The following is a 70973-nucleotide window of genomic DNA, read 5'->3' on the forward strand; positions in this document are numbered from 1 at the left end:
CTTACAGAAAGGGGGGTCTGAGAGCTCCTTCCAGTGTGGGTAGCATCATTCAACTTAAAGAGTTATGGAGTCTGATTCAGAGCTTTTACCCTTACAGAAGGGGGGTCTGAGGGCTCCTCCCAACGTGTTCATGGCCTTTTGCCCTTACAGAAGGGGGGATTTACATTTCGTAGAACACCCGTCACCGGAACAAGATGAACATGTTTCTTCTCTAGAGAGAGAAAGGGTTTTATAGTGTTTTACGGAGAAAGAAGAAGAAAACATGTTTGTCCTTTTTTTGAACAGAAAAAGAAGAAGACTTTGAAGAGTCAACATCATCCTCGACTTTCTGGATGGAGGACATGTTTGTCCTTTTTTTGAACTATTTGTTTTTTCTTTTTTGAATGAAAGGCATTTTTGTCATTTTCTCAAACCATCACTTTATGAGAAGAATAGCAATAAAGGGTACTTAAGTCTTTGCAACAACACCAGAGTCCGATGCAAAGTTATGTCAACATACACGGGAATACGAGCCCCATGTGCTTGTATACGTGGTGCTCATTCAAAGCCCCGAACACAGACGTGGGATTCAGTGAATCATCGGGGGCGAACATACACAACCCTCTCCCCAAAACCACCTTGACAATGCAGGATATAAACACCATGTACAGGATAAATTCTTTCCTTCTAATGGAACTCGACCCAATTAAAGAGGGTCCAGGCAGTTTTCTGTCTTTATGACTGAAAAGTCCAAAAATCAGATACATGCATGTCCTTGAACACATTTGAATTGTTGTTAGACAAGATAAATTGTCGTTGGACAAAGGTCCAAAACCCTGGCTTGTCACCAGACTAGGTCTGCCTGTCGTTAGACAGAGTTGGACGATGAGTTAAGAATTTTGTCTTGCCATTAGACAAGGAGTTACCCATTTTGGCCTGGGATGCATCTGAAAATAAGGATACAACTTATCTCACTTACCAAAACCATCAAAATTCACGATTTAAGCTTTTCTTAAACCAAACCAAGCCCACACGACCTGCCAAAAACTAGTTTTACCCAATTATCAAAATACTTTTTAGGATAAACCTTGTAACTCCAACCAATCAAAATTTGACACCCAGTTTAGCTAACCAATCATATCACAGTTGTTGTGCAGCAGTTGGATCCGAATTGTTAGGTCCAAAATTCATTAGAACCGAACCTTGGATATGAGATTCGAAGTCCAAATCCACCCAAAACTCTATAAAATAGGGCCTCCCCCTCTCATTCCAGCCATCTAAAACCGGCGTAAGGAGACCTTGCAACACTGAGAGCCCATATTAACCCAATCGACCCTATTCTGTTGAATTAACTATCACAGTCTAACTAGTTCTAGGTCAACCTACTTAGCCCACTTGGTCCATTCTGCCGGATCCAGGCTCACAGAGTCTCAACCCTGCGAAAGCTCTGTCATATTAATCCCATGCTCGCCAGTTTGTCTAGGATGACTACCTAAGCCTGTGGTGAGTCCCTTCTTCCTTCATTTTCTTATTTTATCTGAATTTATTGCTTTTAGATCAATTTGTCTAACTCTTCCTACTTTGTAGGTCTTGTTTTCTTATTCTCAGGAAGGTGAAGAGAGGTACGCACACCTTGAATATGTGAAGATCTGATCTTGTTAGAGTTGATCCCTTGACACTTTGGGGGAAAAGGCATTCAACTTGCAAGCTGAGCACCCATATTTTCACAAAATCTGATTTTAAAAATATTGTTTTTTTAAAAACTTATTTTGATGGAAAATCAGCATATCCACAGTTTTGTATTTTGATAAGGTCGATTCTCATTAAGTAATTTCTAATTTAAAATAAGAACTATTAAAAATGATTTTATCATTTTAGAGATACAAAAAATAAAGACCAGCAAAATACAAATTTATAAGCATATCCCTACTTTAATTTTAAATCAAAATTTCTTAATAACCAATTTGAAAAAATAAGATTTGAACTCAATAGCTTGATATATTTAATATCATACTAAATTATTTCATACAAAAGATATGATAGAGGTCTGACCTATATGAACGATGCACTCACATTAGATATCATAATGAGTACTGAAATGACCATACTCACCCAGCATATAAATACACGTATCAACAATTGACAAACGCCATTGTTTAGGGCCAAAATTTGCTTAGCCAACCATATTTTGAAGGTCACCGACGAGTGTTGTTACTAACCATTGACTTTGGAAAGGGTTGCCTACCCTTTGCGCATACCATGACATTTAACTGACATAGAAAGACAATGTAGGCCTATTGCAAGCATATGTGTCACATGATTCACATTTTCTACCAGATCCTAGGGTGATTTTTGCACTGATGTTGTAAGTAGTAGGTTCATCTCTTGAAGGCTTCATTTTTAGGAGACCCCACTACAAAAAAAGAAGAAACACTACATCACTCCAACTTACTCAAGATTATACCTTTAACCTAATAAGTGAGAATAAATTACAATGTATCAAAAAATTCTGAAGCTGGGGTTTTCACATGTCAAATCGATTTATTTATATTAATTTTTATATGAGCTCATCTTACAGTCAACTGGTAAGGACTATGATAAAATCTTCTACAAGTCACAATTGAATGCAACAATAAAAAAATCATGAACAAAAACAAAATTTATTTATTCATATATCCATGGATTTCACTGAAAAGTTATGCAAGGTCATACAAAATTCCAAAAGTTCTAATTTCTCATGAAGATAACCAACAACAGTGCTCCAATCATCAAGACAGTGACATATACAGTAAAAGGCAGTTAAGGGTGTCCAATGGTATGCCCTAGCTTGTTGGGTTCAGAACATGAGTAGCTTATAGGAAGAGAAAGCTTATACAATGGAAGCACATCATTGCCAAAACCAGCTTAAACAATATATTGATCAAACCTTCTACAGTTTGAATCCTGTGGTCATTGGAAAGCTTGAGTCCATTGGAACAAGTTTCTCTCCATTACAGGATAATTATTGAAGCTGCTGAACCCATTTTCAAGACATCAATTCCTGAGTTCTCTTCTTGTTTTGAACATTCTTCAGGATTGATCCCTTAAAAGGAAAATGCAAACTCATCAGAATCAGTAGAAGAAGACCTGGTAAATCTTTCATGTAGTTTTCAACCACCTAGCCAGAAGGTATAACAAAAATATAAGAAAAATCAAAGCCTACGTCAACTGACATAATAACACAGGAGAACAGGTAATGAAGTGAGATCAATGTTGTGCTCCACCGATGTTGTTACTCATATCTGAAAATCAAGAGTACATCCGGCAATCTCTTCAGCTGCCTGCATCTGAGATGCAACTGTCTCATGTTGTAGTGAAACTAAGGGCAGCAAAGATTGTCCCTCATTTTGCTTATTGCAGAAACTTGGCAATTTCTGAGAAGTGTCTGAACTTGTATTTCTACTGTTGCTGGCACCAAATGCTGAAGCACTATCATCCATCTTATGTTTAGTACAGGTCTCTGATCCAAAAGAACAAACTGTTAGAATCTGGTAGTAAAAGGTTGAGATTGGCAACTATGTCAGGAATAGGCTTTGGTTAGTCTTCAATTATAGAGGTGATTTAGTCAAATGGCAAGATCATCAGTTCGATATGCCCAGGAAAGTGCTAAGTTGATTACTACCATAACCTCAGTGTATTAAAGAGTTGAACCCAATCATGCAGTTCCACATCAAACAAATCCATGGTTGCTCAATTTCAACTCCAAGCAACCAACAGAATTTGTCCCAACTCGGTTCATGCTTCTTGAGCAGGTCGCTAGGACATCTCCAGCACATGACACTGCTAAGATCTAGAATCCAAGCAGAATAAAAGACAAACAGAACTTGGAGAACAAGATCATTACAACTAGTATGTGGTGTCTGACGAGCTGACCCATTTACCATAAGCTATGTCACATGGGTGCGGGTACGGGTACGGGTACGGGTACGGGTGCAACGCAATTTCAAAAATTTTGGACACGGGGACACGTCTATATATATATAACAATAATAAGACTCGGTCAAAGTTGTGCCCATTAGGGGACACGGCTATATATATATATATGTATAAAGATCATTTTTTTTTTTAGTTTTTATACGTCTTTTGCCTTAAAAACTAGACAAAAATAGACTCGGTCAAAGTTGACAGAGTCCAAAATGTGGACGGACTCGGCCCCAGTGCGTTGACCGAGTCCGACACTTGGTTGACCGTGTCCGCCCCGTGTCGACGCGGGTGCGTCGACCTTAGCCGAGTCCGTGTGACTTAGACCATAAGTACATTGTGAGGTACTGGTGGTATACCTATAGGAAAAGTCTCTAGGCCAACGTCGGTAAGTGTACCTAACACTGCACCCACCCATCTATCACTAGGTGGCCCTATCTGGAGTAGACTAAAGCACTGGTTTTTATAGCATCCACAAGCTGTCTGGTACTGAATACCCATAACCAATTGATTCTCAAGATGAATGGCAATCATGTAAGGAATTATCAGCCTTTCATCTCATAGATAGATGAATCTCGATCTGGATGGTAATGCTTGCCAAGTGCCGTTTGTCTTGGCAGAATGACAGTGACTGTTTGATCTTCTATAGGACTATAACTCCTGTCGAACTTTCAAGGTCTTTTTTCTTATGATACCATGTGGAAGATAATAAGGGATTTAATGAACACAGACAATTGTCTTAAGTTGATTTGCTCCAAGTTTAGGGGTGTCAATGGGTCAGGTTTGACCCAGACCCGACCCAGACCAAACCCTATAGGGTCAGAGTTTGGTGATAAACAAGGAGGCCCAATTAGAATCTAGGCCAGACATAAAGGGTCTGATTAATATATGGAGTCTGGTATGGTTTGTGAAACTTCATACTAGACTCAGGCCCGACCCAAGTTCCAACTAGGATCCACAAATTTTCAATGTAAAAAAGATAAAAAAATATTATTTTACTAGGTATGGTCCGGATCTGGTTCATGTAATCCTTATAGGATCCGGGTATGGTTTCTCTTATGATAATTGGACTCGAGTCCGGACCCGGTACCAGCATCTCAAATAAGATCTGGGCTCTATCCGACCTGGGTCCGAACCAAACCCGACCCATTGACCCCTATGCAAGTTACAGTAAGATTCACCTCCAGGATTTGTGGTCAACTTCTGTGCAGGATTTATTTTTTTCGTCCTTGTCAAACATAGCCAAATTCTCTCTTTCTCAGATTCACGAAGCTCTGCTGCAACAGGAACATGCCAATGTCCTTCTTCTGATTCCTGTGACACAGTAGCCAATTTGAGAACATTTTCCCATGGTGAAACAAAGAACCAATAGCTACCTTTCTTCAGTAATAAAAGCTTTCTGATCAACTCAGGAGTTGGTCAATGTCACCTAACTAAGCTCGAGCTTACCCAAGAGGCATGACAAACCTGAACTCAACATGACTCAGTTAGGCTGCATTAGCGTAAAAAGGCTCCACTCATTTGCTAAAAAATCATTGTGTACAAATTATGACTCCTGTTGGTGGTTTATACCAGCCAGGAATCACCACTTTATTTGGACTAAATTTTTCACTGCCCACATTATCCATCTCGAGTTTTGTCTTCTATACAGGTCCCAGATAAATAGATAGATAGGGCCTCAGCTTTTCAAATTGAGCATTTGTCTATTTATTTGACAAGAGTATAGTAAATAATAAAACAAGGAAGAAGGGTATTACAGTGGACTGGCTCCTTACCTGAACCACAACAGAGCAAGCTGGGGGCATGTGGAATTCCACGCCAACGTCACTAAAACTGAAGTGGACCTTGAAGAGTAAAAAATAAAAGGAATCAAGGAAATTGTGTTTTTATCCTTCTATATGAAGTAAAAAATGTTCCATCAGTAATTCTCTTTATGCATCTCCTCATAGTTGAAAGCTGTTCTCTTTTGACAACATGAAATTTTGTGTTTTTCCTTTCAGTGTTTCTCTTTATATATCTCCTCACAGTTGACAGTTATTCTCTTATGAAAACATGATATGCTTTTCTAAACAAAATGAGAAGCCAGACTTCTCCATCTAAGGTGTTCTGATTGTCAACCTTATCTTATAAGACGTAATTAGCTTGAAGTGATCCAAAAGTCTTCCTGAGTTATCAGGCTAGATAAAAAAATGAAATTAAAAAAGAGCAGCACATCAAGCTGTTCACAAAACAAGAATGGAAACAGTAGAGAGCATTATGAAGATCATTGTTTCGTTGAAGTAGGTGAAATTATCTGAAGGATTCACCTAATTTGTTGAATTCTTAAGAAAAATCTTACTCTTATTTGAAATCATGCAAAGTTGGAAATGCAATTCTAGCATGCTGAGTATTTTACAGTAGAAGATAGCAAATGCAGGTATAGGTCGTTTTACCTGATGTCTTTCTTTCCATCTGGGGAAGAAATCATCCCCTAGCATCTGAAATATATGATCCCTCATCTCATCATTAGTCACGAGCAAGCACTTACATTTTATAGCTGCATACAACCAGTACCTGAAGCATAGGTTAATATAAGTGATGTGGTTAGTGAGAAGAGCAGTACAATACACAACCCAATAAGGGTAAAAGAGTGCACAAGCACTTAGTCCACCAAGGGACAATACAATCAAAAGAACACAACAAAAGCCACTATGGGCAAGCACAAGACAAAAAAACATGTTCTTCTCACTTAGAAATGCTTTAAAAAAGCATAAACGAACTACATGCAGAATGCCTTTAAATAGGCACTTGAATACACAAAGGGGCTGGTCCATCTAGTCATTGGACCAACCCAACAATAAAAAAAAAATACAAAAAATAAAAAGGAAAATACAAGAAAGAAAAGCTAAAGGACTAACACCAATTACAAGGGAAATGACTGAAATATCCCTAACAGGTATTTCAATTTACAGAAAACAACAAACATAATATATATACATACAATTTAAAACTCCTCAAACTTACGGTGTGATCACCGAAAGTTTGCTAAGAAGAGACGAAAACTGAGGTGAAGCCAAAGCCTTAGTGAAGAAATCCACCAGGTGACACTCTAAAGTCACATAAGGCAATTCAATAGTTCCTTGCAAAAACTCTTCTCGGACGTAGTGACTGTTCAAAATCACGCACCTTTGATTTGTTCTTCATCCACTGCAGAAGAGAGAAACATTGCAAGAAGAAGAGGCGGCAATGACTAGAGCAACTCTACATTATCGAGCGTGCCCTATCTTCAGTATTATATATATATGATACAACGTGGGTCGGGTTTGTCAGCCCAGAAACCCGTATATTACAATCTCAATACCCTCCCTCAAGTTGACAACTTGTTCTTCAAGAACCAAAAACGCATACTGGTAAGATCCTTAGTGAACAAATCTGCCACTTGATCAGCCGTAGGAACATAAGCATGTTCAATTTCTCTATCTTCAATTTTTTGTTGAATGAAGTGTTGATCAATCTCTATATATTTTGTGTGACTATGGTGAATAGGATTAAAGGCAATCTGTATGGCACCTTGATTATCGCACAAGAGAGTGGTGGGTAGCATAGATTGGCTAAGTTTAGTCAAAAGGTATCTCAGCCATGTAGCTTCTGTTGTAGCAGTCGCCATAGACCGATACTCAGTTTCAGTACTAGATCGTGCAACTGCACGTTGTTTCTTACTACTCCACGCTATCAGGTTTCCATCAAGAAAAGCACAATATCCATAAACCGACCGCCTGTCATCTGGGTCTCCAGCCCAATCTGCATATGTGTATACGTCTAGTGTATGTTTCTCCCCTTTAGTCTTGGACTGATGATAAACTAGACCATCTCCAAGAGTTCCTTTTAGATATCGAAGAATTCTTTTGACAGCGTTCATATGCTTTGTTCGGGGGTCATGCATGAATTGTGAAACTTGATTCACTGCATACACACTGTCTGGTCTAGTGAAGGTGAGATATTGAAGCATACCCACAAGACTTCGATATTGCTTGAAATCTTCATATGCGTCTCTATCCTGGGATCCAAGTTTATGATTAAGGACACTAGGGGTGGATAGAGGTTTACAGTCCTTCATGCCTGCCTTGTTCAACAAATCCAAAGTATATTTGTGTTGAGATAATGAAAGTGTGCCATCTTGTCGGTCCACTTCAACCCCTAAAAAATAACGCAAAACCCCAAGTCTTTCATCTTAAATTGTCGACTCAATAAGATCTTGGTAGCTTTTATGTGTTCATTAGAGTTCCCAGTAAGGATGATATCGTCCACATATATAAGAATCAAGGTGTGTACATGACGATCTCAAAAAATAAAAAGTGAATGGTCAAGATGAGATCGAACGAACCCATGTTTCTGAACTTCAATAGAGCAACTATCAAACCATGAGCGGGAGGCCTGCTTTAGTCCATAGATGGCTCTTCGTAGCTTGCAAACATGTGTGTTGGGGCTATGTTCTGTATAGCCAGAGGGTTGCTCCATATACCTCATCTTTGAGGCTGCCATGTAAAAATGCATTTTTGACATCAAGTTGACTTAGAGTCCATTCATACTGAACTGATAAGGACAAAACTAATCGAATAGTTCCCATCTTGATCACAGGACTAAATTTTTCGTCATAATCTTGCTCGTATTCTTGAGTGAATACTTTCGCTACTAGCCTCGCCTTATAGCGTTCAATGGATCCATCGGGTTTATACTTGATTTTATAGACCCACTTAGAGCCTACCACATTCTTGTCTGATGGCCTAGGAACAATCTCCCAAGTTCCACACTCATGTAAGGCTTGCATTTCTTCATTCATAGCCTCAACCCATTTGATTGACATAGATGCTTGAGAGAAACTGATGGGTTCATCATGCTTTTCAATCTGGGAGATAAACAACTGTATGTCTGTAGAAAAATTGTCATAACTTACCCATCTTTCAATAGGATGACGAATCCTTTCAGGTCTCCTAGGTTGAACGATAGGTTGTCGAACATTGTCTTTGTTTTGCCGCACATAAGTAATCCCTTGAAACTTGGTAACATATGTAATGACAGGAATAGAAATACCTTGTGTGTTTGTTGGCCTTTCCTTTTCTGGGTGGGCGTTTGTACTACTCCGTTCTGCGGATAGGGTGTGACATGAGGGTTCATCATGCATTCCCATGTGATCAAGCACCTCAGCAACGAGCCATGGTTGATAACTTTCAACGTCTTTACTGTGTCTCTCTGCATTTACTGAATCATCATTATGAGCCTCGTCAAACACAACATTTCGTGAGACTCTGACACGATTTGTAGTAGGGTCATAACATCAATATCCTTTGTACTGATCAACATATCCAACAAACCTGCACTTGCATGCTTTGTTTTGAAACTTACCACGTTGAGAACTGTCAATATGAACATAACAGATACAACCAAACACTCGCAACTCATTATAGTTAGGGTGAACCCAAGGAGATTGATCTGATAGTAATTTCATTGGCAGTCGATTTATGACATAGACAGTTGAATGAAAAGCTTCCGTCCATGAGTTTAGAGGAATGTGAGTGTCATGTAACATACTCAGTGCACTCTCTACAATGTGTCGATGTTTTCTTTCCGCCACACCATTTTGTTGTGGTGTGTGTGGGCAAGATATTCGGTGACCTATTTCATTATCTTAGAGAAATTCAGTAAATTCCTTTGATAAGTACTCTCCTCCACCATCACAATGGAAATATTGAATTTTAGTTAAAAATTGATTACAGACTAAAGCATAGAATAAAAAAAGTGTAAAAACCTCAGATTTATGTTTCATAAAATAAATCTAGGTGTATTTGGAGTAACTATCAATGAAAATAACATAATAACGGCTGCCCGATAAAGAGGGTTGTGGGGCAGGTCCCTAGACGTCAGAATAGACAATTTCAAAAGGCACAAAAGCTCTTTGATTTATTTGATGAAATGGGAGATGTCTCTTACATAATTGACAACTAGAACAAAGAGGAAAATCAGTCTCAACATTTAAACTAGACTGCAACAGAAGTCCACTAGACACAAGCTTCTTAATAAATGAATGATTACAATGACCAAGGCGACAATGCCAAATCTCTATCTTATTACATTGGGATAAACTAAAACAATCTTTGAACGACACTGAACGAACTGACTGTGAATTTATTGATGCATGACGAATTGGAAGGGACTCCTTGAAGACGTACATGTTCCCCTGTCGTTTTCTTTCAGCGAGTGTCTTCTTCGTGAGAAGATCCTTGGCACATACAGAAGGAGTAAATTCGATAGAAGAATTAGTATCGTCAACAAGTTTAAAAACAAAAACAATGTTCTTAACAATACTGGGAGAATGGTAAACATCAACTAAAGATAATGAGGAATTAGGAAGAGAAAGAGAAATATTTCTGACATGAGAGATATGATGGAGAGCACCATCTCCAGTTTTAATACTAAATTTACCACGATAAAGAACGGCTTTCAAAATCTTACCAATATCACATGTCACATGTGCAGCGGCTCCAAAGTCAATGTACTACGTCCCTTGTTCAGTTTGCTTGAAGCTCAATTCTGAAAGAGCGAAAATCAGAGGATTCTTCACATTTTCCTTTTCATCGCCTTTAGGGCCATCTCTCCTTGTGGAAGGCCCAACACCATTAAACTTGCCTTTGTTTTGTGGATTATGCCAGCAATTTGCTTTAATGTGCCCCCTTTTATTACACTGAAAACATGTTGAAATGTTTCTAGGATTCCCTGGATATGAATTAGGTGACATATTTGGAGTGGGAAGAAGCCCACAACCTCCTTGATTACCTCTTCCCTGTGCACGACCGCCTCGAAAGCCCGTACGGCCTCGTCCTGACACGACTCCTGTGACAAGTACCTCATGGTTGTTGGAATGTAGGGCCATCTCCTCGCCCCTAATAGTAACTTCATATTGCAGTAATTTAGCCCGTAGATCCTCAAAACTAGGCAATGAAGGAAGACATAGAAGAGAGGTAACTAACATATGGTAATCTGAACCCAGGCCATTCAATGCCTGTTGACTCTTTCTTTGTCTGGAATCACACAACCCACCATGGCTAGTTGAAATACTCTTGACCTTGTTCATGTACTCTGTCACTGATAAACTCTCTTTCTTCAAAAGCTGAAATTCTCTCTTTAAATGCAAAATCCTAGCTTCTGAAATCTGTGAATAAATCTGCGCCAATAGTTGCCACAACTCTCGGGCGAAACATTCATTAGGGATGGCCACTAGTACCTCTTGTGAAAGTGTAGAGGTAATGTAAGCCACATCTGCTTGATCCTTGCGTCTCCATGTTACAAACTCTGAATTTTGAATCAATTTGGTGGAAACCTCTCATTTATCATCTCGCTCTTCTTGCAGGACGAATTCTGGTTGTGCATGAATCGTTCCATCAAGATATTCAGAGAGATTTAGACTCTTAAGGAAAGGCAAAATTTGCCGCTTCCAGGTCAAGTAGTTTGAGGTGTTCAATTTCTGAGATATGAGTTATCCAAGGAAACTGGAGGGAAGGGAAGGAGAGTCAATATGAAAGAACAACAAAAGAGCACTCTGATCAGCGGTTTGATTTCCCAGCAAAGGAGTTGTTTTTTTGCTGCGAAAATAATATTACTGCAAAAGATCAGAGAGAATCAGCAGGACATGGCAAAGTAAGGGTCGAAAAATGTGTTTTTGCTTTTTTTTTTATACCGACACTTTGATATGATATTGGAAGTGACTAACATGAAAAAGAGTTCACGTTGGGCAAGAAATGAGATCAGATCAGATTTCACATTGAGACGTTGAAATCTGATTTAGATCTGATTCGACGATACGAACAGGATATAATGATTAAGCAAAACAATTTGGAGAATGAGACTTGACTTGAAAGATAGAAGAACGATCTGTTCACGTTGGGCAAGAAATGAGATCAGATCAGATTTCACATTGAGACGTTGAAATCTGATTTAGATCTGATTCGACGATACGAACAGGATATAATGATTAAGCAAAACAATTTGGAGAATGAGACTTGACTTGAAAGATAGAAGAACGATCTAGATTTAAAAGAAAACACAAATCTGATCTGATACGATCAGATTTGATTGTAACCGTTGCTAAAACAAAAATCAATGTGTCACGGCTGGGAATAAAACGGATGGGCTGGAACAATCCAATCCAACGAGATTTAAGAAAAGTAGATCTGGATTCAATATAAGAGATCGAAAACTAGAGAAGAAAGATATCTAAAATGTTAAGAAAGAAGAAGGTTTTTAATCTAATATGGTGAGATCGACTTTCAGGATAGGAGAGGAATAGAGTCTGATATGATACTTAGGATCGAAGAGAGGGAGAAAAGAAAAGAGGGTAGAAAAGAGGAAGAGGGTAAAGAAAAGAGGAAGGGAGAAAGGAAAAGAGGAAGAGAAGAACCCGACCTGGTATTCACTTCTTAGCCTGCTCTGATACCATGTTCAAAATCACGCACCTTCAATTTGTTCTTCATCCACTGTAGAAGAGAGAAACATTGCAAGAAGAAGAGGCGGCAATGACTAGAGCAACTCTACATTATCGAGCATGCCCTATCTTCAGTATTATATATATATTATATATGATAGAACATGGCCCGGGTCTGTCAGCCCAGACCTATATATCAATAGACTGCAGACCCGTATATTACAATCTCAATAGTGACAGTCCATCTCTATATACTTGGTTCGTTCATGGAAGGTTTGGTTACTTGCAATATAGACAACACTCTTATTGTCACATTACATATTCGTTAGACTAGAGATGACTAAGCCCATATCATTGAGAAGACTTCTTAACCATATAATCTTCATCGTTGTTGTTGCCATGGTTCGATATTCATCTTCGGTGGATGACAGAGAAACTTTTTGATGCTTTTTGCACCTCCAAAATATAAGAGTATCCTAGAAACACACAAAAACCAGTAGTTGATACTCTATTATTAGGGTTACATTTTCAATTTGCATCAATATAAGAAATTAAATTTAAAGAAGAAGAGGAAGATAGAAATATCCCTTTGGTTATAAAATTCTAGATACATCTGACGATTCGCAGAACAACACTCATGTGCACCGTACATGGTGCATGTTGAAACTAACTAGTTAAGTGTTCTGCATAAGCAAAGTCTAGTCTTGTGATGGATAAGTAGATCAAGGATCCAATCAGTTGTCAGTATAAAGTTGGATCTCCAAGAGGGGTTCCATCCTTCAATTTTAGTTTTGCATTTACAACTTCCAGTGTATCAACTATCAACCTTCTTATCATCAAAAATTTCAAATTTAGCAACAATATTTGTAGTCAGCTTCATTTGAGATAGGATATATCCTCTGGGTGAATAAGTCAATTTAATACCTAAAAAATATTTTAAAAAACTAAGGTCATACATATCAAAATGATTTTTAAGAACCAGTAGTTGATACTCCCTTTTTGTCACTCCCTGTAATGATAATAAGTGAATAACAATGTCAGTACTTGTATTTTTTGACAAAAAAGAACACTGTCAGTATAACAATATTTATAACCCAATTTTAATATAACTTTGTTAAACCTATCATACCAAGCCTTAGGAGCTTTCTTAAGTCCATACAAGACTTTCCTTAACTAAAGAACTTTTTTTTTCTCGATCTCAAGACTAGGAGGGAGATCCATGTATACTTCTTCATTTAGGTTACCATTCAAAAAGACATTTTTGACATCAAGTTGATAGATATGCCACCTTTTAATGGATGTTAAGGTAATGAGAGTTCTAATACTAGTCATACATGCTACGAGAGCAAAGGTCTCCTCATAATCTATCTCATACTCTTGAGCATATCCTCTATCCACTACTCATTCCTTATATCTTTAAAGATCTATACCCTTTTGTTTTGACTTTATAAATCCACCTACTATCACGAAATAGTGTGGATTCCAACGCACTCCATGATAATCTCCAAGACTCAAAGCATTATACATTTGAACAACAAACTTGAGAATTAAAGGATACACATCAAAATATAAATAAATAATTTTATTCATAATGAATATGAAAAGAAATACAAAATAAAATTACATTCAAGCCTCGCTACAATACTTTAAAGAATAATAATACATAACCCTAATACTACCCATCACTCTCTCAACCTTATACATTCACACACCCTTTATTTATATGGGAGAAAGGAAGGAAGAAGTAAATGAGAGAAGAGGAGGAAGTCCTCTCAATAGCCAAAAAAGAAGCCTCCCAACGGCTAGAATTCTAGCCGTTGGGACTAAGTCAACTTGTTTGACTTAGTCCCCAATATATATATTATAATAAAAATATATATAATATATACATATTGTATGTATATAAATATATATATATATATATATATACATGTGAACATATACGTATATACTATATTATATAAATAAGTATGTATATGTACAAATAACAATATACATATATACATATATATACAAAAGGATACATTTAATCTTCACACACCCCCTCAAACTTACAGTAACTCACTATAAGTTTATAAATACAAATAAGCAACCCATTATATAAAATATCATTTGTCTTCATCAATTTCTTTCATTCATTGCTTCCTTTGGGAGGTGCTCTATCATATGCTCAATTATCATCAATCCTTGAAAACCTGTAAATAAAGCTAACAAAACACCCAACTATACAAAAATATATCTTAAGAAGATTTCAAAGGATAATTATATTAGCTATATATTATGGAGAGAGGATGGCCAAGCACACAATATAAAAGCTATTTAATTTAACATCATTTAAAGAGAACAAAACATTACTTTTCAAATAAGATAATCTTTTATCATTTTAATCATACATGAAAACATGCATTATTTAAAGTGAATACATATATTTATCACATAAAAGACATGATTATTAAAGAACTCACAAAAGAGTTAAAATCACAAGACAATTTTACACGAAAGACATAAAAGACAAGAGTTAAAAAAACATTAATTTTTCAAAAGATAATACCAAGTGTCAAATACACACAATAGCCACTATGGGCATACACATAAGAGATTTCACTAATGAAATGCTTAGAAAAGCATGTAATGAAATATGCAGAATTAGAAAAAAACAAAGTGCAAAAGCACATACAGGTCCAAGCATGGACAACATTGAAAATATTTCAACAACCATTTATTATAAAAGAGAAAATGAGTTTAGAAAAATTACGAATAGATTTTAAAAATCTCATACATCATAATGAATGAATTTTTCAAATTGAACCATTAGTTTAATGGCCACAAGCAATTACCTCTTAGGCCTCCAAACCTCAAACATCAAGTGTATCAGCGACTAAAATAGGAGTATAATCATCATGTCAGTAAAGGGTCAAAGACACAAACAAAGGTGTGTATAAACATCTCATGTTTACATATAATAATACTTAAAAACAAGTGTATCAGCGAGTAGAACAAGAGCATAATGCCAACAAAGAGCTAAAGTCACACACGAAAGTGTGAATAAACATCTCTTGTCTACATATAATGACACTAAAACATCAAGTATATTAGTGACTAGATCAAGACTATAATGCCAACAATGGGCTAAAATCACACACGAAGTGTGAATAAATATCTCTTGTCTACATATAATGACAAAAAAAAATTAAGTGTATTAGCAACCAGATCAAGAGTATAATCTCAATGCCAACAAAGGGCTAAAAACACACACAAAAGTGTAAACAAATATCTTTTGTCTACATATAATGACACTTAGATAAGAAGCATAAAAAAAAAAAGACACTCGAGGTAATAAAGCTTGTAATATAAACAAACTAATGTTATAAATAAGAATATCAATTTTAATCATCTTTCGAAACACTATGGTTTCAAAAATAGATAGTCATCACAGATAAACAGAGTTATAAGCATTTATAATAATAATAGCCATACAAGAAATGAGTGAAACACCACACTCAGATCTAGAGACCAAACAACTGTCAAGTTAAAGCCAAACCATAAGTTGACAATCTAAACTGACATAAAACGATGTGCACACAACTCGCCCCAACAAACATCTTTGAATCAACAAAAGCATATATGGATTCAGAGACCAATCAATTATTAATCGGATCCAAGACTGGTGTCAATACGACGCACATAAACTTTGATAATTGTATATTGATAAGATGATTTGAGGTGCACACATAACTCACCTCAACGGTTAACTCGAAATACCAACAATAGTGAGTTCAGAGGCCAATCAACCATGAATCAAACCAAAGACAAGTGACATCACATCACTCATAGCCTTTAGAAATCTAGATTGATAAGATAACATGAGGTGCATACACAACTCACCTCAACGGCTAACCCTGACCCAACAACAAAGCCAAGAGAAATGATGCAGACAAATCAAAATGCCATAAAATGGCAATACATACTCATATAATTCAATTTTCAAATAGGTGAGTTCATATCAAACATTCGATTTGAAAAGACAAGTTTCAAATCAAAATCAATATAAGTTGGGTAAAGACCTTAGCATAAAAAAACTTAGTGCAATCATATGTACAACAATATGTCAATGGATGCAATTATATGCAATACATGATGTCTTATGACACTTTTCACAAACTTGAATAAGTAAATACCGAGTCATGCCTAATATAAGCACTCTTCAAGAAGTGACAAAATTATGAAGTTTGAGAATCTTTCAAAAGATCATAAATTCACTAATGAGAAACAAATGCACTAAGTATATCACATACAAAAGATCAATAAATCTCATTAAAGAGACAACACATATGACAAGAGGTTATAGCTAAATCATAAGTCTATCATGAAGCAATTGAAGACAATCAAATGAATATTCTCAAGAAAAATAAAAAAACTCAAGTGCACTAGTGCACAAGCACACAAATAAAAAAAAACACTAGTGGGCAAGATACAAAGAGCCATCTAAGGGCTGCATACAATCCTCACAAAGAGGAACAAGAGACATAAAAAAATATAGATTTTTTTATAAAATACTCCCTAAGAGCCATAAAGATCCACATATATATGATCACACTAAACAAAAGATTTTTCTCATAATGTAACATTCGTCAATAAGCATGATGTAGAATATCTATACACAATAGAGAAATCACAAAAGATAAACTTATTCTTTATACGACACCAAGTCATGCTTATGCCATTCAATAAAGTCTTCTTTAGGCATATACCAAAAAGAAAATCTTAATTCAACACGTGTCATTTGAAAATAATCTTTACTTAATAGAGCAATATTGCTCAATATATATGAAATAACATATTAAAAAATAGTTCACGATAAAAGATCATTCTTGATCATATCATAATATATTAAAAATTATAAAGATAGAACATACATATGTTAAGAAATATAAATTTTAGTATTTTACAAAAAACACATAATATTTTAAGAAGTCACATATTCAACTTGAGTAAATAACTACAATGGTGTTCTCTAAGGAACACACTCACAATACCCATAAAGGGAATGAAAAAGAGGTGTTCTAAAAGAACACAATCACAAATCCCACAAAGGGGATACCCAATAAGACACAATATAAAAATATGTTTTTATTCAAAATAACTTTGGGATAAATCTAACTTTAGGAATAAAAAAACCTTGATTTTCAAAATCTCCAATTCCTTTTATTTCAAGAGAAGCCCATCCGTGGTAGAGACAAAAGAAGGTGATAAGTTTTTTGAAAACTTAGAAAAAGCAAAAACATTTAGAGTCATATGAAAGGATGCACCCGAGTCTAAAAGCCAAAGAGTTTTACCGGGAGGAGAGAAGGTGGACATGGCGGCTCCCGAAACGGATCCCTTGAGGAGAGGTTGAAGGGCTTCCATAATTTGATTTAGAGATAATGTAGCATTGTTGGAAGTTGATGGACCCTCCTCCTTGGTCGGTTGGAATGTTGTAGACATAGCCATCATCTTTTTTCATTTAGGGCAAACCGGTTTAATATGCCCTGGTTCTTTGCAAAAGTGGCATATGATTTTACTATAATCTCTTTCCATATTGCCCACCATTTTCTCTTCCTCCTTGATTTTTGTTGAAATGAGGGGGTTTATATGTTTTAACATTATTCCCCAGTCTTGAAATGGCATAAGCTCCATCATCATCATCTTTAGAGGGAACAACCAACACACTTTGATTGGTTTTATTCATTCCCAATCTAGTTTCTTCTTCACTTAATTTGGTAAGAACATCTTCTAGAGGAGGAGAAGAAAAAGAAGACAAAAGAGAGGATCTAGTTTGTTCGAACTCGGGTCTAAGCCCATTCAAAAAGTTGAAGAAGTGATCCTCTTTTAATTGTTTGTGTCTCAACTCAATTGCCTCTCCGCTCCATTTGGATTCTTGGAGGGCAAGTTCATCCCAAATGGTAGACAATTCGGCAAAGTATTCTCTAACGGACATTTCCCCTTATTGAAAGGTTAATGCCTTCTTTTGGAGATAGTATTTATGGGACAAGTCTCTTGAAGTGTACATTCTTTCAAGATACTCCCATACTTGAAATGCTTTCTTGAATTTCAATATATTTGCATTTATTCTCATTTCAACGGAAGAGAAAAACCATGAAAGGATTTTGTAATTTTTCATCTCCCATTCTTCATGTGTTTTGTTGTATTCTTCGAAAGCATTTTCTCTCTTTTCACCATCAAGAACCTTAATTTCACCCTTTTCAAAGATGGTGATTTTAGGTTCGGGTTCGGGAATGGTGCCTTTGACATATCCCCAAAGGTCTTTCCCCTTAACATAAGCTTTCATATTGCCGGCCCAAACATGGTAGTTAGACCCATTTAATGTAAACCCAAGGGAGAAGTGAGAATCCTTTTTCCCCATAGAAGTAATAAGAGAGAGAAGATCCCAAAAAAGAGAATAGTCTTACCAGCAAGGATCTTCAAAGAGCTTTTTCTCACCAACCGAGTAAGATAAAGAAGGGGGCACGTTCTTTAAGGCAATCTCCAAGGGAGCGAGAAAATCCGAGCTCTTCTTCTATAAACCTTGCTTTGATACCATGTAAAATATCTCAAAAGAGATAATGTGCATAATACGCACCACCTCCACAAATGGATATATGCACAAAGGCACAAGAACACTTAGAACAAAATGTACACAAAGGTACAAATAGAGAGCACAAATGCTAAAACATAAAAGAATCTTTATTGAACAATGAAGAACAATGCTCCAAGCATTGAATACATTTAAGAGCTATGTCACATGGGTGCGGGTGCGGGTGCGGATGCGATACGGGTGCGGCGTGATTTTAAAATTTTTGGACACGGGGGCTCGGCTATATATATATATGTATATATATATAAGTGCAAAGACAGTCACAGTCTGTGACTGTGCACAGCAGAGTCCCCCCCCCCCAAGTTTTTTTTTTAATTCTGTAGCCAAGATTTTTTTTTTTTTAAAAAAATCCAAAAAATGGACCAAAATGACCCAGGGTACGTTGATCGCACCCAGGGTCGAGTTGACCGAGTCCGAGCCGCACCCGTGTCGACGCGGGTGCATCGACCTTGGAGCCGAGTCCGTGTGACATAGTTTAAGAGAGGGGTTCACCCCTATTCATAATGGAGAGGAGACCTTGGAGGGGCTCCTACTAGACATTGGAGCCCCTCCAACGGTTAGAAATCTAACCGTTGGAGGGACCCAACGTCTAGTGTTGGGCCCTCTCCAAGGTTGACTTTTGGTCAAAAAGGAAAAAAAGGGAAAAAAGGAAAAAGAAATGAAAATAATTACAATCATATTCATTAATATGAATATGCATAAAAGACAAAAATACCCCTAGGGGTTACATAAATGAGAAGATGAATATATATATATATATATATATATATATATATATATATATATATACAAGAAGAGATACAATTTAACAGTATATACATATATATAAAAGGATACATTTAATCTTAACACCTACATCCTATAGTCTTTTTTCCTAAGGGTAATGATTAAATTTCTCAGGTCTTGACTTTCTCAAGGGATCCTAACTTAAGATTCATGGCATCGATCCATTAAAAATTTTCTTTAGCTTTATTGTAGTTTGTGTTAAAAATGTACATATATATATATATATATGTAATATAATGTAACTAGGAATAGTTTCTTTATTTTTTTGGTTGAATGTGAACTAGTTAACACATGTTGACTAGTCAACATAGGGAACCGTTGGGGTTCCAACAACTCTCTATGGCCTCCTTCAATTGTGTATAAATATGGGGCAAAGTCCTACTACAATGTAATGCATCTTGCATATGTTGAGATAAATGAAATCATGACTTTTTATCTCTTGTTTTTATTTTCCTTTAGTGGGTATTTGTGAGTGAACTCATTTGTGGTTCTTTGAGTGTTCTTTTTGGTATTTTGGTGGAACTCTCTTGAGTGTCCACTCTTGGTGATTGAGTGAACATTTTTTAAGGAACTCATTTCCTTATAGGCTAAGTCACAGGGACTCGGCAAAGCAGATGCCGCACCCGCGTCAATGCGACGCGATGCGGGTGCGGCACCCGGTGTAGTCAACACAACCCTGGGTGCGGAGGTCAACGCACCCAGGGTAATTTTCATCCAATTTTTTAACGTAACAAAAAAATTTTGATACCCAATCAAAAGGGGTTACGAAAGAGGATTAGGGCAAAAAAATTTTGCCCTAATCCTCTCCTCTCTCGCTCGCCTCCTCTCCTCCCGACGTCTCGCAGGGGAGCCCGACGCCACCTCCTCCTCTCCCTCGTCGCAGGTACCCTCTCGCTCTCTTGTTGGGTCGGCAGGGGAGGGGCCGAGCCCCCCACTCTGCTCCCTCTGATTTCAGGGGAGGGGTCGAGCCCCTCCCTGTTTTCGGCAGGGGAGGGGCCGAGCCCCCCACCCTGCTCCCTTTGATTTCAGGGGAGGGACCGAGCCCCTCCCAAGAAAAAATTTCTTTCAGGGGGCGCTGCCCCCCCGCCCGTGAGACCCGCGCGGAGGGGGGGGAGCCCCTGAACCCCTTAGTAAGGGCAAAAATTCTGAATGAGACTCAACTCATCATTGGACTCAATATTATAAATCTTGATTGTTTGCAAAATTGATTTTAATATAATTTTTTTTGTGTTTTCAGGACAAAAATGACGGATAAAGGGAAAGGACTTGCGTCATCTTCATCCCTATATGTGAGTTCTGCTACTAATTTTGTTGTTAGTTGTAGTGGGAGTGATGATATAGGGTCACTATGGGTACATGTAGATAAACTTGCAAAAACTGAAGAAGAAGGTGGTGAAAACAAGAGATTTTGATGCAAGCTCTGTGAAAGAGATTTTTTTGGGTCTTATACAAGAGTGAAGGCTCATTTGTTGAAGATACCAGGACATGGCATTTCAGGATGCAGAAAAGTTGATGAGGCAATGCGAAGACAATACAAGAAGAATATGAGAAGAGAAAGACAATGAGTGATTCTTGTGTAATTAATGTGTCATTTGGAAGCCACCAAGAAGATGCTGAAAAAAAAAATCAATGTAGGAGGTAGATGAACGATACAAGTATCATTCAATACATATAGAAGGGAGGATATGGATAGAAAAGTAAGGAGGTATTTTTATTCTAGTTCACTCCCATTTAATGCGGCTAGAAATCCTTATTCGAATGATTTAGTAACATCTTTGGCAAATTGTAATTTGAGTGAATATATGCTTCCAAGCTCAGAAAAAATACGAACCACACTTCTTGTAGAAGAGAGGGCAAATATGGAGAGGTTGCTGGAGATTAAAAAATATTCATGGGAGCAAAATGGAGTTTCTATTGTTTCTGATGGATGGACAGATATTCAAAGGCGTCCACTGATCAATTTCATTGTTTGTTCGCTTAGTAGCCCAATATTCTTGAAAGCAGTTGATGCATCTGGAGAATATAAAAATGCAAAGTATTTAAAAGGGGTTGTTTATAGAAGTCATAAAAGAAGTGGGTGATCAGAAAGTGGTACAAATCATTAAAGACAACACTCCAGTTTGTAAAAGTGCAGCGTTGAGTTTGGAGAGTGAGTACCTTCATATTTTTTGGACTCTCTGTGTAGCACACAACTTAAATATGACCCTAAAGAGCATCTGCAACCCCAAAGAAGAAGAAAATTCACCTTCATATTTTCTGGACTCCCTATGTAGCACACAACTTAAATATGGCCCTAAAAAGCATCTGCAACCCCAAAGAAGAAGAAAATTCACAAGCATATGCTTTATGTTCATGAATTGAAGATTTATAAAAAAATGTCAAACGCATTAGGAATTTTGTTGTTAAGCACCATCGTGCTAATGCTATATTTAATAGGCATTCTGACCTAAAATTATTGAAGGTCGCTAAAACATGTTTTGCGTCCATCATTGTGATAGTGAAGAGGATTAAAAAAGTGAAGAATGCTTTGGTTAACATGGTGACTAATGAAAATTGGACATTCTATCGTGCTGATGATGATATCAAGGCTCAAGAAATTAAGAAATTCATTATTGATTATGAGTTTTGGGACAAAGTGGTATACTTCATTCAATTTACGCAACCTATTTGGGAAATATTAAAAGAAGTTGATAAGGATGAGCCCATGCTTCACAGAGTTTATGAAATGTAGGATAACATGATTGAAAAAATACAAGCTATAGTTTTCAGGCATGAAGAAAAAAATCCTGCATTGGATGATTCAGAATTTTTTAACCATATTCATTCAATTTTAGTTAGAAGATGGGATAAGAGCAACACTCCTTTGCATTGCATGACACATTCTCTTAATCCAAAATATTATGCAAATAAGTGGCGGGCAGATGATATTGGTCGTGTCCCTTCAAATTTAGACCCAAAGCTATCAAAACATAAAAATATGTGTATGACAAGACTTTTTCCAGAAGCATATCTTCTACATCAAGTCACACAAGAGTTTGGAAAATTTTAATCTTCGAAATTATATGGACCGACATTATTCGCAAGTGAGGAGGATAATATAGATCCTATCACATGGTGGTCAACATTTGGATCAGAAACACCTCTTCTTCAACGTCTTGTATTAAGATTGTTATCGCAGCCTGCTAGTTCATCTTGTTGTGAAAGAAATTGGAGCACATATTCTCAATTCCACAACATGAAGAAAAACAAACTCACCAGCAAGCATGCAGAGGATTTAGTATATGTTCATTCAAATCTTCGATTACTTTCGCGAACCAATGATGAATAATGGTACTAATTTGCTCTCTTAGTTATTTGATTATTTCTTAGTTTTTCATTTAAATATACTTATATTGTATTTAACATTTTCAAATTGGGTTTATAACGCAGACAAGGAACATCCAAATTTTGGGATATAAACTCAGAAGACTGTGACTTTGAGGGAGAGCATGATTTCAACATGACAAACATGGACTTAGTTGAGCCCAGTATTCCTTCTAATGATGCATTTGATGATGAAGAAGAAAATTATTAAGATCCATTACTTCATCGTCATATACATTGTAGGATATACTTTTGGTATGTAATTTAGTTCTTTTCTGCTTTACTTATTTGATTGATATTTAGGTTGATTTATGTAATTGCTTTACTTATTTGATTGATATTTAGGTTGATATATTGCATGCATGATGAATGATATTATGACAATGTTAACTGTTAAAACTTCAAAATTATATATATATATATATATATATATATATATATAAATTTTTTTTTTTTTTTTACATTTTTACCCTGTCGCACCCCCGCACCCAAGGTTTTTGAAAGTGCCGCACCCCCGCACCCGCACCCATGTGACATAGTTTACAGGTTGAAGGTTCATGAAAAGAGTGAATAGACATAAGGCAAACTCTATATCTAAGAGAAAAAGTTTCATAGGACACGAACCTTTCAAGAAGTCTAAAGGTTCTACCAGATTTCCTAACACTAGAGTCTAGACTCACCTAAATCTTGATTTTTTGTATATCTATCAAGTGCACGTGGAGGGTTTTCAATAGTTCTTCTAGAATAAATTTGAAAATCACAATTCTGGCTATCATTCATGGGACCACTAGAGTCATTAAAATGCATATCATCAAAATTATCATCAAGATGTATAATTTCATTGGAAGGCTTTTTAAGTAACAAGTCAAATAAAAATGAACACTCAAGATCATCCTTAGGCTCATCAATGTCAAAACCATTTTTATTTTTGAGAAAATTTATATTTCTTGAAATATATAATTTGTCATTTTTATATCATAGCATCGATAACCTTTTTTATTATTGGCATAACCAAGAAACACATATTCAAAAGCTTTGGGGGATAACTTATCTCTTTTTCAATAAGTTCAAAGCATTTTCATCCAAAAACTCTTAATATACTCAAATCATGATATGTTTGATAAAGTTTTTCTATTGGAGACATGTTTTGAAGTGAGGATGAGGGCATCCGGTTTATAAAATACACCACAGTTAAGACTCCTTCACCTAAAATTCTTTTATAACATTTTTTAAAATAAGTAAAGTTCTCGTAATTTCAATAATATGATGGTGTTTTCTCTCAGCTAATCCATTTTGTTGAGGAGTATTTGGACAAGATCTTTGATATGAAAATTCATTTTCTTTCAAATAATTTTTAAAATCATTAGACAAATATTCACCCCCTGAATCTGATAGAAAAATGACAATGTTGGTTTGAAATTGGTTTTGCATAATCTTGTGAAATTCTTTAAAACATGAAAAAACTTCAGATTTTTGCCTAAGAAAATAGATCTAAGTATACCTAGTATAATCATTGACGAATACAACATAATAAGAGAGGCATTCCTTTGACATGACCGAAGTCGGTCCCCATACATCTGAATGCACAAGTTCAAAAGGTTTGTTGGAGGTAAAAGTTCTAGAACCAAACAAAATTTTCATTATTCCAAGAATACAGTCATTACATACATATAAGAGACTTTAAAAAAAGGAAAAAGAATCAATTTAGATATATTTGGATGGCCTAATCTTTGATGCCATAAGAATATATCTTTTTCCTTAACAAAATTACAAAAAGAATGTTTAGGTAAATGAAGGAAATCCATATAGTAGAGATTCCCCCTCCTATGACCTTCCTCGATCAACTTCCTTGACTAGCGATCTTGTACCCAACATTTTTTTTAAGAGAAAGAAACCTCATACCCATAATCCTAGAGTGTGAAATTGAAAACAAGTTTAGATTGAGTTTTGAAACAACTCCACCTTTAGGGACTTGAAAATCTTTTGAAATATTGGTGAATGTTCCAATACTTTTTATTTCTAAATTTATTCCATTGGTAGTAGAAACACAAGTATTATAAAAAGATTTTGTGCATTCAGATAAAAGAGATTCTAGAGGAGTCATGTGAAAGGAGGCACTGGAGTCAAGAATCCAATAGAGCGTACCTAGAGGAGAAGAGGTAGATACGGCGGCATCGAAAGTAGAAGAGAAGGTGGATGGTGTCTTAAGGAATAGTTGTAATGCTTCCGTTAGATGATGAATAGAATCCTTAATCTCCTCATTTTATGCTAGCATTTCACTCGTTTTAGGAGTCTCTTCAAATGTGACCACCTTCTTTTTGAGCTTAGGTTACTCCGATTTGATGTGTCCTGATTCTTGACAAAAATGATAAATAATCTTCCTCCTCTTCCATTGTTATTTTTCCAAAATTGAGGAGGTTTATATTATTTCCGGGACTTGACACAGTGAGAACCTTCTCACTTGCTTTAGACATGCCAAGTCGAGTCTCATCTTGATACACCTCTCCAAGAGCATCATCAAGAGAGGTGGCATTGGTCCTATGCAAAATGTTGGACCTAACTTGCTCAAAGTCGGGTCTTAACACAAAAAGAAAGGTAAACAAAAGCTCTTTATCAAGTTGTTTTTGCCTCATTTCAATAGAGGGTCCTTCCCACTTAGGCTCAAGCAACAATAACTCATCTCAAAGAGGTGAGAGAGTACCATAGTAATCTCTCACACTCGTATCTCCTTGTTTAGTGGTTCAAATTTTCTCTTGAAGAAAATATTGTCATGCTCAATTTTTTTGCACAAACATATTTTTGAGAAAAATTCAAGCCTCACATGTTTTTCTAAATTTAACTATATTTTCAGCAATCTTGAGTTCCATGCTATCTAGGAACCAAGAGAGAAATTGAGTATTTTCGGCTTCCCAATCTTCCACCTTAGTGTTGAAATCTTTAAGTGCTTTTTTTTTTCCTCATCACTAAGAGCTTTGATTTGATCACCATCCTTTTTGGTGAGTATGACTTGTGGTTCACATATGGTACCACTCACATACCCCCATTGTAATAACCGAATATTTTATGCGATTTTTTATGCAATTAAGTAGAATTTATGCGTTTTGGGCCTAGGATCCATTACCAGGATCCATATAAGGTAGTGGGTGATTTGGGTTTGGACCCACATTGGAGCCAATCAGCTCCAAAAATGGATCCATTACCCGGCTCCATGTGGATCTGTCACTCACGGATGACCCAGATCCATGTAGATCCGCCACGCATTGCCGACCCAGATCCACTATAATAGCGGACCCGACATCGCGGTTTCGACCCAGGCTTTATTTTATAAAACACCCGAAAACAAGAATCGTGCCTAGGGCACGATTCTTGCAAAATCGAAAGGGGAGGGGGAGGTTACAGAGGGCGTAACCGACTCCACCTTTCGCTGAGGGAGAGCCTTCGCTCGATAAAAGGGAAGGGAGAGGGTCTCGCCCTCTTTCTCTCACGCTCTCTTTCTCTCGTTCCACCTCTCTCGGCTCCCTCACAGTGGAGCAATCGATGTCGGCGACCTCGCCAACCGCGACAACCACATCTCCTCGCCGGACCGACATCGCAACTGTGGAAACAACAGGCCGACCATCGACAGCAGCCTCCCGATCGCGCCCTTCATGGCGGCAGAAGCAACCGGAGTCGGCCGACCATCGTCTTGCGATAGCTGTCTCCGATCGTCGGAAAAAGCACCGAAAAAGGTAGGATTTCTGCACTTTTCTTGTTTGGGGTTGATTGTATCTCGTGTGTGTTGTGGGTCGGTCAAGAAAGCACACCTATTGCATGCTCAGTCGTTCTTGATAGGGTTATTGGTTTAATTCTAATAGTGGACATTAGCTGTATGTAAGAGATTATTTCATTTCATCAATGACCTGAATATTGGCAGATTTTGAGCTGTTATCAGATCTCACCTTATTTTGGTTGTGACTGATTATTGAATCTGGCTGAAGAAGTAACATGTTATCTGTTTTCTTTAAAAATTAGTTCGATTAGATACTGCACTCTTATGCATAAAATGTTATATTTCTTTTAAATTCCACCGAGGTGTGTTTCTGAACTGATTCTGTGTTTAACTGCATTCTATATTGAACAGTGTTAGCAAAAAGATAGTTTACCACAAATTTCAGGATAGCTTAATTGCTATTTTTGAAAAGATATTTAGCTGGAAACAAATCGGTTAGAACAAAATCTTAAGTTATATGATACTTTTGTTAACAGAGCAACTGGGTCATATTTATCAGATAGATAACTATGATGGGTACTCATGTTTAGTATATGGGGAGCAATGGGTATAACATATGACAAGAAAATTTTGGGAATTAGTTGGATGTTTATTTAGGAGGATAGCGGGTTCGGGATTGGTAAAGCGACTATCGTCCCTAGCATATGCAGAAACTCATCTTTCTGTCGGATGTATATGAAAAATGTTATCTTAACCTTTCAATATACTGATTGTGCAATCATGAAGGTGATCATGGTTCAGTTATTAACATTTTTATTTGAGCATGTATGCTTGATGTGGATATGAAATTTTACATGTACACCCCCACACTCAAAAGAGATATGCATTGGTTAATACCTGTATATGATGTAGGTGACACACGTAGTGAAGATGCATATGATTGAGATATGACATGCTTATGGTTGTGTTAGGGTTGCATGAGTGCACATGCATTTGGCACATGTTAGCATGCTTTATAGTTTGTAACATGTGAGGTATTTGATGTCTATTAATAGGTCATGACAAAGTTGTTTTGATATAGGCGCATACATGATATGAATGGGTGCAGCCTTGAAGTTTCAATTGCTGAATCTGGGTTATGTTCATGTGTGTGGATGTTAACACATGAAAAGGTTTCCTGTGCCTATATTGATGGGACTTGTTTATTTATCGTGCATTTATGGATTTATTTTGAGTACATGTGCATACACAAAATCGATGTGTGTTTAGCATGTAAAATCAGGTATAAATGTCCTTATGTGCTTATGGATGATGGATGAATGCATGTGTGTTAAGTGATTACATGAAAGCACTTACACATGGATGGTGAACACATGTATATGACTATGGAAGCTTATGCACATTGTTAACATGGTATGAATGAATGTGCATTTGGAATCATGTTGGTATTATTGCATACATTGCAAGTTGTTATGATTTTTGCATACGATGCAGCGATGGTCTAGATGAATCATCACAGGCCTGGAGAGCCTTGAGCTTGGGTTTGCTTTTTCTTTAATTGTTTAAATGCATCGCAAAAATCATACTTTATATTATTGTTCTATATTGCACTGTTCGACGTGTTTCCACGGGCTGGAGTCTCGTGATGGTTCTCGCAGAGGTTGATGCGAGCTTTTGCCTTGTTTTTGCATGTGGAACTGTAAAACTCATTAATTGGCTCATAATAAAAAGATAATGAATAAGAACAATGTAATATACGTTCTGGGATATCTCATCTGGAGTATGGGAATCTTAGAAATCCGGTCTTGGGGAGACTGTGAGGATACAAAAACTCCGTGTGCTGTAATTTTGTCCCCTGAACCCGATATTGAGGTTCTTTCTCCTGGCCACGGTTTTAGGGAGAGTCCGCCACTTTACCCGGGAGTGGTGTGTTGGTCACAGCTGTGAGTTTGTTTTGGTACCAAGAAAGTGGCACTTGTGGGCGTGGGGTATCCCTTGTGTCCCCGACATTAGATGTGGAGGTCTAATGTTCCGATGGATGATGTTGTTTCCTGATATCGGTCGAGGGCTAAGTTGGAACCCAGTAATAAAATACAAATTGTGTGTTAAGCTACCCTGGGAACCTACTTGACCTCGGGGTTTGTACCCGTTTGGTGTATCCACGGGCAACGATAATTAAAAAGAAGAACTTAAATTGTATGCATTTAATAGGGCATGCATATGGAAAGGGAAACTTAAGGAAAGATAATAAGAGGATTCATGCATTACACATAAGTCATGCATTTTCCTGTTATGCATTAGAACATGCAAACATTATCTGTTTTTCTTAATTGTTATATCTTTGGTGGATGCGTGATGTTTAACTTTCAATGTATGTTAAATGTCTTGTTGTACTAAAATTGTGCATCATGGTATAATTTAATGTTTCTTTATGCATAATGGATGTGTGTTACCTGTCAGTTAACTTCTGATAAATTGTTGATTGTCATAGTATATACCTTTGTTTATTTTTGGTATATACTGAACATCATACTTGACCCACATATCACATACTGGATTCATGATGTACCACATTAAAAGTTACGGATTTCTTACTTAGACAGTTGTAGTCTAATTCCTATAAATTTCAGGTGAAGAATTGGAGTTAGGAGCGGTTGCGGGATGAGGCTTCGATCGAGATTTTGGATTTACTGTTCCAAGAATAGTGTGAGGACTCTGATCTTAATTTTCATTGATCTTGAAATGAAAAAAATGTTTTGGTCTTGCTCCACCTGTAATGTTCTGGAATGCTTAGCCCTATGGTATGATTGGTTTTCGCTGTATTAAAAAAACAAAAAATCCTCAAAAATCTGGGTTAAGATTTCGGAGCGTTACACCCATAGCTTTTTGCCTTTGATATGATGCTCCATGGCGGCGGCCCACATTAAGTAGTTGGAGTGGTTTAGCTTGAACGAGATCACCATCATGGATTCTTCTTTGCCCATCTTGATTGAGAAAAACAAAAAAACAAGGCTTTGTGAAGGATCCTCCTTATTGCAACAACGATCTTTGAAGAAGCTTTACTCAATCCCAAGAGCCTTAGGCTTTGATACCATGTAATGAAAATAGCAGAAATACAATACACAACCCAATAAGGGTAAATAATAAACAAAAGAGTGCATAAACACTTAGTCTACCAAGGGACAATACAATCAAATGAAACACAATCAAAAGAACACAACAAAAGCCACTATGGGCAAGCACAAGACATAAAAAAATATGTTCTTCTCACTTAGAAATGCTTTAGAAAAGCATAAATGTACTACATGGAGAGTGCCTTTAAATAGGCACTTAAGACACAAAGTGGCTGATCCATCTAGTCATTGGACTAGCCCAACAGCTATAAAAACAAAAAAAGAAAATAAAAAAAATAAAAAGGAAAATACAGGAAAGAAAGAAAGGTCAGTCCCTAAAGGACTAACACCTATTACAAGGAAAATGACTGAAATACCCCTTATAGGTATTTTAATCTACAGAAAACAACAAACAGAATATATATATATATATATATATATATATATATATATATACAATTTAATAATGTGTGTGTGTGTGAATGTGCATGCACATGTGTGATATAGGAAAGGGGGAAGATGCAACCAAAACATCTATGGCATCATCTAGACTCTTTGATTAGATTCAATCCAATGATCTAGATACGATTTTAAATTTTAATAAATGGTAAAATCACTAATAATCATAGTTTAAAAACTCCCAGGTCAACCCAGTGACTCGGCCTAGATCTCCTAGTCACTGGGTCAAAAATGAATACAAACTCGTTTTGTACAAAACTCGGGCGAGTCACCGAGTTGACCCGGCCGAGTCATGAACGAGTCATGGGCTAGTCATGCATATATATACATATATAATATATTATATATATAATTACATATATTATATGAAATATAATATATGTATATTATATCTAAAAATGGTTATACATATATTAATAAAATTATACATTAAATATATTATAAAAATATCATAATATAATATATTAATAAAATATTATAAAATATACATAGTATATACATATATTTTTATATTTTATATAAAATATAAAGTTACCGAATTGACCCGGCTGAGTCATGGGTCACTCAAGGATGAGCCGAGTGACGAAGTCAACGAGTTTTAAAACCATGCTAATAACCTTCAACTATGATTCTTCCATATATAAAAGCCCACTTGTAGCCGTTATTTGTGGATCATGATTTATAGCTAAATTTGAAGCTAATTAACTATGAGTCATTGAATTTAAAATTCAGAAAATGTCATAAATGCTCCAGGTGGAATTAGTTGCATCTTCTTCCTTCTCATTGGAGACCCTACCTCAGTGCTGTCGGGGTCCTGAACTTGGTCATCATTTATAATCTTGCAGAAATAAGAGGCAGGCTTACCAAAAAGTTATCCATAACTTCAGTGCTGGAAGTGCAAAAAATATATCACAGCATACAAAATATACAAGACTGTAAAGAATAGATCCTCTCTCTGTATGTGCTAATATGCAACCACGTGTTCTCACCAATCATCATTTGATCCAGTTGGAGTGGCATAAAGTGCATCAGCGTTTTTCCACTTTTCTATGATCCTCCTATTTGTGGGATCATCTGCCCTGCCTCCTGTAATACGCTTGTGGTGCAAAACAATCAAAGGCCATTTCCTTGATGGAAACTTCTGACGCATCGCATTAACAACAGCATTGATCTAGAGTTTTCCAAGAAAAAGGACAGCTAATTAAACAGTGGGGCATGAAAGATAAGATTCCATATCCTTAACATATCTAGTCTTACTATCATACAGTTACTTATCTTAGATCTAATCAGATGGATGAAGCATGAAAGATAAGATTCCATATACTTAACATATCTAGTTTTAGTATCACACAATTACTTACCTTAGGTATTGAGAACCGTCTTTGGCTGAAAAGACCAACATTTGCTGCATCCACTACAGCTTCAAAAGGTCCATAATAATTAAGCCAATTCTGCAAATGGCAGAATTAGTTACTTCATCAAACAAAGAGCTCTGAAGAAAAAAGTGCAAAGAATCATTTCTATTTCATTAATTGATTTAGCCAACTTCACTAAAATTACTTTGCTAATTATACTATGCATCATATCAATTGGAGAAATGCAGAAACCACAGCCAAACAAACAATGGTACTTAGTTGTTTATGGTCCTGCATGCACTAAAGTTGTGTAACTAATATTTCAACTTGATAATCTGGAAAATGTGGACAGATCGAGCAAATGAACATAGAACACATCTATACACAAACACAAGATATGAAGCTTAATTTCACTAAATGTACGATATTAAAATGTCATCTTGAACAGAAGTAGCCAAGAGAAACTCGATATACAACAACAACAACAACAACAACTACGCCTTCATCCCAAAACAATTGGGGTCAGCGATATGAACCAAAAAAGAAATTCATTTTGGGTCTTCCACATGAATCCTTTTCCTCCAATCATTTCTATCCAACGCCATGTCCTCGGTGAGGTTCAAAGCATTCATATCCTTTCCTATCATCTCCATCCAAGTCTTCCTAGGCCTACCCCGACCTCTTTTAACTAATATATTTTCCCATTTCTCCAACCTTCTAACTGGAGCATCATTAGGCCTTCGCCGAATATGTCCAAACCACCGTAAACGATTCTCTCGCATCTTATTTTCAATGGGTGCAACACCTACCTTCTTACGTATCTCTTCGTTCCGAATCTTATCTTTTATTGTATTTCCACACATCCATCTAAGCATCCGCATCTCAGCTACACTCATTTTTTGAATATGATGTCTCTTGGCAGCCCAACATTCCGTACCATATAGTAAAGCGGGTCTAATAGTCGTCCTATAAAACTTTCCCTTTAACCGCAATGGCATTCTACGATCGCACAGCACTCCAGTAGCACTTTTCCATTTCATCCACCCAACCTTTATCCTATGATTTACATCTCCATCAATTTCTCCATACATTTGAATGATGGATCCCAAATATTTGAAATAATCATTCACCGGTATATCTTGCTCACCAAGCTTCACTACACTCCCATCACTACTTCGTTGCTTACTAAACCGACATTCCATATATTCAGTCTTACTCTTACTCAACTTAAAACCTCTAGCTTCCAATGTCTGTCTCCATAATTCTAACTTAGCATTAACCCCAGCTCTAGACTCATCAATCAAAACAATATCATCAGCAAACAACATACACCACGGTACATTTTCTTGAATTGATCTCGTAAGCTCATCCATCACTATCGCAAATAGGAAAGGGCTTAAAGCAGATCCTTGATGTAACCCAACCGTTATCGGAAAATTGGTTGTCACCCCTCCACAAGTGCGGACATTGGTTACTACTCCTTCATACATATCTTTAATTATACTAATGTACTTGAGAGAAACACCTTTCTTCATCATTGTCCACCAGAGAACGTCCCTAGGTACTCTATCGTATGCCTTCTCTAAATCAATAAAAACCATATGCAAATCTTTGTTCCTCTCTCTATATCTTTCAATAAGTTGTCTAAGAAGATGTATAGCTTCCATAGTTGATCTTCCAGGCATAAAACCAAATTGATTCTCCGATATCATGACAACCTTCCTCAACCTAGACTCAATCACCCTCTCCCAAAGTTTCATAGTATGACTCATGAGTTTTATACCACGATAGTTTGTGCAATCTTGTATATCACCCTTATTCTTATATAAAGGCACCAAAGTACTCTTCCTCCACTCATTAGGCATCTTATTTGTTCGCCAAATCAAGTTAAAAAGATTTGTCAACCATTCTAAACCTTTCTCTCCCAAGCATTTCCAAGCCTCGATAGGTATACCATCTGGGCCAACTGCCCTTCTTGATTTCATTTTCTTCAAAGCCTTTGCAATTTCTTTCTTTTGAATCTTGCGCATGAAGTCACGATTTATCTCATGAAAAGGAATGGAGAAGTCTCCAAGATCTTGAGCATGACTATCATTAAATAGCTTATCAAAATAATCTTTCCATCTCTCCTTAATCTCCTCATCTTTGACTAAAACCCTTTGCGTTTCATCTTTGATACATCTAACCATACCCAAATCCTTCGATTTCCTATCTCTCATCTTTGCAAGCCTATAAATATCCTTCTCGCCTTCTTTGGTATCCAACTTGTCATAAACCTCCTTATATACCTTAGCCCTCGCGTTTCGAACAACTTTTTTAGCTTCCTTCTTTGCTATCATATACTTCTCCAAATTCTCATTATCACGACTCTTACTTAGATTTCTATAACACTCTCTTTTAACCTTAATAGCTAATTTGACATCCTCGTTCCACCATGATGTATCCTTACCTAGTGGTGCACCGCCTTTAGACTCACCCAATACCTCCTTAGCTACTTTTCTCATACCACCCGTTATCTTATTCCACATTGATTCTGAATCCTCCTCGAGACACCAATCAACTTCCTTAACTACCTGCTCTACAAACATTCCTTGTTTAGCTCCTTTCAGTGCCCACCACTTAATTCTAGGATCTATCCTATGTCTATCCCTTTTGCGGCATTGTCTAATTCTAAGATCTAAAATTAAGACTCTATGTTGTGTAGCTACACTTTCTCCTGGTATAACCTTACAATCGATGCAACAACCCCTATCTCTCTTTCTAAGTAGGAAAAAATCTATCTGACTCGTATTAACCCCACTTTTAAATGTTACTAGGTGAGACTCCCTCTTCCTAAACCAAGTGTTTGCTAAGATCATATCATAGGACAAACAAAAATCTAAAATCCTTTCTCCACTTTCATTTCTTTCTCCTATACCATAGCCTCCATGGATATTCTCAAATCCATCCCTACTAATGCCTACATGTCCATTAAGGTCACCGCCGATGAAAAGCTTTTCTCCATAAGATGTCTCTTGTACTACTCCATCTAAATCTTCCCAAAATTGATGCTTAATGGAATCATCTAAACCTACTTGAGGTGCATAAACACTAATAATATTAATAATATCCGTACCTAATACTAATTTAATAAGTAAAATTCTATCACCCTTCCTACGGACCTCAACTACATTATCTATAAACTGACGACTCATAGCAATCCCTACTCCATTCCTATTCCTATTTATTCCTGTATACCAAATCTTATATCCCCAAGGTTCTATCACTTTAGCTTTCTCACCTACCCATTTGGTCTCTTGAAGACATAAAATATCAATCTTTCTCCTACACATAACATCTACTAACTCTACCAACTTACCAGTTAAAGACCCTATGTTCCAAGTGGCTAACCTAATTTTATGGTCTTGGACTAACTTCTTTACCCCCACCCGTCCAACAAAGTGAGGGAACCCTTGCCTATTTGACACCACACCCGGGCGCCGGTGTGACGCGTCGCTTCTGGGCGACGACCTAGCAACCCTTGCACATTTATCACTGCCTCCGGGCCAAGAGAAACTCGATATATGGAAAGAAAATTGGAATGATGCCCCATCACAACTTTAAGTATAATGATGATGACCAGAACCAGGATTTCATGAGTACTGGAACTCCTGTAGTTTGTATCAAAGTAGGGAGATAAAGACTTGAAAGTTGCATGTGTTTGGTGTCGGATGTGATATCTGTATCTGTGAAGCCTAACAGATTGAGTATCTTGGCCAAGGGGTCTTGGGTTTAAATTCTACCAGTAGCTATCCCCAGATTCGAGAGAAGAAGAAGAATGTAACAACTGTTTGGAAAAATTCAGGTACCAAGAACTTTATGGATTTTCCCTAAAGGTTTTCCGAGCATATAAGTATAGCCTTCATATAAGAGAAAATAGAGAACTTGCCATATTCTTCACAAAATATAGAACTGAAGAACATCTTTGTCGATGATGGTTCACTGCAACATAACACAAAATGAGTGGACTGCATATCCATTTCATGATTCAATACCTAGGAGACCTTGCCTAGTTCTTGGGTGATTTCACCAGGACCTGATCCAAGTAGACAATCAATATAGTCTCAATACAAGGACAAAATCAACTAGGTAGCAAAAAGGACAACGAATCAGGTGAACTTGTTTGATGAAGGTATTGATTGACTTGGTAGCGATAAGCAATGCCATCACCCACCAGTTGTGCTCAAACTTATCAAAGATCATTAAGTGATTAACATGCCAAGTCGTTAGCGTCCTTATATTTAAATCTTGCTGTGTATCAAAAAGATTCTTACTTGGAAATTTTGAAAACTTGAATTCCGTTCTCTTTTTCTAGCTATGGATGCTACTGAATTTGCAAAAGCTTCAGTCTCTACTGGATCAATGTCTATGGTGACAAGTTTCTCTTTGCAGTGTCCACAAATACCATCTTCCCCAATACTTGTGTGCACTACAGTCCACTTTCCTCTTCCTAGCCATCCTAGACCGTGCCAACCCCCGCCTCCAGTTTCTATTGCATTCCTTACCGATGCCGGATCCCACTTTCTCTTCCCCACTCTTGAAGCAGCCTTGCTTTTGAACCATTGCTCGATCAACCCTGCTATCGACAAAGGGACCTTCCTTATGTTTTTCCTAAGCTTATGCATCAAATAATAGACCTTGTCTGCTCTATCAGCTCCAACGCTCACCTTGAGAAGAGCTTCTAACTCAGGCTCTTCCAGATAAACTCCAGAGTTCAGCATATGCTCCTCAACCTTGAAAGCTTTATCAATATCACCATTATCGCAGAAACAGAACAATGCAGGACCATAAGACCTTAATCTTGGCATTATACCCATGGCCTTCATTTGCTTCACGATGTCAAATGCCAACTCCCCATTACCCATTGCCATTGCCATCCTAGCTACTGATGTCAATGTCGCTTCCTTCACAGGAATTTCCTCTGAGATCATCCTCTCATAAATCTCAAACCCTCTAGAAAGCGAGTACTTTTTAAGATCATCCCCCACCATAATTAAACCCTTCTCTTCCTTACCCTTGCCATCTTTTACCATCTCAAGGTTATCTTCACAGTTCACCAAAGAGAAATCATATGCAATCTCAGAAACTGTCTGATCTCCATTTGAAGTAAGCTCGCCCTCTGGAGTATTTTCACTTAAGTCTGCGGAAAATCTACTTGAAAGGTGAGTATTTAACTCATCTTCGGCGGAGTTGTGCATATCATCCACACCATTTTTATCTAAGCCAATAGAAAGCATGCTTGAAGACACAGCATTCGTCTCTGCTTGATTGCAGTCCTTCACACGTTCAGACGCGTCTTGCCCCAACTCTGCGGTTTCAGCCCCACCTAAAACTGCAGAGGTCAGCTCTCGCGTGCCACTTTTTGCAGGTTGGATAACCCCCATTGCAGCCGATGAACAAAGATATAGGAGCACAGTGTAGTGATATTGGTTCAACTTCACGCCATCTCTCAATGCAGAATCATACAAAGCAATTGCTCCGATTACATCACCTCTCTTCGAGCACATATCGAGCCCGATTCTTGCTTGCATTTCTGGCGAATGGGCCTTGCCCTTCTTAGTCTTTTGGAGCATCACCCCATCTCTGGAACTCAGACTTGGTGGCCCTGAATCGACTTCTTTCACGGCTCTCAAGTCTGAGTTTTCGGTGGCGTCACTTCTTCCGTTATTGCTTCTAACTTTTTCTGAACTTCTGAGCCTAGCCTTCCTAGAGTTTTTGCTTGCATTCTCACCTCTAGGTTTCAAACTAGAAGTCCTGGAACTCAACTCTTCTAAAGCTCCAAATTTTATCGCCTTAGCAGAATGGGCTTTCTGAGTAACACCCATCATTTTCTTTCGTTTGTTATTAATCGTCACGGTCTTCTTGGAGATTTTAGGTACCTTAGTATCTCTCAGATTCACACTAGAAGAGGCCAAGTTCAAACTTTCTGAACCATCAACTATGGTCTTCCTGGACTTGTTGGGTACCTTCACTTGCACACTTTCAATCCCTAAAATCATCTCTTTGAGAGCTCGAGAGTCCAGGGTTTTGTTGGAGTTGGCTTCCTGAACACTGCCTATGCCTTCTACTGAGTTAGCCATCTTCTTCTTAGAGCTTCTGGCTACCTTGTCACTATTGCATTTCAGACTAGAAATCCCGGAATTCAAAACTTCTAGAACTCCAGAGTTTATGGCATTGGTGCAATGACACTTTTGAGCATCACCTGCTACGTCTCTACCAAGAATTCTCAACATGGGTACCGCAGCAGCGCCGTGAAAGTGTGGGAATTTACACCCAGAATTGATGAAAAGTTGAAGAAAGAACTGGGTTTTGTTGTGTGGAGTTAACGGGCACTTACAAATGGTGATGGGGGAGAGCTCCTCGTGGTAAAGAGCCTTAAGGCACGTAGCCACGGCCATGTCTGTGCCTGTGTGGGCTCATACAATACAAGGACGTTTGGCCTTTCGTCTCTCTCTCTCTCTGTGTCTTCCTTCGGATAAGGACGAGTTACATATAACTCCCTTCCTTTCAAAAAAGAAAGAAAGACGGATTGGCCACTGCAAAATGCAAAGTTTACAATGGCCAACAATCCCGATTTACAAGATCAAGATCTCGGGTCGGGTTGGATCTCAAAACTTGGTATGACTCACCCGCCTAGTGTCTCAGGCCAAGTTTGAAATGGGGCATGAGCAGTGCTAAACTCTACTGAGTAGAAAGAACGCACGGTATGCGTAAGCTTGATCGGTGACGTGCGATAGTAGCATGGCATGCGATAGGCAACGATATCGTCGTTAGTGCATCGCTGTATGGCGGCACAAACATGGAGCGTTATTTGGCAAGCAGTGCCAGTGCACCAAAGGGTGTTGCCTTTGGAGAGTTGCTTAAGAACCTCTCAACTTGCAGGTTTCCCATGCGAGGCGATTGGACGCAAGGGAGTGCGTGTGGGTTAGGAGTAGTTTCCCCAGAAGTCACACTAGGTGATTCCAACCGAGTAAAGATACTCGGGGCTAGGCAAGAGAGAGCCTATGCGCCAACGAATGAGTTTGGATGGTGCTCTTCGCTATGGCATGAAATCATCAACTGGTCTTCGGACTGGGGATCGAAAGACTTGGATCTTTCAGTGACGAGGTTTCAACTGGCTTGCGCATGGAGCTGCGATGTGCTTCATGGCATTCCAAACTAAGACAGGTTGTTGCCCTTCTCGGAAGTGCTTAGTTGGTATGGGACGACTATGTACAAAGTGACATTGATAACATAAAACACATTTGAAGATGCGCTTGAAGAGCTTCCGTTAGGCAACTGTGCGTGGGGTAGCGCACATGACCAATATTCTGATTCAGCACATTGAAAGTGTTGATGAGTGGCTTGTGGCCGTTAGTCTGACCATTTTGACTAGTCTATCGTGTTACAGGTTGCGAGCTATTCTATATCTGTGGCAAAAGTGGTTATGAGATAACAATTAGAAGGCTTGTGGCGGTAAGGAAGACCGTTGCGCTGCATGGACTTATTGAGCGAAAATTAACCTGTGACAGCTAAAATGACTCGGTTAAGTCTCTGTCATACACGATCTTTTTGAATTGACGGACCAAACTGGTTGCAGGTCCAACCTCAAGTTGTAGGTCATGACTCAGAAATGAGACAATGAAGAGACTCTGAATGAAGACCATGATCCACACAGTCCAGGCTGGCGATATCCACTGCTCAAGTCAAGGCCCAGTACTGACTAAGGCATTTTGATTTTGAGACGAACAGAACAGAACCATTATCCGGAAAACTGGGATATCCGGTAATCTTAAGTCTTCAAACAATAGGATAGATCAACACTAGAAAAGGCCTCTTCATTTATAGAACTAACCCGAGTTCCGATAAAATAAAAACATATAAAAACAAAACAATAGGATATAAGAATGATAAGCATATAAAAACGTATGGAGGGCAGCCAAAGAGTTCCTTAGCGCACCTTTCCGCTCGTTCCATCTCTTGGCTTCTCTTCCTCGTTACCCAACACCGAGAGGTACGCTATTTTTTCCCTTTTTTTCCAAAACCTCGGCTTCTTCCTCCTCATATATTTACTTGTTTTGGCTCTCAGACTGGCTATCTGAGAACCCCCACTTCAGATTTTTGTGATTCTTTCCCTCTATTGAGTAGAGAATTTACCAAAACAGCAGCAGAATGTTAGTAACCTGCTCACTCGGTTCAGGTTATGCCGTTTCACTGCGTCTGCATTGTGGGTTTCTGAGTTTATCGTAGGGCCCCTTTTATTTTTCAAGTCTTTTTCGTCTTCATGAACTCTGACATGGTGGTCATGAACGTTTGTTTTTTTATCGATGTAGCTTATGCCTTATTTCTTCTATCTGAAAGATGGTATGTGACAACATAGGCGTCTATTTTGTAGCTTATGAAAGAAATCCGGTTTAGAGTTCCCTTGTTTTCCGGGCGTGTTATAACAATGAGATTACAAAATTTCAGTTTTGGTTGTGACCGGATTTGGATGAGTTGCTTTTTTATCCCCTTAGTTAGTCAAGCTGTTATTTGGCGGACATCTACCAGTACAAGATATTACAGTTACACAACATTTAAATAGTGTTTGGGAAGCACTCAGGTGGCTAATCCGTCCATATCCAGTACTGCCCCAGTACACCTAAATCCTAATGTAGCTAGGTTCCTAGCTAGACATTTACATTCTTTGGAAGGAGAACACACTCGAATCTTGTAAAATGATGCGTTATGCACTTAATCTTAATCTTGGTTTCAACCATATTAGGTCGTCTCCTCCTCCTAATGTATTATAATTAATTTGATGACATTCATTTGGATGACTGGGATTTTCTCACTGCATTAAGTGCTTCTCCCATATCCTATCTTGAATGTTCGACATCTATCTGATAACCACTGGAAAGGTTGCCATCCAACTTCGGTGAGCCCTCCTTTCTAGAAAGGAACCTTTGCCCCACCATTCATCTACCAAACAAAAGTTAGAAATAACCCATTAATGAAAGTGAAAATCCCTTTCCAAACTTCTTTTGCTGTTGGACAAGGAAGAAATAAATGGTCTCGTCTCTACTTGCCTGCATTTCTGCCTGCTGACTAGATCTCCTGGCCATTTTAACGGATCATGAGAAAGCGATCGGTTTGAGATAGCCAAACATAAAGTAAGAGCTGCCCGGAGAACTTGTTGCTTGTCCCAAATTAGATGGCTTAAGGGGAAAATATCACCAGTCTTACACACAATATCCTAAGCCTTCTTTGATGAGAATGAGCTCGGGGGGCACATGAGTTGGTCAAATATGGACATATCCCTGGATTTGTGGGCACAACCTGAACTGCTACCTCAGGAAGCTATACAAAATGATTAGCTAAAACCCAACTGTGGCTGACTGACCCATCTAGCATACACAACCTGAACTGCTACCTCAGAAACCTGCAGAAAATGGTCAGCTAAAATCCAGCTGTAGCTGACTGACCCATCTAACATAACTGGATGAACTAAGGCCCCTATACAACTCTTCAGCCGTAAAATCTAACGAGAAATGACCTACCTAAAGATCAAATCAGACTTCTATTGACTGAGCATTACCCACCTATCAGTTTAGCTTCCTCTTCCATTGTGCATATACGTACTTGATTTTATGCTCTTCTATCCTCATGAACTAAACCTATTTTTTTTCACCCAAACCAAAATGGGCTCAAGACAATATTTAATAGCAATAAGATCAATCTAAAGGTTAGATTTCCTAGTTTCTACCTGTCAGTACCATCCTAGTTTGGCTGCGAGAGTCATATTAAAATCATTATATTTTTGGATACCCAGGCCTCCCTCCTTGATTGGTTTGCATATTGAGTCCTAACACATACAATAAAATGTTTTGGATGACCCCACCAAGGGAATTGCATGTGATAGCTTATGTCAACTAGACAACTGCTTGTGGTAGTTTGGAACTTTGGAGCACATCATCCGCTATATAGGGAAAGGGAGAAACTACTACTTTAGTGATAATTCTAGTCTTGGGAAAAAGCAAATGATCCTCCTTCTCCAAAAGCTCATTCGGTTGCATTAGCTGGCAGAAGGATAACCACTCGAGCTGGAGAGGACTGATGCTCTCAACCACAAGCGCCTTTGGAGTTTTTTGGTTTGATCACGCAAGCAATGAACCATCAATCAAACCAAGACAAGTGTGAAAGCATGGAGAGCAAATAAGATTAGATATCTTGGTAGTTCATGCCATGAAGGATGAGTGTTCGCACTTAATAAGAATCAGGGTCCCAGACAATGCGTGAAACACTCCATTTGGGGAGTATGGTGATGGTTACAAGTCCTAAACTCAAAGGAATTGACGGGGCCTGCACCATCAAAGGCTCACACAACTTGAATTTTAATTGTCCAAAAACTATGGGAGCTCCCATGTAGCGGATTGTTAAGATATGCATAGTTGCATATGCATGTTTTTATCATTGTAATAGTTAAATACCAAATAGGGGTATCTTTTCGAAGTCTTATAATAGGTTGTGTCCACTAGGGACACAACAGTAATTTTATATTTCTTTTTATAGTCTAGTGTTTTTAATTGTTGTTAGGGGCGTTATTGTAATCAGCCCTTGGAGTCGTTGGGACCTCCCCAACAGCTCTTTTCTAGCATTTTGGGGCGTACCCCAAGGGCTCTCAAGGGCCTTGTTGTGTATATAAAGGTGTGTTCCCCCTCATGTGAACTTGATGCTTTACTAAGCATTTGTGATATACAAATCTTTATATTTTTTATTGTGTTCTTGACCCCTAAGTGGCCTATGTGCATGTGTGTATGTGATTGACCCATAAGTGGTCCTTGTGCTTTTGAATAGTGTGTTTTTGTAAGCCCGTAAGAGGCATTGTTCTTATTATTGCTCTTATTTCATTCATGGTATCAGAGCCTTGGTACTCTTGGGTTGTGATTTGTTCGTGAAGATCAAGAGGAGGATCGTGAGATTGGTGGAGCATCGGTTCATTGGTTCGTTGCCTCGGAAAGTGCATCATCAAACCTCTTCAACAAGTTTTTGCTATCTTCTTCTTCTCTCCTTATAGTTCTCTCTCTATATTTTTTTCTTGTAAAAATAGAGGATGAAAGAGAAGTTATCATCTTCATTCCTGTGAGGCTTAATGATACGAACTATTTGATGTGGGCATCCATAGTAAAACACAAAATATAGGAAAAGGGTCTATGAAGTTTGGTTGATGGTACCGAAAAAGAACCTAAGCTTGTGCTCACTAAGATTGAAAATGGCAAGGAAATAACACTTCAAGGAGATGAAATGTCTAAAGTAGTTTCCAAATATGAGAAAAAATGGAAAGAATGAAGGATGGGTCATTCATAGGTTATTGGATGACTCATCAATAGTGTTGACATTAATAAGTGCTCAAGTTTAGCAAAATTTGATTTTGCTAGTGATGTAAAAAAATATCTTAAAGATATGTATTGTCTAAAGGACATAACACATATATAATATGCAAAACAAAGTTAAAACCATGACCAAAGGAAAAATAAGTATTAGACTATGTCACATGGGTGCGGGTGCGACACGGGTGCATAGTAATTTCAAAAATTTTGGACACGGGGACACGACTATATATATATATATATAACAATAATAAGATTGTAAATTTTAAAGCAAAAATAAAAAAGTAATTCTATTGAAGTAATAACACAAACTTACGAAATTAATTTTAATAAATGGACAAAAATAGACTTGGTCAAAGTTGACCGAGTCTAAAATGTGGACGGACTCGAGCCCGGTGCATTGACCGTGTTTGTCCCGTGTTCGCACCCGTGTCGGAGCATGTCAACGCGAGTGCGTCGACCTTTTAGCCGAGTTCGTGTGACTTTGGTATTAGAGAATACTATAATGTCATTTTTCTTCTTTTGGATGAATTGGCTCTTTTAGAGCCTAAGTGACATTGCCCTCAAGATGTAGAACTCCGTGAAGGAAGAGACAAGAATAAAGAGATGAAAAGAAGGTGGCTTTCGTGGGACCATCTTTTAAAAGAAATGGTGTAGATGAAAGCTCCAAAAGTGTGGGTTCATTGTCTTTAGTATAACTCATGGAAGCACTACAACCAATGTTAAAAAATAAAGCTTTCTCTCTTTCCGGTGCGGTTGTGTTCGCATGTATTGATCCTGATAAGACTTCTTGGATTCTTGATTCTGGAGCTTCTTTTCATATGACTCCAAATGAGTCCATACTATCCGAATACCATACTAATTCAAATGATTCTTATGTTTCAACCGCCGATGGAACCTCTTTAAAAATCAAAAGTTTTGAAACTTTGAAACAACATCAAACTTTTATATGCTAAATGTTAGAATAATAACGAAATTAAATATAATCTCTTCTTTGTTTCTCAAATTGCGGATCATGGGTGCAAAATTTCTTTCTTATCTAATGGTTGTTTAATACAAGATCTCCAGCCCGGGAAGCCGATTTGGCAAGGCCATAGAAGGGAAGATCTCTATGTAATGGACAACCTTGAATTATCAAATCATGTTTTTTCTAATTTTGTGAAAAAGAAATATATAAAAAGGTAGCGTAAAAGACTAGGACATCCTAGTATGTCAAAATTATATTTGTTTTCATTCCTTGCAAGATGTAAAAAACACAATTTAATTTATGAAGATTGTATTTTTGGTAAAATGATTTAGAGAAGGCATACGATAGAGTACCTAGGGACGTTCTCTGGTGGACAATGATGAAGAAAGGTGTTTCTCTCAAGTACATTAGTATAATTAAAGATATGTATGAAGGAGTAGTAACCAATGTCCGCACTTGTGGAGGGGTGACAACCAATTTCCCGATAACGGTTGGGTTACATCAAGGATCTGCTTTAAGCCCTTTCCTATTTGCGATAGTGATGGATGAGCTTACGAGATCAATTCAAGAAAATGTACCGTGGTGTATGTTGTTTGCTGATGATATTGTTTTGATTGATGAGTCTAGAGCTGGGGTTAATGCTAAGTTAGAATTATGGAGACAAACATTGGAAGCTAGAGGTTTTAAGTTGAGTAAGAGTAAGACTGAATATATGGAATGTCGGTTTAGTAAGCAACGAAGTAGTGATGGGAGTGTAGTGAAGCTTGGTGAGCAAGATATACCGGTGAATGATTATTTCAAATATTTGGGATCCATCATTCAAAAGTATGGAGAAATTGATGGAGATGTAAATCATAGGATAAAGGTTGGGTGGATGAAATGGAAAAGTGCTACTGGAGTGCTGTGCGATCGTAGAATGCCATTGCGGTTGAAGGGAAAGTTTTATAGGACGACTATTAGACCCGCTTTACTATATGGTACGGAATGTTGGGCTGCCAAGAGACATCATATTCAAAAAATGAGTGTAGCTGAGATGCGGATGCTTAGATGGATGTGTGGAAATACAATAAAAGATAAGATTCGGAACGAAGAGATACGTAAGAAGGTAGGTGTTGCACCCATTGAAAATAAGATGCGAGAGAATCGTTTACGGTGGTTTGGACATATTTGGCGAAGGCCTAATGATGCTCCAGTTAGAAGGTTGGAGAAATGGGAAAATATATTAGTTAAAAGAGGTCGGGGTAGGCCTAGGAAGACTTGGATGGAGATGATAGGAAAGGATATGAATGCTTTGAACCTCACCGAGGACATGGCGTTGGATAGAAATGATTGGAGGAAAAGGATTCATGTGGAAGACCCAAAATGAATTTCTTTTTTGGTTCATATCGCTGACCCCAATTGTTTTGGGATGAAGGCGTAGTTGTTGTTGTTGTTGTTGTTGTTGTTGTATTTTTGGTAAAATGAAATCCTTGCCTTTTGGACCTAGTCATTTTATATCTAAAGAATCTTTTGAATTAGTGCATTCGGATGTATGAGGACCGACTCTGGTTGTGCCCAAAGGAGGAGCATCATACTATGTTATTTTTTGTGGATAACTTTAGTAGCGATACTTGAATATATTTCCTTCAGTACAAATTTAAAGTATTTGATTGCTTCCAAAAATTTCATCATTATGCGAAAACTCAATTTAAAGCCAACATTAAAATTTTTAAATCCGATTTCGGAGGAGAATTTTTACCAAATGACTTAAAAAATTATCTTGATTTTCATGGAATTGTTCATAAAAAATCTTGTTATTATACTCCTCAACAAAATGAATTAGTCGAAAGAAAACATAGACATATTGTTGAGATTACTAGAACACTTCTTATATCAAGAGACGTTCCTAAAATTTTTTGGGCCGAAGCCGCCCTTATGGTGGTCTACTTGATAAATAGAATGCCTTTAAAAACTATTAAAAAAAAATCCCTATTGAAAAATTATTTAAAACTCCTCCCGATTATAAAAGGTTAAGAGTTTTTTTGTTATAAATGCTTTGTCCTAACCAACAAGAATGACAAACTTTTCGCTAAACTATACCTTGTGTTTTTTTGGGACATGTCAAAAACCAAAAAGGGTATAGATGTTATGAAATAAGAAAAAACAAGCTATATGTTTTAAGAAATGTCACATTCCTTGAAAACGAAAATGGGTTTGATAAAGATAAAAACAAAGAACATTATGATTATTCTTTTCTTTTTTACCTTGCTAATGAGCATAATAAAGTTGTCAATTATGATAGCAATGATATGCATGAGAGTGACAATATAGACACTCATGATGCACATGAGAATGAGAATGAAGGTCTTGATAGCATAGACCATTCATATAATGAAGTTCAAACTTATACTCGACGCACCGAAGTGTAATGAAATGGTGGTCTTCAACAAATGCACAAATAACTCACAAACAAGTGTCTATTGGAGACACTACAAGCATGACCCTTGAAAGCGTATAAAAGGAAGAACACTTGAAAAATAAATAATACTTTATTCATGAACAAAATGCTTAAGAAGCATGGTTATTTACATTGAAGGGGTTCACCCCTATATATACAAAAAAGTGGGAGAGAGAGGAGAGTTCATTTTGAGCTCTCCAAAAGAGACGTTGGATTCCAACGTCTCTTAATATAGCTGTTGGACTACAGTCCAACAACATTTATTATTATAGCTGTTGGACTATAGTCCAACAACATTTATTATAGCTGTTGGACTACAGTCCAACAGCTATTTGCACAGTCAAGTTCCAACAGGACCTTGACTGGATCAAATATCTAGTTTCTATTGAACTAGATGCTAAAAAAGAAAATAAAGAAAAATAGAAAAAGAAAATAATAAAAGAAAATATAATAATATTAAATAATATATATATATATATATATATTACAGTTTACATTTTAACACTCCCCCTCAAACTTGCGGTACAATGCGCGAAAGTTTGTCTACGAGGAAGTGAAATCTGGGAGCAGCGAGAGGCTTGGTGAAAAAGTCTGCTAATTGATATTCTGATGTAACATATGGCAGATCAATGGTTCAATGTAAGTATTCCTCTCTGACATAGTGACAGTCCATCTCAATGTGTTTAGTGCGCTCATGGAATGTCCGGTTGCTTGCAATGTAGATCGCACTTTTGTTGTCACAACACATCTTTGAAGCTTGCGTTGCTTTAGCTCCCATATCCACTAGCAATCGTCTGAGCCAAACAACCTTCATAGTGGTGGTTGTCATGGACACTCCGGAAGTTGTCAATGTTAAAATGAAAATTGATGATGGAGAACTTCTTGATGATCCTACTTATAGACAGCTTGTTGGAGCTCTTTCTTATCTTTCCATTACTAGGCCAGATATAACTCATGCGGTTCATACAGTCAGTCAGTTTCAGCATGCTCCCACCTCCATGCACATGGGAGCGATTTTGCGTATTATTAGATACTTAAAATCCTCTCTTTCACGAGGACTCTTCTTGTCTGCTTCATCTTCATTAAATTTAATTGCATATACTGATGCTGATTGGGGAGGTGATCCCAATAATAGACACTCAACTACTGGTTTTTGTGTGTTCCTAGGTGAAACCTTAATTTCGTGGAGGTGCAAGAAGCAGCAGAAAGTCTCTCTTTCCTCCACCGAAGTCAGACTTGAAAATGATATCAAGAGCAAATTTAGATTGAGATATCAAATACCCCCGAGGGAAATAAGCAACTTCAATGCCTAAAAACTATCTTAATAAACCTAAGTCAGTCATTTCAAAGTTAGTTTTAAGAAGAGATTTGATATTTGCAACTCCCTATTTGTCGCCTTCGGTGATGATCATATCGTCCACATAAAGAAAAAGAATAATGATGCCTGCATCAGATTTCTTAACAAACAAAGCAGTGTCAGTTAAACAAGGTTGAAAACCAATATCAAGCATAACATGACTAAATCGGCCACAGGAGCAAATGTTTCTTCATAATCGATGCCATACTCTTGGGCATATCCTTTTGCTACTAAACGGGCCTTATATCTTTCCAGGGTCCCATCACTTTTGGTTTTGACTTTGTATACCCACCTACAACCTATAGGTTTCTTACCCGGAGGAATATCTTGTATCGTCCAAGTATTGACCTTTTCTAGTGCATCCAATTCTATTTTCATGGCTTCTATCCATTCTATATGATTTTTTGCTTGAAAATAGGATGATGGTTCAACATATGATTGTATTAATGTAATGGCGGCCCTATACGTGGGTGAAAAAGATTCATAAGACAATTTTTTCTGGAGGTTTAGAGATTCTAGACTTTCTTCTATGTGAGACTTCAGAGTATTTTTGTAATGCACATGGAAGATTTTGCTCTCTACGTCTTGAATATTGTAGACTAACATCCCTATGGATTTGCTCTTCATTATCATCATTTTCAACAACAATAGGACTTTGATCATTGTCAATGTCACATCCAACATCACATTCATTGGATTTTGAAGTTGGATTAATTAAAAACGAGTATTCAGTGACATCCTTGGATTTTTCAAATTCAAAGAAGCTTTCTTTTTCCAAAAAAGATACATTTCTTGACACATATAATTTGTCATTTTGAAAATCGAAACACCTGTAGCTTTTTTTATTATCACCATATCCTAAAAAGGCACATGGGATTGCACGAGGAGAGAGTTTGTCATTTCTGTTGGTGAAAATAAAACATTTGCATTCAAGGACTCTTAATCTAGAATAATCTGGAGTTAAATTAACATGCTTTTCTATTGGAGTTGTATTCTTTAATGAGGAAGATGGCATCCTATTAATGAGGTAGGTGGCAGTTAGGACCGCTTCAGCCCAAAAACTTTTTGGAACTTGATTTGCAATTAGCAATGTCCTAGTAGTTTCCATAATGTGTCGATGTTTGCGTTCGGCTAGGCCATTCTGTTGTGGAGTGTGTGGACATGATCTTTGATGTGTAATATCATGTAAATTGAGATAGTCTTTGAATTCGTTGGACATAAATTCTCCCCCTGAATCAGTGCGAAAAACAGAAATATCATTTTGAAACTTATTTTTAACCATTTTATGAAATATTTGGAAGTTAGCAAAGACATCAGATTTATGTTTAAGAAAATAAATCCAAGTATGTCTAGAAAAGTCATCAACAAAAATGACATAATATGTATAACCACCTTTGGAAATAAATGGTGCGGGGCCCCAAACATCCGAATGTATTAACTCAAGTGGTCGTGAGGAAACAAAAGTTCTACTAAGAAATGGTAACCTTTTCATTTTGCCAAGAATGCAGTCTTTACAAGAAAAATTTTCAGAATTACAAAATTTTTCCAACTTGGAAAATATTGAATTTTAGACATATGAGGATGGCCAAGCCTTTTGTGCCATAAATCCAATTCTAATTTCTGAATATTATAACAAAATGCATTCTTGGGTAATTCAAAAAAGTCTATGTAATAAAGTCCTCCTTCTCTATGGCCTTCCCCAATCAGCTTCCCTGACTGGCGATCCTGTACCCAACAACCATGAGAAGAGAAGGAAATATTACATCCATAATCAGATATTTGCGAGACAGATAAGAGATTCAAATTAAGTTTAGGGATATATCTAACTTCTGAGATAAAAAATCTTTTGGATTTTTGAAGATTTTCAAAACATCCTATTCCTTTTACTTCGAGATATGTGCCATCGGCTGTAAAAACCTTTGACACACTTGAGTTATTTTTAAGACATTCGGATAGACTATTAACATTTGGGGTCATATGAAAAGAAGCACCAGAATCTAAAAGCCAAGGAAAGTTACCTGGACCGGAGAAAGATGCAACTGCCGCTCCAGTTGAGGCTTCGGTTGAGGAGGATACCCCTTTGAGAAGAGGTTGAAGGATTTTCATCAGTTGAGCCATAGACACATGTGCATCTTGATCTTTTGACTCAGATTCAACAGATGCAACTCTTTTTTCTTCTCTTCTTTTTAACTTTGGACATTGAGGCCTATAGTTGCCCCGGTTCATGACAATGATTATAAATATATTTTCTTTTATCAAAGTTGTCGTTTTGCCTTCCAAAATGAGGCGGCTTGTAAGTACGAGTATGATTCCCCGGTCTAGATACAACTAAAACGGAGTCATCATCAACTTTTGGAGTACTTTTTCTAAGTCTATTTTCCTCTATAGTGAGCTCTTCTATAGTATCAACAATAGAAGGAATTTTTCCACGATGTAAAAGGGCCGATTTGGTAGATTCAAACTCCGGCCTTAGACCATTCACAAATTGATAGAAATGTTCCATATCGAGTTGCTTTTGGCGAAGCTCGATGTCTTCGGCACAATGCCATTTGGGCTCAAGAAGAGCCAACTCTTCCCAAAGTTTGGACAACTCGTTATAATATTCTCGAATAGTTTTATCTTTTTGAGTCATTGTCCGAACTTTATCTTGTAAATTGCATACATGTGCAATATCTTTAAGGGAATACATGTTTTTGAGGTATTCTCAAGCCTTATCGGCATGCTCAAACTTAGCTAGACTAGAGTATTTTTTAATGTCTATGCTATTGATGAGCCATGACATAATTTTTGCATGCCCTATCCTCCATTCTTTCCATTTCTTTTCATAAGTGGCTAACGCCTTACTCTTCTCTTCTTCCGTTAGAGGAACCTCTTTATCACCCTCTTTCTTGGTAAGAGATAGTTTAGGTTCCAAATCAGAACCATCCACTATACCCCATAAACCTTTTCCCCAAATATGGTGCTTCATAATCGAAGTCCACATTACATAGTTAGTATCATTTAGCTTCATAGGTATGATGGTGATCTTATCATTGTCATCCATCTTTTACAAGGGTAAGAGAGGAATAAATAGGAGGAGAGAGAGAGAGAAATAAAAAGAAAAGAAAAAGAGTAGACAAAGGAATAAGAGAGGATACAAAACCAAAAATTTTTGTAGCACAAGTTCGCCTTTCTTCAAACAAATCTTCTTGAGCCAAGAACAAGGTGATGAAACACCTTTTGTAAATGTGGTGCGGAAATCGAGGCAGAAGCACTTCAAGATCTAAGGATTTCGTAGCGTTGATACCATGTAATGAAATGGTGGTCTTCAACAAATGCACAAATAACTCACAAACAAGTGTCTATTGGAGACACTACAAGCATGACCCTTGAAAGGGTATAAAAGGAAGAACACTTGAAAAATAAATAATACTTTATTCATGAACAAAATGCTTAAGAAGCATGGTTATTTACATTGAAGGGGTTCACCCCTATATATATAGAAAAAAGTGGGAGAGAGAGGAGAGCTCATTTTGAGCTCTCCAAAAGAGACGTTGGATTCCAACGTCTCTTAATATAGCTGTTGGACTAAAGTCCAACAACATTTATTATTATAGTTGTTGGACTATAGTCCAACAACATTTATTATAGCTGTTGGACTACAGTCCAACAGCTATTTGCACAGTCAAGTTCCAAGGATCAAATATCTAGTTTCTATTGAACTAGATGCTAAAAAAGAAAATAAAGAAAAATAGAAAAAGAAAATAATAAAAGAAAATATAATAATATTAAATTATATATATATATATATTACAGTTTACATTTTAACACGAAGATATTCCCAAAGTCAAGACATAGACTCATCTAATATTAGAAAGTAGATTTGTTTCATATGATTCTTTTGAACCTAAGTATAAAGCATATCTAATGGTCATCCACTCATATGTAGAACCAGCCTTTTATAATGATGCTAATAATCATCAAGAATGGATTATAGCTATGAATGATGAATTACAGGTTTTAGAAAAGGCAAAAACTTGAAAAATTCAAACATTACCTAAAGGAAAGAAAACAATAGGGTGTAGATGGGTGTATAAAATTAAAACCAAAAGTAATGGGACATTAGAGAGGTATAAAGCTAGACTTGTAGACAAAGGATATAGTCAAAAGTACAGAATAGACTATGATTAAACTTTTGCTCCCGTTGCTCGAATGATTACTATTAGAACTCTTTTTTCTATAGCCTCGATTAAAAAATGACCTAATTTTCAAATGAAAGTTAAAATGCTTTTTTGAATAGTAAGCTTAATGAAGAAGTTTACATAGAACCCCTATCAAGATTAAGGTTGGCACATTGAAAAGTCCTTTGGTTGCACAAGACCTTGTACGATCTAAAACATGTTCCTAAGGCTTGGTATGATCGATTCATTAGTGTAATGACACGACTTTGTTTTAAATCTTGTTATACTGACACTGCATTGCTTGTTAAGTCTTCTAATGCAGACATTGTAATATTATTTCTCTATGTTGGTGATATGTTTATCACAACAGGTGATAAACATATGGAGTAAGTCATATAAAAAACGTTCTCAAGGTTAACTTTGATATAACAGATCTTGGTTTCATACGGTATTTTCTTGGAATTGAAATGGCTTATTCACCTCGTTGTTATTATTTGTCTGAGACTAAGTACGCAACAGAGATCATTGAACGATCAGGGCTTTCTGATGAAAAACAAGTTGATACTCTAAGAGTTATTAATGCAAAATGAGGAAGGATGATGAAGAACCTTTGAAGGATCCAACTCCTTACAGACAGATGATTGGAGCTTTATCTTCTCTCTCTATTGCTCGTTCTGATATTACACATGCTATTCACTTTGCTATTCAATTTCAGCATGCTCCTACTACAATACATATGAATATTATTAGATATATTAGAAAAACTACTAGTTATAGTTTATTTTTGTCATCTTTTACTCCATTAGAAGTTATTGCTTATTCAGATTGTGATTGAGGAAGAGATGTGAATGATCGTCTCTTGACTACGGGTTTTTGTGTTTTTGTAGGATATTCATTGATTTCGTGGAAATGCAAGAAGCAACAAAATGTGTTTTTGTCCTCTACAGAAGCAGAATACCGAACTATGACAGCCACTACTTTTGAGTTGGTATGACTGAAGCAATTGTTAGAAGACTTGGGAGTTCATATAACAAAACCCTCAAGATGTTATAACATCAAAAGTACAATTTATATCGCCGACAATCACACATTTCATGAACGGACCAAACACATCAAAATTGACTGTCATTATATTAGAGAAGAATTTTTTAAGAAGAGCATTAGATTGCCATATGTACCAACCGAGTATCAATTGATGGACTTCTTCACCAAAGCACTTCCGTCACCAAGATTTCAATTTCTCCTTGACAAATTCTCGGTTGTGGCACCGTGGATTTGAGGGGGGTGTTAAGATATGAATAGTTGCATATATATATATATATATATATATATATATATATATATATATATATATATATATTGTAATAGTTAAATACCAAATAGGGTTATTTTAGTCTTTTCACAGTCTTGTAATAGGTTGTGTCCATTAGGGACACAACAGTCATTTTATATTTATTTTTACTAGTCTAGGTTTTTAATTGTTGTTAGGGGCATTATTGTAATCATCCCTTAGAGTTATTGGGACCTCCCCAACGGCTCTATTTCTAGCCGTTGGGGAGTATATCCCAAGGGCTCTCAAGGACCTTATTGTGTATATAAAAGGGTGTTCCCCCTTATGTAAACTTAATGCTTTACTAAGCATTTGTGATATACAAATCTTTATATTTTTTATTTGATCTTGGACCCTAAGTGGCCTATGTGCATGTGTGTATGCGATTGACCCATAAGTAGTCCTTGTGCTTTTGAATAGTATGTTCTTGTAAGCCCATAAGAGGCACTTTCTTGTTATTGCTCTTGTTTCATTGCATGGATTGATAGTTTTCATTGCTTCCATTGAAAACGGTTCTGCACTTAAGATGTCCTGTGACTGGTCAAATTGAAGGAAGTGAATGCAGACTTATCCTCACTTACCAACCAAACACATTTCTACTCAAACTCATGAAGTTGGGTTATAATAAGGGTAGTTGCAGAATTTTAATTTTGAGAAGACCCATTGCAGATGATCCTATTTGATTTCATGTGCAAGGTAAACTCTAATAAAACACTTGATGATTTAGTTGTGGGAAACATGGCTCTTGATTTTTTTTTGAACTTTTATTTTGATTGTGGTTTCCAAAAATAAGAATGGAGCTGTATTAACTTGTTCTTTTCCGTTTTAGTTCTTTTCAACAACTTTCCAGACAAATATGGCTTCCACTATCACAATCCTGATTCCAACAATGTATTCCCAAGGAAGGGTAGCAATGGACAGATCCATCCGAGAACTTCCTGTATTATCATGGAAACCCCAACGTGGTGGCAGGGGTAATTCATTTGTACTGTCTAATAACTTTTTATTTACTCTTTTAATTGTTTGTTCTGCGAGAAATGTGGAGTGATGTTTCACTTAGATGATCATGATACTGAGCATATACTCTTTCATTTTTGTGCAGATAAAGGGTTTGTCACTGTTTCAATGTATTTTCTTATTCAGTTCTTTTCTTCTTTTCTTGGTAATAGTTCTGCTGAAAAAAAATGAAAATAAAAATATATTTGCAGACTTAAAACTAAAAAAAAAGGAAATACATAGTCCCAATAATTCTTGAGCTTCTAAATATTGAAGGCCTTGTGTTCTTGAATGTGCAATAAAAATCTTACTATAGAAAATTGAATACTTTGAACCCCCGTTTGAATGTTTTCATAAATAGCTTCTTTGGTATTTGTATTTATTTTAATTAGCAAGTTTGTGTTTGGCAGTTTTGTTTTTAATTTTTGTAACAAGTTGTCATAAATATAAATAGAAACCACCATTAAAAAATAACAAGAGGGGACCTTTTTTTTACTATTAGTTATCTTCTTTCATTCCACTACCCCTTCTTCGTCACCATTTCTACCATGACCATCACTACTTTTCTTTCTTCAACCTAAAACACCATGGCCACCACCATGATACCACTTCTTCAATATGAAGATCACCACCACCACCACTGCCCTAAAATCTTCTTCAACACCAAAACCACTACCACCTTTTATTCTTCAATATCAAAACCACCATTAGCACCACAATCACTAAACCCCTGCCACTCCTTAACATCCAAACCATCAGTGCCACGTGCTCAATCTTCACCTTCCCTATGCCTTTTTTTTTCTCCATCCTCTTCTGCTCACCACTTATCTCCTTTTTTTCTTCATCCTAGTTTAAGTAGTTTGTGATCCAAATATTCATTTATTATAAACAAATGCAAGATTTTTCTTCATAAATGTATTTTTATTTATGTTTGTAAACAATAAATAAATAAAAACACATCCAATAGAGTCTGAAATTTCCAGTATTTCTATGTAATAAACATAAACAACCTTTTGGATGGACATTCTCATTTAAAAGTAGTCACGAAAATCTTGTGATTGATTTTACATGAGTTAGATGTTGCAGCTCTAACATTTTGAGTCATTTTTCATTCTTCTTGGTTTTGCCAGCAGTGAGAAGAAAGAGGCAATTTGTGGTTGCCATGGCTACTGGAGAGCAATCTAATTCTTCTGCGAGTATTTTGAAATCTGTTAAAGCAGCTGTAAGTTTTTGTCTTTCCTTTGTTTCTTTTGTTCTGATTAAACTTTTCGATGAATTCAATGATACATCTTATTACCAATAGAATTTATTCAGAGTTATTAAGTATTCATTTTAAGTTTTTAACCTTGTGCAACATCGCTCTGTCCAAGTGCTCTGGTAAAATTACCAAGACTCACTCTCCAGGCAGAAATGCACTGGACATGTTCTCCAAGATGGTTTTTTAAGATGCCTTATAATGTGATTGTACTTAATCATCATAAATCATATCCAGTAACATAGCACACCAATGTCGTTTTATGTCACCACTTTCTAAACCAAGTTAGCTTTTTCAATGAATTGAGATCTAATAGTCCATTCAAACTTTTGAACGAACTGGGCATATGTTCATGTCGAGCATGAACCATTCACATGGCAATTCCATTAAATTTGTATGTTTTGTTAAGGAGTGTCTAATAAGTTATAAGAAATCACAAATAGCTTCTTTTGATCAGTGATTTACATTTTTATCTTTCTGTATACAGTGGGATAAGTCTGAAGATAGGATCGCTATAGCCGGTTTAGGCTTCGCAGCCATAGCAGCAATCTGGGCATCCAGCAATCTCATTGCGGTAGTTATTACTGTTTCTCTGTTCTCAAACCATGCTTTCATGCAACTTTAAGTTTATCTTAGTTTTTAAACAGCTTAAGGTTGGTCATTTGAATGCATACATCCAAGCATATCTAGCCATCTACTTCCAACTGACATTTTCTTATAGGCTATTGATAAGCTTCCTTTCATCCCAACCGCGATGGAATTTGTTGGCATACTATTTTCCTGGGTAAGAACGACAAACTCCCATTCAAACTGTTAATAATTCAACTTTTTGTTGCATCTTTGATTGGTAGTATTATCAGCTTGAGTATTTTTTTACCTTTATTTTCTTGCAGTGGTTCATATACCGATATCTTCTATTTAAGCCAGACAGGTGCGCAACTTCAAAACTTGTAGATGTGATCCGCCTGCTTGAACTTCACTTGCTTTTTTATTATCGCCCAAACTTTAGCTGTGTTTTTTAAAATGTTCCTTTATACTAATTTAATCAAAAGCTGTCCTTGTTTGTCAAAATGATTTCTATAGCCATTGCTTTTAAACAAGTGGTGAAGCCACTTGGCAATCTTCTGGAAAAAACAAAACTTTTATTTGTGTAAATATGATTATTGTTATGAGCTAGTTGTTGTTTTCTTTTTCCCAAAGTTCAAGTTGTGTATAGTTCATCAGTTCATGATAACTAGTTGACACAGCCGTTGAGACTTTTTTCAAGGCTCTGTTTGGGAGCCGGAAGCTGGGTATGCACTTTGTGGATTCCACGCCTTGAGGGGGAACAGTGGATTTGGGACTTCTCACTATGCTTGTTTGAGAGCTTGTTTGAGAGCCCCATTTATAACTGGTCATTCCTTTGCCATTTGGGAAAGGACTGTAGCACTGTGGGAGTAGTGTTGGAACATCACCGAGCTCCATAGGAGTTGCTTACTACCACCTTTTAGTGGTGGTAGTGAGAAATCAAGGAACTAGAGCCAGCAGTTCCCATGCCGATGCCCTCTTTTCCTACTCCGCTCTCTCATATGGCGGTTGACACTGGGGATTCCCTTGGCTCCTCCTAAGGTGCTCCATTGTTGGCTCCAAATGAAAACCAGGGGAGTCACCTGATTGCCCTTTGGTTGCCCTTGCCAGCGTTTTGGATCTGTTGATGTTAAATGTTGAGGCCTTAGTTTTTTGCTTGTGCATTTCAGGCAAGAGCTGGTAAGAAAGATCAAGGATTCCATTTCTGAAGTTACAGGCAAGTAAAAGCATAACCAGGCTGCACATGCACCGCACCTCAGATATGTCTCGGCGTCTCCGGTGGTGTCTGTGAAGCCATTCAATCTCTGAAAATTGTCTCATGTATGCAAGTGGTTATAGAACAAAATGCTATTTGTTCCTAAAATTTTCTCGTGTATTTTACTGGTTTAAAACCATTTCTCCAAGATCTCTCTATCTTTCTCTCATCCACATGTTAAGTTTCATCAATAATTGGATTAGTACTAAGAGCAAATAAAGATATGTTCATGATGATTCAATAAATAAAGCTGTCTATGTAATTTTAAGATTCACTATCTTAACTTTGTTTTGTTTGAGTAAAGCTATATCATTGTTCATTCTAGGAGGCTTGAGGACCATAACCTGTCATTAAAGAAAACGGAAAATGATCATACTGTACCACAAAAAATGACATGTTTTTTGAAATGCCTTGCAATTTTCGAAATCCCCTTGATGTCTAAATTTGCAAATGTTTGGCTTTAAACTGATCATTTTAACCTTAACATTAGCTATATTTTTAAAGTTTGCGTGATATATCGGTATGCTTTGTGTGTATAGCAAATTCTAACTAAAATGTAGATTTGCACGTGTTTTCTTTTTGTGGACCTCAAAAAGTTTGCATAACCATATCTGCTAACTTCCTGTAACTGAAACCTAGACACTTCACAGATATTTCACTAAATTTGCATAATACAAAGTTACTGTAATCATATATGTGAATTTTCAGTAATTAAAATTTGTCATAACTTCGTTAGACATTGTGTGAAGGCTCGGTTTTCAGGAGATGCCCAGGGTCCACCTGCTCAGCCATGCAGGCAAAAGAGGGTCGTTCAACTCAGATGGGACACAGGAAGCTGTTGTGTAATCTGAGGTAGGCCTCATGGGAGGCATGAATGAAGGAGTCCCATGGAATTTCTCCCTCTTCCAAAAGAGTCCTGGTTGTCCCTGGATGATTAGTTAATTAGAAAGTTTAATTATTTTTTTTCTTGATTTTCTTGGTTAGTTAATGGGTTGTTAAGGAGTTATGATTAGAGTAGATCTTTATTTTTTGTTTCTGGTTCTAGAGTAGTTTCTTGGGTAATTATAATTGGTTATAGATTAGTTGAGTCTTGCACTCTATAAAAGAGGGTTGGAACTCTCATTTGATTTATGTTTTGAGAAATAAAGATTTTTTTTTATAGCTCTAGTTGTCCTCTCCCCGTTCTCTCCTTTCTCTTTGGTGTCCCTACTCTCTATCGCCATCTTCTCTCCTAGCATCCCTACCCCTTGATGCTCTTCCATCTCTCTCTCTTTTAGGGTGCACATCCGGCATGTCCCTAGCATGGTGGTGGATCTTTGAGGGCCCAAGCTCTTTATGAATTCTCTCCATTGAAATAAAGCAGACCTTATGGAGGAACAAAAAGAAGCCCTATTAGCCGTAATATTGCTTATCAGACGTCTCTATACTTATCCCAGATATTTATATTAATCTCTTAACCTTTTATATTATCCCTTGACTCTTACGACAACATTAGATAAAGCCCTATACCTTTCTCAAGCCTAGAAACACAAAATTGCATCATGTCGATTAGGCAAAATGCCCTGTCTATTTTATTTGGTCTCACCAGCTTGAGTTCAAAGCACCCCAACACTTGTGTTAGACCCTATTAGACGACCCTAGACTGCCCTAGATTCTCGAGATCATATCTGATCTGGATTAAAAACCCTAATCTAGCAGCTTATCGAACCCAATTTTGACTTAACCCAATTTAGCCAAGTAATCCTATTTTTCATGTACCTCCCAAACCACTGTACTTTAGCATAGATGCTAGGGTTGCGAGTAGTGGCTGCAACAAGTGGTATCAGAGTAGGGTGTTAATAAAGCACGTGGCAACCTCGAATACAGTGGTTGACGTGTTGTTAAAACTTTGCACAAATTTAACCATAATTATGAACCGAATAAACATGGCAAGCTATGGATCGAATTTAAGGATGTGTTTGGAGTTGGAAGCACTTGTCGTGAGATTCTTGCGATGTGCAGAAGACTGTGATATAGTAGGAGCCAGCAATCCTTAGAACATTTGCAGTGGAAATTGCAAGAAGAAATCCTTAGATGGGTCTTGAATCGCAGTTATGTGTGTTCGAATGGTACAAATCTGAATAAAAGCGAGTGATCACAGTTCTTTGCACTCTTTTCTATGATGCAATACCCTTTCAGAATCGATCGATGCGGCGATTGAGTATATACACACGAGCAGTGCATACTTAGTACAGTGTGTGCCCATAGTTCTCCCAACAATGCGCCATGGACCAGATGCTGGTAGCTCAACCAGTCTGTATCACATGGCTGTCACCCTGAGGACAACAACCAAGATTCTCGTAGTACCATGCCTATGAAGCAGGATGTCCATGTGCCCAGTGAGGAAGCACCATTATGCACAGGAGAGGAGCCGAGCTCTCTAATGATCGAGTGCATCCCTAAACGTGGTAGTGATATGACCCTATGCACAACAAGGAACCACATGAGCCATGCAGAGGGTCGTGTAGATCCTGAGGCGTAGGTTGAGCCTCTCTTTATTTGTATTCATCAGCAACGTGGCGAGACAAGCAAGGACAAGATACAACTCGCACTTGCAGTCGACAATGCAGTGCAGTTGGCAAACAACATAATCGAACATGTGGAAGAGTTCTCATATGAGGTGTCAGGCTAGCAGAATCACCATAAAGGATGTGACTATTGTCAACTGGTTGTAGTTGTAGTTGTTCTCATGCAGTCACAACATCCCAACAAATCCCCAAAAGTGCAACCTTATCATCATTATGAGCTTAGTTGCATGCTCCTTACCAACGCATGTACTCACAAGTCATGTCCCCAACTTCTTCATCGAGACTCGGTTTGGTTTGAAAGTTCAACAATGGGTATGAAGTTGTGATTGAGCAACCATGAAATTGTCTCAATGCATGGCGACAATTCAAACCTCGTGTTTGATCCCAAAGGCACGGCAAATTAGAGGGTTATGGTCTACTCCACTTTGGGGGCAAAGTGGTGCAGAACATAGTGGTCTGTTACAACCTGGTTTTCAGGAGATGCCCAGGATCCAAGCCCACGGTCCACCTGCCTAGCCTTGCAGGCAAAGAGGACCGTCCAACCCAGATGGGACCTGGGAAGCTGATGTGGGCCCCATGAGAGCGTGAATCAATAAGTCCTAGGGGACATCCCCTCTTCCAGAAGAGTCTTGGTTGTCCCTAGATGATTAGTTAATTGGGAAGTTTAGTTATTTATTCTTTCTTGATTTTCTTGGTTAGTTAATGGGTTGTTCGGGAGTTATGATTAAAGTAAATTTTTCTTTCTTGTTCTTAATTAGTTTCTTGGGTAGTTATAATTGGTTATGGTTAGGTCAGTCCTCTACTCCATAAAAGAGGGTTGAAACTCTCATTTGATTTATGTCTTTAAAAACATTCATTTTTTCAAGGCTCTAGTTGTCCCCCTCTCTCTCTCTCTCTCCTTTTTTCTCTCTGGCATCCGTACCATGTACCCTCTTCTTTCTCTTGGCGTCCCTACCCCTTGACATCCTCTCTCTCTCTCTCTTAGGGTGCATATCAAGCACGTCCCTAGCATGGTGGTGGATCTTCAAGGGCCTAAGCTCTTCATGAATCCTCCTCACTGAAACTAAGCGGACCCTATCGGGGAACATAAAGGATCTCTATGAATCGTTAGACCTCTCCAAACATCCCATGTATTTATATCAGTCCTTTAACCTTTTGTATTATCCCTTGACCCTTACAACAGCCTTAGATAAAGCCCTACACCTTTTCCAAACCCAAAAACCTAAAATTGCATCATGTCGATTAGGAAAAATACCCTGTCTATCATGTTTGATCTCACCAACCTACCAGACGTCTCAACCTGAGTTTACAACACCCCATCACTTGTGTTAGACCCTATTAGACAACCCTAGACTGCCTTAGACCCTCTGGATCAGATCCTTGCATATCTAAATCGAAAACCTTACTCGAATGACTGAGCGAGCTTAGTTTTGACCTACTTGATTTAGTTCTTTGACCCTATTTTTTATGTACCTCTCAAACTGCTGAGATGTACTATAGTATAGATCTTGGGTTGCGGATCAGGAACACAACACATTGACATGCCCTCCAATTGTTACCACTACTAAACGATGGCCAACAAGTGACATGGAATATACACATTCTGGTTGTGGATAAGTCCCAACAAGGTTACTACTTGGACCACTTGCATCACCTATTATTCTTTATATGTAAACAAATAGCTTTTCCTGATGCCTTGCCTCCTCCAAGCTATTAGGAGCCTTTTATAAACGTCCAAAATTTAGAATCGAATAGGGACAAGTTCTATTCTCCATCCAGTTCTCGAAAAAATGAAGCAAGGTATGCATTCCATAGCACCTTAATGAACTTCCTCATGTGCACCTTCATCTTGGGCCAATAGAACTCACCGTTGGGCCCTTGTAGGGTCTTAAGGACCTCTTCACGACCACCCAAAGGAGATGAGGAAGAGATCGGAGATGATCTCAGCATCGTCAGGAAGTAAGGACCTTCCGTATAGAAGACCACTTCACCTAACACTTGGTAGTGGGGATGGCTACTTGGACCCTCCTTGACTGTCCTCTTCCACTTATTTATTTTTTTACCATCTTTTTCTACATATTACAATTTACAACAGAAAGAATATTCAACTTTGCTTCATCCAGATAAGGCATCGGTAACACAAATTTTTAGACCTTTCTTGTATTGGAGTTCAAAATTATACTGCAACTTTTTGGTGACCCATTTTTTGTTGAAGTGGGGTCACACATTGCTCTGTGAGATATGTATCCACAGTCCGTCCCGCCCATGCCGATCTCTGCGAGGACCATTGCCAGTGCAGGGGCAAACGCATCTGCAACTGAGAGAGAGCAAGTTGGTGGATGGCCTCCTCCATCCACAGGGAATCTCAGGTCTCCAGTGCCTCCTGTTTCTCTACCAGAGGAGAGCAACAGCATTAACTCGACACACCCACCCCAATCAATTCCCCCACCAACCCTATCCTGGGCACAGGTGGTCGGTGACCCGAAACTAGGAGAAGAGGCCAGCCCCATCAAGACCTGGCGCGGCACTAGAGACCACCAGAAGCCGCGCATCATGATCCCGGAAAAAGCGCTACGGAACCATTGCGCTGGACGGTGATAGCCGGGTTTCCCGGAGTGCAATACCGATTCACGTTTGAATCGTTGATGGCCCACAATGTCAGGCCTGACATTCTCTCCACGCTCTTGAGGACGGACTATTTTTTTAATAACAGTGAGCTGCGAGGAGCATTTTCGGACGATCGCGCGCAAAGGGGCGTGGCGGGTGGCTGGAAAGACCTTGGTAACAAACCGGTGGAAACCAGGAGCCCCTGTTCGACTTGAAATCAGCACTCTCGCTCCTTACGATTTCGATTGTAACAACCAAGGGGAAGAGGGTCCGGAGGGAAAACTTCCGTGAAAAGATGAAGGGCAACAAAGCACTTAATCACCCTTCATCTTGGAGACAGGCCTGTCAGTTCAGTTGTAGGGCTCAAGCCCTGATGGAGGGCGATTATGTTATGTGCTTAATCTACAAATTGCTTCGCACCCGACTCGGACTCGGAAACTTTCACTCATGTTTTTGCCTTTTTGGTCCAACGCACGGAAAACGCGAGGGCTGTTGGATGGAAAGCAAGCAAAATTTGGGTGTCTTTTTGGAAAAAGTTTGACAAGTTGGCCTGCTTTTCGTAATTTACTCTTCGTCGGGTCAACCCTTAAAGAAAAGACCGGAACTGCCCAAAGGAATTAGCACCAAGGACAGGGGCTAAACGAAAAAAAAAAAAGACTGGTCAATATAAGAAGGAAGGGATTTTTCGGGAGAGAGAGAGAGAGAGAGAGGAAAAATCGATCCATCCCGATCTCGTTGGCGGCAAAAAGGCAAGGCGTCGCCGATTTTGCTTGCTTCTCTCAGCCATTGGCCGTACGGGCGCCCGATCGTGAGCCTTTTCATTTGGACTTCTCCCCTTGTGAGAGCTCAGGTTCGATCCCTCTCCTTCGTTGCATCGCCTTTTGTAGACGTTTACTTTTCGATTGTTTTTAGGGTTGTGGAATTGACGGATTAGGGTTATAGATTATTCGATGGATTTCGTGCGGTGATCGATCGCTTGGAATTTGGGGCCCGTCTGGTCTGTGGAACATACCATTTCCATTGAAACCCATCGATTCGATTCTTTTCGTAATTCATGATGGGATAAATATGGGGAATCATATATGTTGTTCTCTTCCTGCATCGCCATGGCCAGGAAGTCTGCGAGAGATCGTTATTCTTCGAGAGTACCAGGAAGTCGATGAGAGCTCATTTTCTTCCTGCGTCGCCTGGCCCCTACCTTGCATCCACCGAAAGCACCAGAAACAAATGGTTTATGTGGTTTCATGATGACCGGACTGAACCAGCCCTGCCATTTTTCTGGTCTCTCGGTTGTGGCCGGGAAATGATTTGGGAAAGGGGCCACCTGACCCAATCAGTTCGCCTGCCCCTCCCCCCCCCCCCTATCTCTCTCTTCTTGTTCTTGACCTTGCAATTTAGGGTTCGATTAGTTGAGCACGTTTAACCAATCAATGAAGGCCACTGATCGTTAAAATCAGTTTGGTTAGCTAGGTAAAGCAGATAACCTCGTTAAGATTTTTGCTCATCTTTTTATTCAGTAGATGGAAAGAAAAAGATGAAGATTGTCTTTATATCATTTCTCCTTTAAAAAAAAAAGAGGGGAGGAACTAAGTAGGAAAAGCCTGGGGGACTTCTGTATAGAGCTATTAAGCAAAAAACTATGCTATTCTTTTTTTTTTTTCCTTTGTTCTTTTCTAATTGAGGCTGGTTCTTGATCTAGTGGGCTCAGAAATATCGGAAGGCAGACCAAGGGGCAGACAATATGCAGGTCAGATGGTTCATCAAACAATGCAAAGGGGGAAAATCATATTTTATCTCGATTTGTCAGATTATTTTTCGTTTGTCAATATTAGAGACACCATGAAATTTATGGTTCATTTGTCAGCTTTACGTCATCTGTTCTTGCTTTTGTATAATATTATCCATGGTATGTGAGTTTTCTCCAAGGAAAAAAGAGGTGATGGGACGTCTTTGGTCCCTGATTATATGTCCTGTATGTGTCTTGTCCATCGGGTTATGAAAATTTTGCATTTCATGGAGAATTTCATTGCTTGATCCCATCATGCACAGAACCTTAACATTCTTATCGTCCAAAAAATAAGAAAAGAAAAGCCTGTGAGTAGATTGTTTTTCTGGAGACCTTATAATGTGCTTGTTACTGTACCAACTTTTATCCTCTCATTAAGCTTAGCCGTGCAAACATGACTGTGTTGTTTGTAGTGAGCCACTGAGCATGTTAAATGGACTTTGTTATGGTACTTTTAAAAGGTATGGTTTGTGACTTTGTGTTGATTACTGGGATGGTTACTTTTGATGGTTATGCTCGGCATATAGGCATCAAGGGCTAGGCTTTTTAAGGAGTACAAGGAGGTGCAGAGAGAGAAATCAGCGGATTCAGATATTCAGCTCATATGCGATGAGTCAAACATATTCAAGTGGACTGCTCTTATTAAGGTAAAACATGGATGGTATAATTTGCTCATATCATAAAATGGCACTCACTAAGAAACCGTTGTCTTTGATTTCAGGGACCTACTGAAACTCCTTATGAGGGTGGCGTTTTTCAGCTAGCGTTCTCAGTGCCAGAGCAATACCCATTGCTGCCTCCTCAAGTGCGTTTCTTGACCAAAATATTTCACCCAAATGTACATTTCAAGGTAACCATTCACCTCTTCATTCATTGCTGAGTATTACTTGCTGCTTAGTTTTCTTAAAACACCTTTTAGTATATGAAAGTAACTCAAATCTATAAGAGTGAGGAAAGTTTCTTTTTACAGGTAGACTATGGCAATCTGATTGAAAAGCTTTTATGTGTGTGTGAACATTGCTTTAGTGACTTAGCATGATCGCTAGTGATTTTATAGTCAATCACTTTGTGAATCTAACTTTTTTATTTTCCCTCCCGCTGAGCGTCTTGGATCATGGATGGAAGGGCATTGGCCTATAGAATTCTTGGATTTTGCCCTTGATATATTCATTTTACCTATGGGTTCTCCACCAGCTTGCCCATCCAAAAAAAAAAACATTTTAGGTATGTTTTTTAAGCTTGTTTTTTTCTGAAAGAAAGCAACAGACCTCCGTGCTGTCAGTTGTACGACTATGAGAAAGGGAAAGCTTGACACAGAGGTGCTCAACCGTATATCTAATATCTATCAAAGAGGTCTACAGCTCAAATATGTACTAGGCTTCAAGTCAGTCTCAATCTTTAGTTTCTTGTCCTTGAATTGCTAATCAGATGCTTTTGAGGTGCCAATATGTTCTGTGCCACATGTTGAGCTTGTTATCTTTGTCAAGGTGGGCCCCCGAAGCCTGGCTCATTATAATTGGCAACTAAAGTAAATTTTATTTTATATGCTTTACGGAGGAGTGGATGATATGTGCTCCATTAAAATGGAAGTATAGTCATGACCAGAGGATCTGATAATGGTATCGCATGGGCAGCAACCTGTTTTGAGAACAAATTTTTTAATCCCTGTTTACTGCCATGTTTGTCTACCTGATGATGCACACGTGTGGCTATGTCACATGGGTGCGGGTGGGGGGAAGCGGCACTTCCAAAAAACCCAGGTGGGGGGGGGGGTGCGACAGGGGCAAAAATGTAAAAAATAAATAAATATATATATATATATATATAAATTTGAAGTTTTAACATTTTAACATTTAACAGTTAACATTGTCATAATATCATTCATCGTGCATGCAGTATATCAAACTAAATATCAAATTATCAATCAAATAAGTAAAGCAATTACATAAATCGACCTAAATATCAATCAAATAAGTAAAGCATAAAAGAACTAAATTACATACCAAAGTATATCCCGATGAAGTAATGGATGTTAATAATTTTCTTCTTCATCATCAAATGCATCATTAGAAGGAATACTGGGCTCAGCTAAATCCATGTTTGTTATGTTGAAATCATGTTCTCCTTCGAAGTCACACTCTTTTGAGTTTACATCCCAAAATTTGGATGTTTTTTGTCTGCGTTACAAACTCAATTTAAAAATGTTAAATACAATACAAATATATTTAAATAAAAACTAAGAAATAATCAAATAACTAAAAAAGCAAATTAGTACTTGTATTCATCATTGCTTTGCAAAAGTAATCGAAGATTTGAATGAACATATACTAAATTCTTTGCACGTTTGATGGTGAGTTTGTTTCTCTTCATGTTGTGGATTTGAGAATATGTGCTTCAATTTCTTTTACAACAAGATGAACTAGCAGGTTGCGATAGCAATCTTAATGCAAGACGTTGGAGAAGAGGTGTTTCTGATCTAAATGTTGATTACCATGTAATAGGATCTATATTATTTTCTTCTCTCGCGAATAATGTTGGTCCATATAATCTCGAAGATGAAATTTTTTCAAACTCTTGCGTGACTTGATGTAGAAGATATGCTTCTGGAAAAATCTTGTCATACACATATTTCTATGTCTTGATAGCTCTGGGTCTAAATTTGGAGGGACACGACCAATACCACCAGCCCGCCACTTATTTGCATAATATTTTGGATTAAGAGAATGTGCCATGCAATGCAAAGGAGTGTTGCTCTTATCTCATCTTCTGACTAAAATTGAATGAATATGATTAAAAAAATCTGAATCATCCAATGCAAGATTTTTTTCTTCGTGCTTGAAAACTATAACTTGTATTTTTTCAATCATATCATCCCACATTTCATAAACTCTGTGAAGCATGAGCTCATCCTTATCAACTTCTCTTAACATTTCTCAAATAGGTTGCGTAAATTGAATGAAGTATACCACTCTGTCCCAAAACTCATCATCAAGAATGAATTTTTTAATTTCTTGAGCCTTGATATCATCATCAGCACGATAGAATGTTCAATTTTCATCAGTCACCATGTTAATCAAAGCATTCTTCACTCTTTTAATCATCTTCATATCACAATGATGGACGCAAAACATGTTTTAGCGACCAACAATTTCAAATCAGAATGCTTATTAAATATAGCATTAGCACGATGGTGGTTAACAACAAAATTTTTAATGCTTTTGACATTTTTTTCTAAATCTTCAATCCATGAACATAAAGCATATGCTTGTGAATTTTTTTCTTCTTTGGGGTTGCATATGCTCTTTAGGGTTAGATTTAAGCCCTGTGCTACACAGGGAGTCCAAAAAATATGAGGGTACTCATTCTCCAAACTCAACGTTGCACTTTTACAAACTAGAGCGTTGTCTGTAATGATTTGTACCACTTTCTGATCACCCACTTCTTTTATCATATCTATAAACAATCCATTCAAATACTCTGCATTTTTACATTCTCCATATGCATCAACTGCTTTCAAGAATATTGGGCCACTAAGCGAACAAGCAATAAAATTGATTAATAGACGCCTTTGAATATCTGTTCATCCATCGGACACAATCGAAACTTCATTTTACTCCCATGAATATTTTTTAATCTCTAGCAACCTCTCCACATTTGCCCTCTCTTCTACAAGAAGTGCGGTTCGTATTTTTTCTGAATTTGGAGGCACATAACCACTCAAATTACAATTTGCCAAGGATGCTACTAAATCCTTCCAATAAAGATTTCTAGCCCCATTAAATGGGAGTGAACCAGAATAAAAATACCTCCCAACTTTTCTATCTAATTCTTCGCTTCCATATGTATTAAATGCTGCTTGTATCGTTTCTCTACCTCTTACATTGACTTTTCTTTTTTTTTTTTCAGCATCTTCTTGGTGGCTTGCAAATGACACACTAGCTGCAGAAGAATCGGCCATTGCCTTTCTCTTCTCATATTTTTCTTGTATTGTCTTCGCATTGCCTCATCAACTTTTCTGCAAGTTGAAATGCTATGTCTTGGTATCTTCAACAAATGAGCATTCACTCTTGTGTAAAACCCAACAAAATCTCTTTCGCAGAGCTTGCATTGAAATCTCTTGTTTTCACCATCTCCTTCTCCAGTTTTGCAAGTTTATATACATGTACCCATAGTGGCCCCACATCATCAATCCCACAACAACTATCAGCAAAACTAGCAGCAGAACTCACATGTTGGGATGAGGATGACGCAAGTCTTTTCTCTTTATTCGTCATTTTTATCCTGAAAACACAAAAAAAATACATTCAAATTTTCAAATCAATTATACTCGACCCCCTCCACCTGTCAAAAACACAAGGAGAAGGGGGGGGGGGGGCTTAGCCCCTGCCCTGCCGACCCAACAAAAGAGCGAGGGGGGCTCAGCCTCTCCCCTGCCGACCCAACAAGAGAGCGAGAGCGAGGGGGGCTCGGCCCCTCCCTTGCCGAAAACAAAGGGAGCAGGGGGGGGGCTCGGCCTGCTGAAAACAGAGGGAGAGAGAGGGGGGGCTCGGCCCCTCCCCTGCTGACCCAACAAGAGAGCGAGAGGGTGCAGGGGGGGCTCGGCCCCTCCCCTGCCGACACAAGAAGAGAGCGAGAGAGGGTACTTACCTGCGAAAGGAGAGGAGGAGCCTGGGAGGTGGAGCTGGGGCGTCGGTAGGAGAGAGCTCGGGGAGAGGAGAGGAGAGATTAGGGGCAAAAAAAAATTTGCCCTAATCCTCCTTTTCATCGGGGATTTTTTTTTAACGCTAAAAAGTGGACAAAAATGACCTAAGTGCGTTGACCGCACCCGGTGCTGCACCAGCACGTGCACCCGCGTCGCGTCAATGCGGGTGTGGCACCTGTTTTGCCGAGTCCCTGTGACTTTGGTGACTAAAAAAAATCAGTGAGAGCTGTCTTTTGAACTGTAAACGCCATGGTCAGGTTTAAGCCAATGATCCAAATTCAACAGTTCAGGGATAGAGGTATAAAATTGCAACTAGCTTGACATCCTTGTCAAGCCGGAAATTAAAGGGTTCAAGACCCTATTTCTTTTTGTCCCAGAATCGTGGTCTCGTGGATCAATAAGTGAATAATAATGAATTTGGTGGCTTGTTGTTGTATTGATTTTGAAAACAGCACACGTTTTTACAAACTTGGAATTGCTGTCAATCATGTTAAACGGTTGATCTCACCCTTTGTTGTTCTTTTCTAATTTGCAGACCGGAGAGATATGCCTTGATATTCTGAAGAATGCTTGGAGCCCTGCATGGACCCTTCAGTCGGTGTGCAGGGCCATCATTGCATTGATGGCACATCCTGAACCCGACAGTCCGCTCAACTGCGACTCAGGTTGCTACTGGAAGCTGGCCAGCCTAACCATGTAGCATAAAATAAGTCTACTTTTTTCCATTCAATCGAAGATTACCTAAAAAAAATATCTACCTGGTGGATTGCCCTTCGCCAGTGGGCATCCTTGCAGCTTTTGGGCCACGCCATTGATCTCTGGTTTATGTTTGTTCATTGCAGGTAATCTTTTGAGATCTGGCGACCACAGGGGATACTATTCCATGGCTAGAATGTATACCAAGCTTGCTGCTGTGCCTAAGAAAGGTTAAGTCTTGCAATGCTGGCGTATGGTCACATTTATCCTATCCTATGAGCTTGTGTTGTAACCTTACAATGTATTAAAACACGTTCATAGTTAAAGCAATTGATTTCCAGCTTCTCGACCTTGTTTGTTTGTTTTTCTTATCCTTTATTTATTTAAGTTCTACGTGGTCTCACAAATAGAGCTGAGATTTTGAAATACTGTGATATTATCTTCAGATATTCACAACCCTTGAAAATCTTGATAATGAGCAATTAATTTCCATCTTATCGACTTTGTTTTTTGCTTTTATTATTCTTTATTTCGGTTCTATGCGTAGTCTCCCAAATAGCACTGAGGTTTTGAAATCTTGCGATATTATCATGAAATATTTACAACCCATGAAAATCCTGATAATATATAGAGCTCTTCCATGTCTCGCCTTCTCTCAATATATAGTAATATCACTCTTTTGTGTTTTTTCTTGGAAAAAAAATGAATGTATCATTAGATTTTTCCTTGTTTTGAAAATCCTGTCAACGGCATTTATGATTATGATTCTGTGGTGTCATTTGAGCCTTCCCTGTTTTCTCGAAATTTATTAACGCTGTGACACTTGGTCGGATTAAAACCTACGTCTTAGCTAAGTTGATAAAACACCACGAGCAGGTTTATGTTTTATTTTGTGAGGCTGAAGCTGGGTGTGTTACGTTCCGAGTGAGCTTGAGATAAAACTGAGTTTGAAATTAGGTTTGAGTTAGGTCGGGTAAGTCAAAACAGGATTTAGGTTAAAAAAACATATTCTAAAATTGATGGACTTCAGGATAAATATGATTTCTCTTAATTGGCTTATTTAAAGGACAAGTGGGGAAAGACAGTGCAAC

At 37.8% G+C, this 70973-nt stretch overlaps 3 protein-coding genes across 5 annotated transcripts; 2 read left to right on the top strand and 1 right to left on the bottom strand.

Annotated features, from left to right (window-relative positions):
- Positions 1-2625: 2625 nt before the first annotated feature.
- LOC149814802 (uncharacterized) lies at positions 2626-38361 on the bottom strand. Of its 2 annotated transcripts, XR_016427845.1 has the most exons (8): positions 36127-38361; positions 31820-31909; positions 31448-31629; positions 6372-6492; positions 5715-5783; positions 5121-5253; positions 3192-3478; positions 2626-3061 (listed from the first exon to the last, which is right to left on the bottom strand). XR_016427845.1 is itself a non-coding variant. In XM_089988519.1 (7 exons), the coding sequence occupies exons 1-7, from the start codon at positions 38248-38250 to the stop codon at positions 3255-3257; spliced, it is 2943 nt and encodes a 980-aa protein (XP_089844645.1). In that variant the 5' UTR covers positions 38251-38323; the 3' UTR covers positions 2626-3254. The 2 variants fall into 2 exon arrangements, 1 of the variants encoding a protein (XP_089844645.1); XM_089988519.1 differs by having other exon boundaries at positions 2626-3478; positions 36127-38323.
- Positions 38362-39758: 1397 nt separating this feature from the next.
- Positions 39759-57773, top strand: LOC149814803 (CURVATURE THYLAKOID protein). The gene is made up of 7 exons (XM_089989084.1): positions 39759-39845; positions 54281-54425; positions 55578-55669; positions 56190-56276; positions 56424-56486; positions 56596-56633; positions 57439-57773. Exons 2-7 carry the CDS (start codon positions 54308-54310, stop codon positions 57491-57493), a joined length of 453 nt encoding a protein of 150 aa, XP_089845210.1. The 5' UTR covers positions 39759-39845; positions 54281-54307; the 3' UTR covers positions 57494-57773.
- Positions 57774-63403: 5630 nt separating this feature from the next.
- LOC149814804 (ubiquitin-conjugating enzyme E2 PEX4) lies at positions 63404-70231 on the top strand. Of its 2 annotated transcripts, none has more exons than XM_089988496.1 (6): positions 63404-63548; positions 64398-64445; positions 65012-65131; positions 65206-65334; positions 69722-69882; positions 70029-70231. In XM_089988496.1, the coding sequence occupies exons 2-6, from the start codon at positions 64440-64442 to the stop codon at positions 70030-70032; spliced, it is 420 nt and encodes a 139-aa protein (XP_089844622.1). In that variant the 5' UTR covers positions 63404-63548; positions 64398-64439; the 3' UTR covers positions 70033-70231. The 2 variants fall into 2 exon arrangements, with proteins under 2 accessions (XP_089844622.1, XP_089844623.1); XM_089988497.1 differs by having other exon boundaries at positions 63406-63548; positions 69722-69851.
- The last annotated feature ends 742 nt before the right edge of the window (positions 70232-70973 follow it).

The sequence above is a fragment of the Nuphar pumila genome, chromosome 15 (assembly GCF_984573655.1).
Source record: "Nuphar pumila chromosome 15, dmNupPumi1.hap1.1, whole genome shotgun sequence".
In the NCBI taxonomy this organism is placed as follows: domain Eukaryota; kingdom Viridiplantae; phylum Streptophyta; class Magnoliopsida; order Nymphaeales; family Nymphaeaceae; genus Nuphar; species Nuphar pumila.

Excerpts from the sequence above, each read along its gene's own strand:
- LOC149814803 (XM_089989084.1), top strand. The coding sequence starts at position 54,308 with ATGGCTTCCACTATCACAATCCTGATTCCAACAATGTATTCCCAAGGA. Across the intron at positions 54,426-55,577 it reads ACCCCAACGTGGTGGCAGGG|CAGTGAGAAGAAAGAGGCAA; the intron begins GTAATTCATTTG and ends TGGTTTTGCCAG. Across the intron at positions 56,634-57,438 it reads CTTCTATTTAAGCCAGACAG|GCAAGAGCTGGTAAGAAAGA; the intron begins GTGCGCAACTTC and ends TGTGCATTTCAG.
- LOC149814802 (XM_089988519.1), bottom strand. The coding sequence starts at position 38,250 with ATGGCCGTGGCTACGTGCCTTAAGGCTCTTTACCACGAGGAGCTCTCC. Across the intron at positions 31,910-36,126 it reads CAAGTTTTCAAAATTTCCAA|AATTGGCTTAATTATTATGG; the intron begins GTAAGAATCTTT and ends TGCCATTTGCAG. Across the intron at positions 6,493-31,447 it reads ACTGGATCAAATGATGATTG|GTACTGGTTGTATGCAGCTA; the intron begins GTGAGAACACGT and ends CCTATGCTTCAG.
- LOC149814804 (XM_089988497.1), top strand. Across the intron at positions 65,132-65,205 it reads AGTGGACTGCTCTTATTAAG|GGACCTACTGAAACTCCTTA; the intron begins GTAAAACATGGA and ends CTTTGATTTCAG. Across the intron at positions 69,852-70,028 it reads TCCGCTCAACTGCGACTCAG|GTAATCTTTTGAGATCTGGC; the intron begins GTTGCTACTGGA and ends TGTTCATTGCAG.